The sequence below is a fragment of the Malaclemys terrapin genome, chromosome 12 (genome assembly GCF_027887155.1).
Source record: "Malaclemys terrapin pileata isolate rMalTer1 chromosome 12, rMalTer1.hap1, whole genome shotgun sequence".
NCBI classification, from domain to species: Eukaryota; Metazoa; Chordata; order Testudines; family Emydidae; genus Malaclemys; species Malaclemys terrapin.
This window is the reverse complement of record NC_071516.1, coordinates 2910758-2967625: the sequence shown is the minus strand read 5'-3', so window position 1 is coordinate 2967625 and position 56868 is coordinate 2910758. Positions and strand designations below refer to the sequence as shown.

Genomic DNA, 56868 nt, shown 5'->3' with positions numbered 1-56868 from the left:
AGGGAGGCCAGGGCCAGGCAATGAGAGCTTTTCTGGCAGGGCCAGGAAGCTTTCCCATCATTCCTACCTAGGGATGGGATGGAGCTGCCAAGTTCCCCCCCACCCCACCCCGATCCCAGCACCCCACAGCTGGGGGGAGGGAGGGCGCTGAGATCAGCCCGTTCTAGCGATAGGCTCCATAGCTCTCAGTCATGAAGCTTTTATCTGGAGACTCCATTCAAACGCCATAGATCAGGCACTCTCCTGGCATCCCCCTCCCCCCGCACTCCAGGGGATTGTCCTGTGCAAACAGATGGACAGAGATGGAAGGGGGTGGGGGGAGCCAGCGAGCTGGGCCCCGGCTCTCTGAGCTCTGCACAAAGGGGAAGGCATTTGCTTTGCAGTTCAGGGACTTTGTCCTGCTCCTTATCACACGGACCAGACCCGCAGCCTGGCCCGCCTGTGCTTGCGCCCCACGCTTCCCCCATTCACGGGCACACAATAGCCAGTTGGCTTGTAAGGTGCTAAGATTAATTGCCCAATAACCAGGAGTGTGGGATCCGGCTGCCGGGGGAGCCAGGGGAGGGGATAATGAAGTGCGCAAAAGTTCATTTGATCCTTGACTCGCTGTTTGTCAAAAGGGCCCACAATAAGGGTGCGTCTTTGCAGCATCCTTGAAAGAGTTCCACTCCAGCGAGCGCTGGCGGCGGCCACATGGGCCCTGGGCTGGGGTTGGCCAGGCTCACTGCCTCGCGAGGCTGAAAGGGGGAACTGGGACCTCAGCAGGGAGGGGGCGCAAAGGAAAACAGCCCAGGAAGGTGTTGAAAATGGAATTCTGCACTTCTACCCACAGGCAGGCTAGTGCCCCCTGCTGGGACCCTACTATCCTGCCATTCGCTGGGACCCCGCTCTACTGCCCCCTACTGGGTCCCCACTACACTGCCATTCGCTGGGACCCTGCTCTACTGCCCCCTACTGGGACCCCACTACACTGCCATTCGCTGGGACCCCACTCTACTGCCCCCTACTGGGTCCCCACTACCCTGCCATTCTCTGGGACCCCGCTCTACTGCCCCCTACTGGGATCCCGCTCTACTGCCCCCTACTGGGTCCCCACTACACTGCCATTCTCTGGGACCCCGCTCTACTGCCCCCTACTGGGACCCCACTCTACTGCCCCCTACTGGGTCCCCACTACACTGCCATTCGCTGGGACCCTGCTCTACTGCCCCCTACTGGGACCCCACTACACTGCCATTCCCTGGGACCCCGCTCTACTGCCCCCTACTGGGTCCCCACTACACTGCCATTCTCTGGGACCCTGCTCTACTGCCCCCTACTGGGACCCCACTACACTGCCATTCTCTGGGACCCCGCTCTACTGCCCCCTACTGGGTCCCCACTACACTGCCATTCGCTGGGACCCCGCTCTACTGCCCCCTACTGGGTCGCCACTACACTGCCATTCGCTGGGACCCCGCTCTACTGCCCCCTACTGGGTCCCCACTACATTGCCATTCGCTGGGACCCTGCTCTACTGCCCCCTACTGGGTCCCCGCTACACTGCCATTCGCTGGGACCCTGCTCTACTGCCCCCTACTGGGTCCCTGCTACACTGCCATTCACTGGGACTCTGCTCTACTGCCCCCTACTGGGTCCCCACTACACTGCCATTCGCTGGGACCCCGCTCTACTGCCCCCTACTGGGTCCCCGCTACACTGCCATTCGCTGGGACCCTGCTCTACTGCCCCCTACTGGGTCCCCACTACACTGCCCCCTACTGGGTCCCCACTACACTGTCATTCGCTGGGACCCCGCTCTACTGCCCCTACTGGGTCCCCACTACACTGCCATTCGCTGGGACCCCGCTCTACTGCCCCCTACTTGGTCCCCACAACACTGCCATTTGCTGGGACCCCGCTCTACTGCCCCCTACTGGGTCCCCACTATACTGTACCCCACCGAAATTCCACTATGCAGCTCCCCACTGTACCCCATTATACTGCCATCTGCTGGGACCCCACTATGCCACATATCCCTCCTCACTGCTAACCCTTAAATCCCACTCACCTGCGAGTCCATTGGCCCTCACTGCACTGCTACTCCTGGTAGCCAAAATGGCATCATGCAAATGCCCAGAGGCCCTCTCTGGCAGTGCCCATGTCTCCCCTGCCAAATGACCCTTTTGCACAGCATCGACTCTGGGCAGCAGCCTAAGCAAACGGTTCGAACAAGGGACTGGGAGTCAGAGCTTTGCCCCGACTCACCGCACAGCCTGGAGCTAGTCACTGAATTAGTCTGCGGCTCAGTTCCCACTTGTGTAAACCGGGGCTGACACCCCTGGCCCACCACAGCCAGGGTCTGCGGGATTCTCAGTGCAAAGACCTGGCCCTGTCCAAGGGCTGGGCGTAATGAATGTTATTAGACATCTCCGCTGTAATGCGCAGACCCCCAGTGGGTTTTGAAGGCGGGAACGTTTCCTGTGTTGATGAAATGACAATCCTGAGTCTGATTTTCGGCCTGTGGCTGTGACGTGTGGATAGATGGCAAGTCAGGCCATCTCCTCTTTGTCATGACTTGGCGGAGAAGGTGCCAGTAGCTGCCAAGAGACAGAGCCCCGAGAGATCCAGGAGCGAGGCTGGCTTGGCGCAGAGGGCGTCTGTCAGGCTCCTTGGATGAGTCAGTTCTGAGCGAGCCCTTGCCTGGGCCCCGTTTGGTTTTGCAAGGTTTTTGGCGTGGAAAGTGCTCTCCAGAGCAGAACCAATCTGGGGCAGGCTGGAGCCAAGAGCCTGATGGATAGCAAGAATCATCCTCAGCCCTCCAGTGGGAGACAGGGAAGGAAATGGCCACGAGACACACAAGGGAAAGACAAGGGTCAGACTGGGTGGCTGGAACTCCAGAAGAGCCTATGAGCTCCGGGCGTGGTCTGCACACATTGAGGCCTGAAGCTCTGTGCACCAGCCCTTATTTCAGTTTAATTTATCTAAATGCCCTTCCCTGGCCCCAACGCTGTAGCAGCGGAATGCCTCACAACCATTTCTCGCCTCCCAGCACCCCCGTGAGGCAGGGCAGTGCTGCTATCCCCATTGTACAGATGGGAAACTGAGGCACTGAGGCAGTTAATTGAAAGCAGTGGAAGTTAGGAGCCTGACTACTTTTGTGAGAGTCTGGCAGACAGGGGAACTGACCCCACCTCTCCTAGGTTAGGGCCCTCATCACTGGCCCATCCTTCCTCTCTGCAGCCTAGCTGATTCCGGTGTGGCTCAACCCTCTTCCTCACCCACTTCAGCTAAACCAAAATAAGTCTGGTTTAAACCAAACTCAGAGCATCCACACAGCCCTTGGCACGGGTTTAACATCACACCTCTAGTTCAGTTGGGGTCCCCCGCCTGTGGACCAGTGCAATGTCAGGCCCCGAAGGAGCCAGTCCCGGAGTGTCAGCATGGATAGCAGAGACTGAAGGTGCCCCAGCTGGACAGCCTGGAGCTCCAGAGGGCTGGGCTGGAGACCACTGGGCAGGGCTGGGTTAGCACCGTGAACCTAGTCTAAGTGGAACCATAAGTGTAGCTGGGCTTAGGGGACCACCATATTGTACCCAGAGTCCCTGGCAGGGCTGTGTGTAATTGACATGATGCCAGACAAAGAGAACATGCAGAGTTCAGAGATGGATTTCCTAACGTACACGCCCACCCCCATTCGCTTGGGGCTGATCTGAACTGGCTTTTTGGTTTACAACGATGGAAGCCATCTGCAAAATTGCGATCCAGAGCCAGGTTTGGAGTTCAAACTCCTTCTTCAAGGTGTTCACCAAAAAGACCTGCTGCACTCCCAACAGCTAAGTCTGCCCCTTCCCCCCTGTTCTAACCACTAAGTGCTCCAGAGAGGAGCATCCAGTCTGGACTGGAGGTATCAGTGGGGTTTGAGCGGCACTGGAAAGCAGGGGGGGAGTGAGGGGCATAAGGCGGGGTGCTGTTATTCCTACAAAGGAAATGCTCTTTCCTACTGTGCACCATTAGTATGTGGAACTCTCTGCCACAAGATTTAATCAAGGTCAAGAGTTCAGCTGGATTGAAAACAGGCTTGGATCTTTGCCTGGCTAACGAGAGCATTCAGAGTACTAAACGGTAAGGTCCAAATAAACAGGAGTTCGGGAAAGGCTGCTTTGGGGCATGAGCCAGCCTGGAGCTCTCAGGCGTTAGAAGGGAAGGTTCGCCCATCGCTGCTTACTGCAAGGGTCCTTGCACTCTGAAGCGGCAGGTGCTGGCCAATGTCAGAGCCAAGGCTCTGGGCTAGCTGGCCTGCTGGTCTGGCTCACTGGCACTTCCTCTCTCCAGCTGCCCCTACAAAGAGGGGGGTGGTTTGCTCCCATTTAATGGCACCTCTCGGTTCCTTTTCAGCTCAGTCACAGAGCCAGGTTTTCCGTCCAGCTGGTGAGCGGTAAAGGGGAAACCCCGTCCCGAGCAGTGCTGGGGGCCTGGTAACAGCTCTTAAATCAAGGCGACCAGGAGCCTGAGTGAGGCTGGTGCAGGGCCAGGTGTGCCCAACAGAGGGAAATGCAACACAAAGATGGGGTGATTAACGTGCCAGCCGCAGGCAGCGGAGGAGGGGACGGATTCTGTCCCCTCTTTCAGCGAATTGAAGCATTCATGAAAACTCAGTCGGATACCAGGCATCGTGCAGGCAGGTGCTGCTGTGCAAGTTTCCCTACCCACCTCTCTGTCAGCGGACCTCCACCCTGACCAGCACTGCCCTGGTTATCTTATGCCAGCCCTGTGCCTCCCTGTTCCTCTGCCATTGCCCTCCGTCCTGCCTTCCACTCCAGCTCCACCTCCCGGGCCCTCCGCCCGGCTCTGCTGAGGCACCTAAATCCTGCCGTGTGCACCAACCCCATGCCCTCTGCCAGCAGCCTTCCTCGGCCCCTGCTCTCATGCCTGTGCACCTCAGTGCTGAGCTGGGATTCCAGCCCTGCTCCGAGACTCCCCAACAGAAACTGCCAGTTGGGTGCTAGCTGGGATATAGGGACTGGCATGTCTGCCTGGGGAGGACAACGTAACCCATTCCACCTCTGGCCTAGCCCTGATCTGCACTGCAAGGATGATGCATGCCTCCACAGCTCCTGCTCTCCGCAGGTCTCCAAGGAGAGATGTCCGTCATGCTGGCATCGGGCCTGTGACGGTGCACTCCATGATTTTATGAAAATATGCTAATGAGTGTGAATATAATGTAACTGGAATATGCTTCATGCGAAAGGTCTCTTGTAAGGTATCATTACAAAGCTTATAATCTCCTGAGTGTGATCATCCTGTTTATATGAATGTATCATTCTTGTATCTGAAACTAGAAATATGAAATATAACTCTGAGGTCCTATTGTAATTATGCAAAGTGTGGGCCATTAATGGTGGTTTGGAATCTTGATGGCTCCCATCAACTAGGACAATTGGTTGTAAATGGCTCTGTTTACTTGCAAGCCTTCCCGTGAGTCAGGCCAGGAAGAATGAAGGCTTGGGGTCTCACAGGACATGTGACCATGTCACCTGGTACTGGAATCCACCTGGTGCTTTTCCATTTAGAAGGAGGAGTGGGGACCCAGAGAACCAAAAGATTCCCTCCTTGTGCCAAAGCTATATAAGGGGGTGGAACAGAACAAAGTTGGTTCCAGTCATGAGAAATCCCCTAGTTACCACCTGAGCTGGAACTAACAAGAACTGTATCAGGGGAAAGGATTGGGCCCAGACTAGAAAGGAGTCTAGTCTGTGAAAGAAGCTTATTGGAACCTCTCTGAGGGTGAGATTTTGTCTGTAATCAGTTTCTTAATGTATTAGGCTTGGACTTGCGTGTTTTGTTTTATTTTGCTTGGTAACTTACTCTGTTCTGTCTGTTTTTACTTGGAACCACTTAAATCCTACTTTTTATATTTAATAAAATCACTTTTTGCTTATTAATTAACCCAGAGTAAGTATTAATACCTGGGGGGGGGAACAGCTGTGCATATCTCTCTATCAGTGTTATAGAGGGCAAATAATTTATGAGTTTACTCTGTATAAGCTTTATACAGAATAAATCGGATTTATTTGGGGTTTAGATCCCATTGGGAGCTGGGTGTCTGGGTGCTAGAGACAGGAACACTTGCTAAACTGTTTTCAGTTAAGTCTGCAGCTTTGGAGGTGTGGGTCAGACCTGAGTCTGTGTTTGCAGCAGGCTAGCATGTCTGGCTCAACAAGGCAGGGTTCTGAAGTCCCAAGCTGCCAGGGAAAACGGGCTCAGAGGTCCTCTCAGCACATCAGGTGACAGTCCCAAGGGGGTCTCTGTGACCAAACCCATCACAGGACCCCTTTGGGCCATGTCCTGAGCCCAGTTTCACCCCAGCCCATTGCAGCCTGGGGCAGCAAGGGGCACCTCATCCCATCACAGCGTTGAATGACGCAGGACCCTTCACCCTGTCCCAGGCGGGCCAGCCAGATGCTTTGTGTATTGCACAGCAGGGCAGGGCTGGGAAGTCCATCCCCTTTGTCTTGGCCCTGCTGTGTCTTGCAACGCACCTTGGATGTCGTCTTCTGGCCTTGGGCCGTGCCACACCGCTGGGTGCACTCCGGCTGGGGAAGGCGCTGCTCATCGCCCTAGGGCACAGGCCAGTGCGGTGCAGCCCAGGATACTCACTTAGCATGGTGCCTGCCAGTCCCAGATGTGAAAGCAGCTGCCAAGCCTCTGGCCCTCAGCAAGTGCCAGTGAAGCGGATTCTGGTGCCACCAGCATTTCTCCATCAGCCTCCATGCCCCGGATGACATTGGATTGCCCAGTTATCCTCAGCACCGAGAGCACCATCCCTCTCCCACCAGGAGAGGCCATAGCAGACTCTGCAGAGCGGGAAGCGGGAGAGGCTGGGCCCAGGGCACTGGTGTGAACAGCACTGCCCCACACTGGCGTGGCACCATGGCACTCGGTTTATCTGAAACAGAGGCCCAGGGGGTGGAGTAACTGGCCCAGGGTCACACTATGGGAGAATCGGGAACTGTGCACCTGGCTCCCATTCCTGTCCCTTTGCCAGACACCCATCCAGCGGGAGACCCAAATGCACCCCCTGCAATGCCCATCTATCAAGCCCGCTTGTGTCCCCTGCCTAGATTTATCGCACCCTCTGCGTCTCCCACCTTCTTTGGCTCTGCCCGTCTGCTTGTCCCTGTGCCCATCTGGTTACGAATCCCGACTCGGTCGTGATTAACTGGCCGGCCTCCCTGGTGCGGCTGAGCGCTGACAGGTGTTGTGATAGCAGCAGCCTCGTGCAACGCGTCCCTACCATGTTTCATTTCACGCTTATAAGGGGGATAAAGGGCGGGCTGGGAGGAACCATTTGTCAGGCTGGGCAGCGGGAGGAGGGGAGAGGGACAGTCAGGATGGGAGGGCTGTGGGTAAATGAGCTGGGGTCTGGCACTGCTCTGCGGCAGGGCAGCGCGAGGCCCAGGATTCCCTGGGAGCCGGGGGCACAGGGGAGCTGTGTTTCCTGCCTCAGTGTATGAAATATAGATGATGACCTCAGGCCATCTCCAAGGGGGAGAGCCCCCCCACCCACCCCAGCTCTGTGACACAGCCTCCTGCAACCCTGGGGATGGCGTCTGGGGCTCCATCTCAGCCCTCTGTGCCCCCAGGCTTCCAGGTAGCGTGGCACACCAGCTCCCGCGCCCATTCAGAACCATCCTGATGGGTTCGGCTGGCCTCACCCCAAGGCAGGGTGGCAAGAAGCATCGTAGCCCCACAGAATCCCAAGCCAAGGTGGAACCAGCCCCGAACGTGGTGAGCACGCTGTGCGGGGGCAGGGGGCTGTACCTGATCTAGGACCTGTTCCCTCTTGGGTGCGTGGGGGGAAGGGCAGGAGGGGGGTCTCAGGCTGTCTGGAGTATCCATGCTGCCCTTCACGCCCAGAGGAAGCAGCCGCAAATCCAGCTGAGTGAAGTGCTCGTGGCCTTGTCCCTCATGTTCTGTCTAAGAGACGGCGCCCAGGAGACGTCCACGGTTTGGCTGGTGAGCATGGAGCAGGGCGACCCCTTTCGCGGCTCTTGTCTCTTCACAGCTGTGGAACATATAGGAAGGGATGGTTCCCCTGCTCCTACTACGTCCCTCTGGGCCCTGCTGTTGGGGCTGGCTGACAACCCCCCCTCCCCACCCGCCCCCATCCCTGTCACACAGACACGGCCTCAGCTCCCTGCTCTGGCCTACAGACTCAGCTGCTGTCACCCTCCGACCTGCGGCTGCAGCCCCTGGCGAGCCCCTCTCCGAGAGCATTTCTGTGAGTGACTGAGAGTTATCGGGGCCACATGCTTCTGGGATGGCGCCTCCTGCAGCCGTAGCTCCCTGGCCGTTGTTCAGTGCGCTGGGCAGGACCCGCGCAAGTTTGCTCTACACATGCAGCGGAACAGGTGAGGACGTGCCTCTCCGCCTGGGAGCCCGGCCCCCCACCAGCCCCTCCTAGCATCAGCCTCCAAGAGAAATGCAAATGGAGTAAGGCCCCGAGGCAGGTCAGACTGGGCAGTGACCCCTATGGCTCCGCGTGGTTAGAAAGAGACTAGGGAAGGAAGTGTTGACACAAGCCAGGGAAGCAGTGGCCACACACACCGCCCAGGAGGCAGCCTGCAACCCTACCTGAGTCTCCCCTTTGCCTTACTGAAGACTGCCTACACCCTAATCACCTCCCCCATATCTGCCTGGCTACCAGAGACCCCCGGCCCAGCAGCCACTTTTCAGCCAGCGTCTAGTCCACCTCTGATTTCGCCCGACCACTTTTGCATGTGCAGCTGATTGTGACAAAACTGCATTTCCGTATGCAAATCAGGCACTGGGGCAGCCCACAGCCCGAAGTGTAGGGCTGTTTCAGGGTGCAAAATAGATGCCCACTCACTTCAGCTGGTGCAGCCAGTTGCATGAGCAAAATTGGATGTGCAAAATCAGAGGCCGGGCTGAACATTTGGTCGTGACAAGATAATTTTCATATCACCCCAAGTTCACACAGTGCTTTCCAGCGGTGAGGCCAGCTCCTGTCATCCGTACCTCATTTCCACTCAGTCTTTATTCAGGCAAAACCCTCACCAATGTCAACAGGCGCTGAGTCCTCAGTGCAACAAGACAAACACCGACAAAGGAGATGTTCGGCAGCAGGTGATGTGGAGACTGGTGAGGAGGAGCATGGAGGCAGAATTACTCACAGAGGTGGGCTTTTGAGAGGGATCTGAAGCAGGAGAGGCAGGCTGGGCAGAAGATGGAAATGAGAAATGGTCAATCTATTGACACTAAGCGACAGAGGGGACGTGTGGGGGAGTCAGGATCGCCCCCCTGGCTGCCCTCACTCCCCCCCTCCACTATCGGCAGGCACGGATCACCTCTGCTAAGTGACGTGTCTAGTCCCTGGAGGCTGCGAGCTAACACGTCCTGTGGGCTTTAACGGGAGTCACAGAGCAAAGCTCTGAAAGCCGAGAGTGAAAACAGCAAGGCTAAGAACTAGGAAAAAAAGCAAATACCGCAAAGGCCACTGGGGTCAGGTGAGTTGGTGCCAGTGAACTCTCTCAGTCTCAGCTCCCCCTGCAGCTCCATGTTCAAGGGTTGTGTTTTTAAGTCACTCGTGTACTTCCACGTACGGAGCAGAATGATTAACCCTGCAAGCCCCACTGCCAATTGTGCCAAGGGCAGCAAGCTGCCCATGGTTTCCTGTCTCATGAAGCCTGGCAGGAAAGCTTAGGCCCAGATTTCCATCACTGCAATTGCCAACACAGTTACTGCCAATGCATGAGCAGCTGTTGTAATTGCACGTGCAAATCCCGCGTGCGACTAAGTCTGGGCCTTGGGCGCGTTCCTGCGGCCCCTGGAGTGTGCGAAATGAACCCTGAAGAGGGTATATCGGGCACTTCCTGGACTCGTAGACATTAAAGTGGGGTCATCTAGTTCAGCCCTGACAATGCTGCATCCTTCCTAGTGCAAGCGCTGTGGGGCAAGGACTGCCTCTTGCTATGTATCTGTACAGCACCTGGCACCTCCCCCACTGGACCCTCGGGCCACTAGAGGAATACAAGTAACAAACACTGGCCACTGTGGACTCAAACACTGTGAATGACTCATCTCCCGGGGGGACGCTCTTCTAAAACCTCCCTGCTGGGCCATCTCCCCTGACAGCCTCCGTGGGCTTTGCTCAGTGTCCTCCCATTACTCTTGCAGTGCGTGGGCCCACCCTGCCCGTCGCTCTCCCTCCATGTCTGCATTCTTCCACTCCCAGCAGCAGATTCTCACACCTCCACCTCTTCCCTTGCCGTGGCAGCGATGGGGACGGGGCTTCAGCCCCATGAGTGGGGTCGTTTTGTCGTCAGGTAAAGGCAGCGCTGGTCCTTTCCAAGAGCACCCAAAGCCCTGGGCCCCGGCGCCAGCTCAGCAGAAACGCAAGCCCCGTTTCCACTGTGTGGTGGGGGGAGGGCGAATGCCTGGGGTTGGACTTGCTGGGGCTGGTGGAAGTGGTCAGCAGCTCCTCTCAGTCACTCAGGTCCACCCAGATGAGACTGGTGAGCTCTTTTCTTTCCAGCTGGAGACATGCAAAGTCCTGGAGTTCCTGGCACCCCCGTGCGTGCTGCTCCTGGACATTCGGGGCCCGCAGGCAGCCGTTCCCAGAGAAAAGATCCTCTCTTTTCAGTGCACGCCTTCAGCCCAGCACCTGTGGGGCTTTTCCCTCCACACGTCGCCCGCAGAGCCCAGCGCCTGCCCATGCTGGCAGGATTCCCTGTGACCCTACAGGGAACACGCCGCTTGCTCCCCACTTCCCCCTCCCCCCGAGAGGAGACACAGGAAAGAATCCGATTCAAATAGAGTGAGAGGGAAATTATTTCCATACAGCTGCCCAGAGCGCCGCGAATGGAAAGCTCGCCCAGTGGCATTTCAGAAGAAAGGATCCGTTTCCTTCTTCTTGGTTCTCTCTCTGCCTCCCTCTTTCTCTTTCTTTAGGGGTGGGTTACAGAGCAGTCAGCAGTATTTGCACAGCTCAGCAGGACTGATTGCAGGTTATTAACATACATTATCTCACTCCCCTGCCTCTGAAAAGAGTGGAGTTCCTATTCTTCCCTCTTCCCCCTCCTTGTCTTTTACACTTAATTACCTCACTTATTACACCCCAGCCGGAGAGAGAGAGAAATCACAGGACACTGGGCAGGCAGGCAGGCATCTCGGCACAACTAGGGCGTGAGTAATTGCCTATTCTGCTAACGTGCCTTCAAGGAAGGAAATCACACACACACACACACACACACATAAATAAATAAGGGACGCAGGGCTTGAAAGCACAGGGATCCTTCCATGCATGGGGGGAGGGCAGCGGGGGCCACAGCATAACGAATGGCATCTAAATAAAAGGTTCCAGTCCCAGCCCTGAAAGGGATGCAGTCGGGATGCGACCTCGGCTCATCCTAAGGGGACTTGCGACCTTGAACTTGTCGGGCCGGTGATGTCACAGGTCCCTGCTGGAGAGACAGATGGGGTGTGATGTCACAAGGAGACGGGACTGTTCTGCCTGGTAGGAGGCTTTCCCAAAGCGCAGGATGGGGGGGGGGGGTGTTTGAATCCTGGGCTTTGCTTTGGCCCGTTATAGAGAGGGGCATTTGAGAAGCTCAGGTCTGAATCCAGCCCAAAGTTTGAGGGCTTTTGGATCTGGGGAACACAGTCAAGCCCTGAGTCTCTGAGGTAAGTTTACTCTGCAGAAGAAGGAGAAGAGAATTTCTTAGCGGGGGAAGGGTCCCACCAGGATGTTTGGGTGGAGAGGACGGTGCTCCGAGTTTTCCTGAGCACGGTTTTCCAGGTTGATCAGCTGCTCTGCCTGCACAGGACTCCAGCCCATGAGCTTAGCCCATCCCAACAGCGATGCAATTCTCCACTGCCTGCTGACCAAAGGTGGAAGGTGACCAAACAGTCCCCTAAGCCCAATCTGAGTGGGTAAAAGGGGCAGGCCTCTCTCAGCATAAGTGTGAGAGGTGAGAGCATGGGGCGATCTTGGCATCTGGAGCCATCTCACCATTCTACAGAACAACGAGGCTCCTTTGCACGAGAAGGTACGAGGGGTTTCACTGCATTTCCCAGGCTCAGGTCAAATGCCAAACTTCTGTCAATGAGACCAGTCTGTTCCTGGACCTCTGCTCTAATATAAATAATAGTAAACCCATCACTGCTCCCTATATCATAGAATCCTAGACGTGTAGGACTGGAAGGGACCTCGAGAGGTCATCCAGTCCCCTCTACCCAAGGCAGGACTAAATATTATCTACATCACCCCTGACAGGTGTTTGTCCAACCTGCTCTTAAAAATCCCCAATGATGGAGATTCCACCATCTCCCTAGGCAATTTATTCCAGTGCTTGACTAGCCTGACAGGTAGGAAGTTTTTCCTAACGTCCAACCTAAACCTCCCTTGCTGCAATTTAAGCCCATTGCTTCTTGTCCTATCCTCAGAGCATAAGGAGAACAATTTATCTCCCTCCTCCTTGTAACTTGAAAACGGTTATCATGTCTCCTCTCAGTCTTCTCTTCTCCAGACTAAACAAACCCACTTTTTTCAATCGTCCCTCATAGCTCAGGTTTTCTAGATCAGTCTGGCTAGAGACCAGACCCGTCACCCCAGGAGAGGCCAGCCCAAAGCACCCTCCAGAGAGATGTGAGGAGTGTTCAGTCTAATAGCACTCTACGGGAGGCCCTAAGGGTCAGCTGAGCCGGCTCCTGTCACAGGCTGGGAACAGTTTAAACAATTCCTTGAACCAGGTGCGAGGTGCTGAGTGGAGCAGCACTTGTCTCAGCCTGGAAACAAAGCCGAGGGCCCCCTGAAGTGGGCCGGAAAAGGTTGGGAAGTTGTTTGTACTCCCTAGCCCAGGTGCTGCAGTTAACCTGCCTCGCATGGGAAAGGATCAATATGACTGCAGTGCAGTTGTACCCGGGCCGGTCTCACCCACCTTGTCTCTCTGGAATATTTGGCTGGCATCCTTATTGATTGTTATACTAATAGTACTGAGCGTTTTCCATTGCAACGTCCTGTGAAGTGTGTAAGAGTCCCCAGCAGACAGGCCCTGCTCTTGGAGTGGCTGCTGGCAGTGTATCAGGAACTAGTATTAGTTAAGTGCTGACAAAGTGCTGGCACCTGAGAAGGTGCAGAAGACGCCCTGGTCCCTTCCCAAGGAGCTTGCAGGCATAGGACACAGGCAACCCAAAACACAGCGCACTGGAGGATCCAGGGGAAGGCTCTGTCCTGTTTGTGTGTTAATGTAATGGCTGGGTGGGTCTGTAGCAGACATTGGTTTTGAGAATGGATTTGAAGGACAAGGGAGCAGCCCATGGCTACAGAACAAGGCAGTGGCAGACACAGGATTAGAATTCAGGCACTCCCAGCTCCTAGCCCCACACTTAATCGAGTCTAGGGGCTGTGGCTTCATAGCTGAGGTTGGATGAGGCGATTCATCAGAAACCCTCTATTTTACCCCCTCCTTAATTCTCCGAAACAAACTTCCCTAAATGTGAACCATCTAGAACATGCAGGGATAGATTGTCAGAAGATGACAGGCTCTGCTCTTGAGTCCAGAGAGGTCCATAAACATCAGGAGTGTCTCTGAGGGGTGTGGAAAACTTACCCACAAAACCCCGCCACTAGGTAACATGGGTTCTTTGGTGCGTTTCCCGTTTGCCATTAGAGAAACGTACCCGTCACAGCTCTCCGTATAAACACAGAAGTTCTGAGGTGGGATTTCCCTTTGGATCAGCTCAATGTAGAGCAGGAAGGAGCAGTATTTTCAAGGGCTTTTATGTTACTTCGGTTTGAAATTGTGTTTCTGAAGCAAATTATCTACCTGTCGTATGAGGACACTCCTGGAACGGTGGGAGGAGGGAAATAACGGGAAACTTTAACCCAGCTCCTTGTAGGGGTAACATGATCTGATGGGGCCTCCCCTAGCTGGGATATTCGTGCACTATTGCAATAGGGGAGTAAACTCGCTGCTGGTTTCAGAGTAGCAGCCGTGTTAGTCTGTATCCGCAAAAAGAACAGGAGTACTTGTGGTACCTTAGAGACTAACAAATGTATTTGAGCATAAGCTTTCGTGGGCTACAGCCCACTTCTTCAGTGGAGTGACACCAGTCAACAATTTGGCCCAAGCAGTGACAAATTCAGGGCAGGCCAAAAGCATTTAATAAACTGCTGGGCAGTTCGGAACTCCTTACTCGCCCTCCCGTCCCTGGGATTCTGGCCTAATTGTGGGCCACAGGAACAAACACTGATTGCCCAGCTAGTGCTGAGACCGGCCAAGGTCTTACTTGCAGAATCTCTTCCCTGATGTCCTTAACCTGCCATGTGCGTGCATTTCTGCAAGGCAAACACATTCTGCGGAAGGCAGAAGCCTGCCTGAAACCCGCTTGGCAGTAACAGCAAAGGCAAATAGCCCAGCTTCTTGAAAGGGGAACAATGTACCCCAGACTAGCCCCTCTTTTTGTTTTAGATCTGCCTGGGTCACTGGTTATTGCCCACCTTTGTTGAACTGGGAAATCAAAATGCACTCCCCTCCCCCCGCATATGGATCTAGACTGTATTATTCACAGGGTCTTAAAACACACTGGTTGCACCAAGACAAAGGAAACAGAGCCAGAGAGTTCATCTGAACAGCCTCTCTCCCCCTGCACCCCTCCTTCTCAGACTTCCTCTCTCCTCTTCCTCATGCACGCGTCTCTATTGTCTGCCTGTGGGTGGACTGGAGGAAAGAAAGAGAATTAAAGAAACCCACCCACCCAGCCGGGGGAGAATGAACTGCCGGATCATGTTCAGGGGCTTTCACTGCGTCGCTGGGTATTTCCTGCCTCAGAACATGGGGTTGTATGACCGTGCAGATGATTGTCCTTGCCATGGTGTGGTGCCTTTTGAGTGTGTGTGTGTGTGTGTGTATTTGTTGAAGAAAGTTCTCTCTTTATTCTGGAGCATGTCTCAGTGCTGAGCACCGCCCCTGCCTGACACCTGTTCCCCCCCCCCCCCCCCAACTGAGACTCAGACCAAGGGCTCTGTGTCTAAGTGTTAAGCAGATGGGCAGTGGGCCATCTCTCCGCCCCCAATTTTTCCCCCTTGTCTTCCTTCTTGCCCCGCCTCCTTTCACTTTTTCTCCATCTCTTTCCTTTTTCCTTTCTCTTTCACACACTTTACCCATCTCTCTCCCCCTTCACCTCACTCTCTCTCTTTCACACACACCCACCCCCTTTCTCTGTCTCTTTCCCTTTCTCCCCCACCCCACCCCACCCCAGTGCCTCGCCTGCCTGCCCAGCCGGTTCACTGGTAATGTGATGATTGTCCTGGGGGACATTTGATGGATTAGAGAGCTGAACAGCTCCATCGCAAAGCACCACCTGATCTCCAGCCTGCGTCCCATATAAAGACAGCGGGCCCTGAGCGCTGAGCTCAGCTGTGTGTGCCAGCCCCCCCCCCCATCCCCTCCCCTCCCCTCCCCGCCCTCCCTGCCTGCAGTTAGCGGAGGGAGCTGTCCAGTGCTGATCCCCTCGGCGCGCAGGAGAGGAGCCCCCAGCCCGCACCATGCCCCGCTCCTTCCTGGTCAAGAAGATCAAAGCAGACGCTTTTCAGCCCTGCGAGGTCCCGGCTCCCAGCTACCATCCCCTGGAAGCGGCTTATGTGCTGGCCGGGTCCCGGGTGGGCAGCGGCCCCGGGGCCGAGAATGGTAAGTATTACCCGAGAACTAGGGTCCCCTGCATCAGGCGGGGCATCTCCGAAGGGGTCAGGAGCCCCCCTGCGCCGCGGTGCGTGTCGGAAGGGGGGTTGTGTCCCTGACACAGCGGAGCGCATTATTGGGAGGCTACGCCCCCCCCGCCCCCATACACCGCAGCGCGTATTATAGGGGCGCAGCGGATTATAATTGACTGGAGTGGAGCTGACCCCCCCCCCCGGCCCTGGAGGGTCTGTGCGCCGTAGTCTCCGGACCTCCGCAGCTGCTGGGGAGACTCCGGGCGGTCTCTAAAGACTAATTACGACCATGAACCGGCCCGTTGGGTTTGCAGCCGGGCAGGAAATACCCGGCCAGAGGTGCCCCTTCGCGGCAGGGGGCTGGCTCGGGAGTGGGGTGATTCGAACCCCGAACTCTAGAGGCCATGTGCCGAGCGGCCCCCGGGCAGCCGCCTGCATTGGAAAAGTTGCATCTCCATTGAGGGTGTTGGGTATTTCTGTAGGTGCAGCTGGTGGGGGTGGGTGGGGGTGCACACAGGCATAGGCACTTAAAAGTGAACCTATGTTTGTAGTATTATGTGGGTATGCATGTGTGTGGATGTGAGTTACAGTGTGTGTGGAGGGGTGTGGGGGGGTGTGCATACTAGGATGAGTGCCCTATATTGTGCATATGCATGTGTCTGTGGGATTGGGGGGGGGGATGTTGTGTGTATGCATGTGCCGGCATATGTGTATTGTACTGTGTCATGTTTGTGTGTCTGGTGTGTTTTGTTGCGTGTGAGTACACGCCTTTGGGTGGATGGACTGCGTGTGCGCTGTGGTGCATGGGTTTGTACAGATGGGGGTGTATTGGTTTGGATGTGTATATGCATGTGTCTGTCTATTGTGTTGGGGGCCAGGCACATACATTGTGTTGCTGGCGGTGTGCCCGTGGTTGTGTACTGTGTGGGCTGGAATGTGCAGGTGTGTCTTTTCCTTAGGAAGGTGACCCTAGAACCCAACAGCCTCTGCTCAGAGTTGCTCTATTGTGAAATTTCTCCCCCTGGCCTCCTGCTCCTAGGGGTTTTGCTGCCCTTTGAGGGGTCTTGCTAAGCCAGAACTTGTTACCCTCCAAGGACACACATGGGCAAGGGAGAGGGAGCAACTTTTTCGCCTGAACAGCCCCCCGGATTTCCTCTGAGCTGGAAATGTCCCTGGGTTGTAGATTTCCTCTGGGGCACCAGTGGCTGGAGCTGGGCTTAACCCCTGCCCTGTTCTCGCCTCGGGATCACATTCTGGTTGGCTTGTTCACTGCAGAGCAAGTGGTGGCATTGACAAGTGAGAGCAATTCCCCAGGAGACGGGAGCTGACCCAGGCAGGGAGAAAAGACATCTCGTGAGGAAATGGGGTCAAGGGCATTCGCGTTCCCAGGATGCCTCATTGTTCAAAGCCCTGCCAGCGGGTTTGCACTCCACAGCCCCGGCCAGGCAGTGGCTCTGAGGGGCTGTCACCTCGCCAGCGAGAACTGAGGGAGTTGTTTGCTGCTGCCTGGGGTTGGCTTCATGTAAGTGAGGAAGAGCGAGGAAGGGAGAGTGGAGGGTAGGGAGTGGGAAAGGACAGCCGAGGAGAGGGATGGCATGGCCAGTGTCCCCACGCTCCAGCCTGCGGCATGTGGTGGTCAGAGGGAGTGTAGGAGGCTCAGGCTGAACTAAATGGGGTGGGGGCACCCCAAGCTCCATTAGAAGGCCCTGAACGTGTTAGTGTGATGAATACGGCCCTGCTCTGTGTCCATATAACCAGAGCGCCCAACACCATCGCTGGAGCGAGAAATGCTAGGCATGATGGTGTGAAAGCAGAGTACCTCCAAGATGAAACCACAACAGGGTGGCCCCTGAGGCTCCCCAGATGTGCCCAGGGCTGTGTCATGCAGCACCCCTGGAAATCTTCTCCGAGGGTGGGGTAGAGAGAAGCTCTGCTGCTTCCAGACGTTTGGAGGTTCCAGGGGAGGTTAAGTCACGTCCCCGTCAAAGTGAGCTGCAAAGTTGGGAGGTACTGGATGGATTGCGGTGCCAGGCCCTGCTCTCTAATCGACCCAGCCCAAGGTGACATTCCTGCCTGCCCTGGGTGCTATGGGGAATTGTGAAGCAATTCCCAGGACTGGGCTCGATCCAGATAACAAGGCAGCCAATGTGAGCCTTGTCATTTACATGGATGCTAGATCAGCCCCTCATTAGAAGACTCCCTCGGCTTCACCTAACAGGAGAGGTGGGTGGAAGGCAAACAGCTTGTGTCATCCACTGTACCTCTTCCTGCAGGTTCAGTGAGGAATAGCAAGGGCCGTGCTATATCTTAGCAGAGATTCGGGATGCTCTGTGATTCAGCATGTCACAACCCCGCCAGGCCTGCCCCCCATTTCAGGTTCACACCATGACATTAGGGGCCTGGGATTCCCAACATTTCTTGAGAAACTTCCCCTTCCCCATCCATCTCATCATGCACAGACCATCATCTGGCCAACTGGGCCATTGCTTCCTAGAATGGAACTATCTGGGGTCAACAGAAGGCACACTCAGTAGAAAGCTCTTGCGTATGAATTTACTTCCTCTGAGTTAGTTGGGTGGCCTTGGCACATCCATGGATGGGGTTTGGTCTTGAGACAAATGTACTGTCGGCAGGACAGTTTTGATGTGCCCCAACAGCACTGCTGACCTGACCGTCTTGCACAGGTTTAATTCTATTTGTAAATACCACTAGGCACCTAGAAGAAGATCTGAATAAATAAATAAGGAGGGGAAGGAGGATGCTGTGGCCAAACGCTGGCCCTGTGAGTCAGGAGCCCTGCATTCAAATCCCGCTCCTGTCACTAACTCAGTATGTATGGCAATGTGCAAGTCACTTACCCTCTCTGTGACTCAATTCCCCATCCCTGAAATGGAGATAATTTCACTTACCTCCCCTGATTATTGCTTGTACAGTACTTGGAGCTCCTCACCACGACGCCCCTACAGAAGTGCAAAGAGTTATCATAATTCAGTATGTTCAGTGTACATTTAGTTTAACAGAACATAGTCTGTTTATCTCCATCCTCCGGATCATCTCAGATCCAGTCAATGACCCAGCTGGAAGAGGACCAATAAACATTGATTTACTGCCCAAAAGAAGAGGAATACCGGGTGCTGCTGCTGGCATTAGTGAGCGAATGGCACTTAGGGGCTGCACATTTAGTCCTGTGGCTGGCGCTTAGGATCTCTCGGTTCGATACAGGGGATGGATGGGGGGTGTATTTTCACCTCATGTCTTGGATGTACTGGTTATGGCAAATTCAGGCTGTGCCTTGCCAACAGAGGGTGGAATCTTGGGGCTCCGTATCAGTACCGCAAACGCTTGTATGGCTTCGGAGGTTTTCTGCTCTCTTCCATCCCCCTCCTCCCTGCATTTGTGTGTGTGTGGAGCAAAACGTGTGTGAAATATTTTGTGTGCTGGGTGATGTAAGGGAAAGGAATCCACGCAGGCCGGGGAGAAGCTGTTGAAGCCGCTCTCCTGGAAATAACCTTGCTGCATGCTCCAGAGAAAGTGTGAAAAATTGCTGAGGAGAGTGTTTTTCGCCCAGCGTGTGTGACTGCACTCTGTAAACAAGGAGAGGGAAAGGAGAGGAAGGGAGGGAGAGGGAGCTCCATAGCAGAGCCGGGGCTGCGGGACATGTCAGGCGGCACAGCTCCATCAGAAAGACCATCAGACACACGCTGTGATGGAAGACCACCGGAGAGCAGGGGGGGTTACACACATTCAGGCAAGGAGGGGATGCTGCTTCTTAGGAGGTGACAGAAATATGCTTGAAGGGTTTACAAGGCAAGTCTTTCCAGAGCTGGGAAGCCAAGGAAGCGTAGGTTGGGGAGAGGACAAAAATCCATAACTAGGCAGGCTGAGGGCCAGGGGAAACTGCAGGTCACACTCAAGCCATCACTGTAACCTGGCACCTAGACTGAAGCAGGCCAGGAGGGAGACCCTGCCCCCCCAGCCTGGATGCCACTTCACCCACCCCATCTTGGCAGGACCGCCTCCTAAAACTACTTGCGAGGAGTAAAATTGTTGCTTTAGGAGAGGCAGCCGCTTGCCCTGAGTGACGGGTATTTGCAGAAGAATTTCCCATCCCCACCAGGGCCTTATCCCCTGTCTGCACAGACACTGCCCTTTCCAGAGTTAAAGCAAAGATCAGAATTCCTCCCTCAAACCAAAGCCTGAGTGTGTCTCCTCCACCCAGTGCCTTTCGGTCACCACACACAGAGGAAACCTGGGCGCATTCTCATCAGGCACCCAAAGGCGGTTAGGAACAGAGTGCCCAAGCGACAAAAATGTCTGATCCAATGACAGTCAAACTCACTTGATGTCAGTGTTAAAGGAGGAAGGAAGGGCTTGTGGCTAAGGCACTGGGGTGGGAGTCAGGAGACCTGGGTTCTGCTCCCGGGTTTGTCATGGACTAATTCTGGGACCATGGACAAGCCACTGAGCATTTTGTGAAATTCTCCCACCGTTGCTGGTACTGGTGCAACTCCCCAGCTGCTAGCAATGGTGGCAGTGCTCGTGTAGACCAGCAGCTAGTGCTTGTGACAGTTAACCATGAGCAGAGTTAGGCAAAATCATTGGTCCAGGCCCTCCCTGCCTTGGTTTCAAATAATTGACAGACATACAAACCATGCAGTGAGGTTGACAGCTCTCAGCCCAACCCCAACTCTGCTCCCCCACAGACAGTGTGGTTTGGTGCATGGAATGTGACACTGGCATTCCGGAGACCTGGGTTCTGTTTCTAGCCCTGCCACTGACTTGCTGTGTGACCTGGGGCAAGTCCCTTCACCTTGTGAGTCATTTCCCGACCTGTAAAATGGGAATAAAGCTAATGAGTTCATTCATAAACTGTGAAATCCAGGGACGAGAAGCACCCTCTAGAAAGGCTGTGTATTTATTAGGGTTAGGTAATGGCAGGATGGGGCCACTAGTGTCACATGAATTCATTGACATGGAGTATGCGGTGGAGGAGGTCACTGGTGGTTTCCAAGTGCTGTTCAATGGGAAATCGTGTCATGGCCGTTGATAGTCAGTAGGCACTGAGTGTGGGGAATTGGTCCTGAGCCCCATATAGTGCATCCCTCCCCCCCTGCAGGGCAGATCCCCACCTTTTTTTGGTCCCTCCCCCAGCACCCCAGAAAACAATTCTATGCCCCAATTGCCTCCTTACCCCCAAATTCAAGCTCTTCTGGGAGAATACCCCCTCTATTCCCCTAGCTGGAACTGGCTTTATTCATGGAGGGTGGGGAGCAGCCCAAATGGCTCCCTCCCATTAATTTTTTTTATAATTGAAAACTCAAGGGTTTTATATATCTAGGGCAGGGTGGGGATCAAACCCCTCACCTGAGTATCATTGGTACATGCTGCACTGCACAGGAGTAGGTCTAGCTCTGGCCCTTACTGCAGTCTTAGGTCAACCGGCTAGTACTGAAAGCTGCAAGCAGGGTGCTACCATGAATTAACTTACTTCTGCTAGTGTGGCATGTGCTTATCCCAATACCTTTGCCTATGAGCGCCACCTCCTGGTGGGTTTACACAGGCCTATGGAGAATAAACAATTGACGGAACAGGCCCTCTCCCTATTCGAGAAGAATATTAATAGACATGCACACATCAGACAGCCATCCGTCTTTGCAAATCAACATGCTGAAATATTAATGCACCCAGAAATCCCTGGCTCATCTGAACTAAGTGCCGGAGCACACCGATGAGAGGCTGTTGCCAGTGGAAGAACACTTTTCTCTCTCTCCTCAGCCGGAGGAGTATCCTCCAGAGTCCATGGAGTTGTGCCAGTTTATGCCAGCTGAGAATCTGGCTCATTCTTCCATATTTGACCAGGCCACGCCAGCAGTGGCATCCACATTGCTAATGGTTAAAGTGCTCCCAGCTCGTAGCCCAAACATCTGGGGCTCGTTATCGGTCCACTGAATAATACCGATAGGGGTGACAGTGCATGTGCTGGTGGGTTTGCACAGCGGCACCTAACACAGCCTCATCAGACCCGGCATGGTTAATTTCAGAGATGGGGTAGCCAGAATCAACCCACTGCCTCACGTACTGGGTTGCAGTAGATGAGATGTAGAAGTCACACTTCCAAAGGTTTTTGTGTCAGGGCCACCTGCACCAGGGACGTGTGAGCCAGCTCATTGTGTGTGCAGAGGGGCACGTGTGTGCCCAATTACCTGGTTTGCATGCACAATTTGCACAATTTGCATGCACAAATAGGGGGCTTCTGGATGCATCACTGTACAGCTTCCTCTGATGGATTCAGCCCTCAGTATTTTAAAGGCACGTGTCAGTCATTAGTCGACAGCTAAACATCATCCCAAGTCCCCAAAAGATCAACTATTCTACCAGCTCAGCGAGGTCAAAGATCATCAAAACAAAAAAATACACTAAGTGATCAGGTGATGTCTGTTGTATAGAGTGTTACAGTTTCACACCATGTGTCTGTGGGGCTGTTTGTTAGGTGCCCAGTTATAATAAACCCAGGATGCGTGGGGTGGAAGCTCGGATGTCTATATCCAGGTTGTAGAGAGAGGTTTACTTCCTACAGATGGGTAGAGTTTGTAATCAGATCCTGGGCTCTCGAGCTGAGAGTCAAAACCACCCTCCATTGCTCAATAGCTAGGGTGATAAGGGGGTCCCCAAACTTGTTCTGTTGTTAACATGGGGACCGGTCTGGAAAAGGTTAAGACCCCTAAGTTAAAGATGTGCCATGAAATATACACTGCAGAAGGCTGCTAAGTGCATCAAAAATATCCCTCTCATGAATCACCTTATTAGAGTGTTTTACCTTTCCGGGCACTGTATGGTCCTGATCCTCTCCTCTCACTCGGTGGGTGGACCCCCAGGGATCCCTGCCGATGGGGCACAGAAGCGGAGCATGGCACTTCTGTGGCAATGCTTCCCTGTGAACACGCACACCAGACCTGCAGAAATCGCTCTGTGGGTTTGAGATCAGCACATGGCTAGACACTGACACTGACTGAGTCAGGATCAATGTTTGCGTGCACCCAGCATGCTGCAGAATTCCCTGAGAGGCAAGGCAGGTTTGCTCCTTTGGAGCCCCACTGCCAGGTACCCAGCACAGAAAGCTGGAACAGTTTCAGAGCTGAAGGCACTCCAGGTGGTGGCTTTGGTTTCCAGCAGTTCCCCTAGAGACTCCCTGACTCTTCCCAGTGGGAAGGTCAAACCTCCTGGAGTTTCCAGCTCCTGCAGTGAGGTGAGCCGTTCTCTCCCTACTAGCTTTCCTTTTAAGGGGGTTCATGTGTCTTGCTTTTGTTCCCATGTACACTGCCTGCAGCTTCCTTACGGCTGCATTTCTGTCAGTCGACCCCAACCGCCGACATCCGTCCCCCCTTTGTGTCTCCGGGAGAGTCGTGCTCCCGGACTCTGTAGTCTCCCTCTGTCAGTAAAGCACCTGGCGAGAGCCAAGCCAATAATCTGGTATTCTCTTGAAGGACGCGCCGTGAAAACAGCTCCACAGCCAAAGAGCTGGCCTACAGCCGCTCCTACATTTAGAGCTCAACGTTGTGAGTTCAATCCTTGAGGGGGCCATTTGGGGATTTAGTTGGGGATTGATCCTGCTTTGAGCAGGGGTTGGACTAGATGACCTCCTGAGGTCTCTTCCAACCCTGAGATTCTATGATTTAGAGGTTGCTCGCACACCGATATCGCTGAGAGCAGGCTGGGCCTGTGTTCCCAGGGAAAATGGCTGGGGATGGAGGGCAAGACAGGGTGACTTCTGTGTTCTGTCCCAAGCCCCTTTCTGATCATTCACTTTGGGCTTGTCCAGTTTCCCCCAGGTTTCTGGAGGGGGGGTGAGCACTGAGAGACAGCACAGCTCATTGTGAGTGTCTGCCACAGTGTCACAACGAGGAATTAAGCATTGGCAGCTTTCTAATGGCCTGAGAAGTGATGGAACCCAAAAGGGGCTGGTTGCAGGCCGGGGCTGCAGAACGGGTTCAAAGGGCAGGTGGAGTGAATGGGCCGGGGGGGGGCGGCTAGGATTCTCTCCTTGTGGATGGTGTGTAGCAAGGAGAGATACAGATGGAGGCTGGGTCGGGACAGAGGAATGGTGCCCTGCTTGAGGTCTAATGGGAACAGGGTGGCTGCACATTGAGGTCCGGGATTGTGCCCCAAGGACTCCTGTCTCTCAGGCTGGGAGAAGAATAGCGCACTCTGCCAGGCCCGGCTGCACCCACAGCTTCACAGATGTTAGCAAATGGTGAACCTGTCACAGATTTCAGTTTGCAATAAAACCCCAATCTCAGAACGTGGCCAATGTGGCCTTGGCTACTAGGGGCTCCCTATGAGAGCAAGGTCCCTTACACTGACTCTAGTAATCATGTCTGTTCTGCATGGCCAGCCATACAGCTTTGACCAAACCTCCCAAGTCCTCTTCCACCTTGCAACGGGCAAGACGGGAATGCTGGGAAAGCGTCTGTGGGTCCAGTCACTCCCCAGGTCTTTGTCAGGATTCAGGAGTGGATCCCCCTCGGACATTCACTCTGGATCCTCATCTAGTTTTCAGCACTCTCCTGTCCCGTCATCACCCCCAGACCGAAGGTTCTTGTTTGGCTCGTCAGAGAGACAGCGGGCCAGTGCCAGGTTTGGATGCAGGGTCAGATCCTGAACCCTCGTCAGAAGTTCAGGAGCACCCAGACTTGGCGCTTTTGGCTTTTGCCCATCTCCACCCAAAACCCACCTCGGCTTTTCTTGCAAGTCTGCAGTGTACTAAAGGCTGTCCCAGGGAAGTCCTGGTCTCACAGGGACGGGGCAGGTAGGAAAGGGCAGGGATACACAAATAGGGAAGGAGAAGCCCTGGTAGATGGTGATCTCCATCTGTGTTTGTCTCCTGCAGGGTATAGCCAACATTGCCTCACGCCCTCCGACTATGAGCCTGACAAGAAACAAGGGTTTCAGCTGGTGTCTTCAGACCCAGTCTACGCCCCGGCTCACGAGGAGTACAGCGACCCCGAGAGTCCCCAGTCGAGCCTCTCTGCCCGCTACTTCAATGGTGAAGCTGCAGTCACAGACAGCTACTCCATGGATGCTTTCTTCATCACTGACGGCCGCTCCAGGCGACGCAGCGAGAGCCAGCGGCGTGGGAGCCACCGCCACTCGTGTAACGAGTGCGGCAAGACCTACGCCACCTCCTCCAACCTCAGCCGGCACAAGCAGACCCACCGCAGCCTGGACAGCAAGATGGCCAGGAAGTGCCCCACCTGCGGCAAGGCCTACGTCTCCATGCCCGCCCTGGCCATGCACATCCTGACCCACAACCTCAAACACAAGTGTGACGTGTGCGGCAAGGCCTTCAGCCGGCCCTGGCTGCTACAGGGCCACATACGCTCGCACACGGGCGAGAAGCCCTTCGGCTGCTCCCACTGCGGCAAGGCCTTCGCCGACCGCTCCAACCTGCGGGCCCACATGCAGACCCACTCGGCCTTCAAGCACTACAAGTGCAAGCAGTGCGAGAAGACCTTCGCCCTCAAGTCGTACCTCAACAAGCACTACGAGTCGGCCTGCTTCAAGGGCTCCGAACACAGCTGTGCAATAGAGAACTGAGCCCTGTCCCCCAGGGCAGGGGAGAGGAAAGGCCGGGGAAGAGGAGGAGCTGCCGACATCTGGGAGGAAGGGGGTTCCCTCCCCGCCCTCTCCCACCAGCGAAATCTGGGCTACTCGGAGCGCAAGAGACGGCAGGGACTTTTGCAGTTCGGGCCAGCCGTGTTTGCTGGAAGGATGCGTTTTCCCAGGGATGCTCAGACTGACTTGCATCCCGCCGTGGGGAGGGTGTGTGGGGCTGGGGGGTCCCAGGAATTTTCCTTCACGGACCAGGTGACGTTTTTGAATGGAAATCTCCAATGGTGCCAACCGCCGGTTCCACAGCTCTCCTGTTTCCCGCCCTCTGACCCGAATCCCCCAGCTCTACCCCTCGCAGCTGGTGGGAGCACAGCTCCAGGCTGGCTGGGGGAATCGGGGCAGGATTGACTCGGGACCTGGCAAGTCCAAGTTCCTCCCCATGGGATTCGCTCCTAGCTCCTTTTCAGGCCAAGGGACCTTGGGAAGCTCCTTGTGTATTTATTTAATTTATTGCTGTATTTATTTAGTGCTGCTTCTTCTCCCTGCGGGAATCGACTGGGGAGAAACGAAACTTGTCTTCTCCAGCAAGAGCTAAACTCATTGGATTCAAAATGCATCAGCTGTGAAACTGTAAGAGTATTGACAAGGGAACAGGGCAGGCGAGGGGACACATGTGGGATCAATGCGACTGACAGGCCTGGGGGAGGGGGCGTCTGTACGACTGACAGGCCTGTGGGGAGGGGGTGGGGGAGTCAACTGACAGGCTGGGGCATGGGGGAGTCTATGTGACTGACAGGCTTCTGGGGGGGCAGTCTTGTGGACAGAGCGGATGCTGCATGAGTGACAGGCCTGTGGAAGGGGGTAGTTCCGTGAGACTGACAAGCCTATGAGGGGGGAGAGGTGTTTGTGCGACTGTTGGGCTTGTGAAGAGGAAGGGTGTCTGTGCGACTGTTGGGCGTGTGGGTGTGTGACTGTTGGGCCTGTGGGGTGTGTGTGACTGCTGGGCCTGTGAGGGGGAGGGGGGGCCCGTGAGGGAGAGGGGGGCCTGAGAGGCGTGTCTGTGCGGCTGTTGGGCTGGTGGAAGGGGGCGGGTCTATGTGCAGTTTCTGTCCTTGTTGGTTTGTTTGTGCTGCCCTAGGAGTACCTCTCTGGAGCTGCTCTGCTCTGTGACTGACAGGAGGGATGAGGGGCGAGCCAGCAAGGGCAAATTCCCTCCGGCCGCAGCCATGGGATTGACAGAAAATCTCACTATCCCCCGGCTCTAGGAGCGAGTGACCATGTGGCAGTGCAGGTATTGGGGCAAGCCCCAGCTCCTGGAGTCAGGGGAATATGTCAGAATCTCAGCTTTCATTTAAAACATAAAGGAAGATTCTAGCCCTTCTTGGTGCAGAGAAAAGTTTAGAACCCTAACCTGAGTGCCCCCTAGATGTTCAAAAACCAGAAGGTAAATTAAAGAAAACCCCAAATTCAGGAGGTTTTTAAACCAATCTCATGATTTTTAAGACACATCTCAGGATTTTGGTGATTGGCACTACTGCACACACACACCCCGCGACTGGAGGGCCATTCTGAGAGGCAGAGAGTTGCTCTTGTTCGAGTGAGTTACCGACTCTCCGGGGAGTTGTGCGGCCATCACAATCCAGTGCTTTATGACAGGAGACTCTTACAGTGAGAGGAACTGGAACAAAACTTAAAACTTCTGTGGTTTCCATCCATCCCAAATCTCACAGCAATGTAGGACAAGACGCCAGGAAGGATTAAGCTCCACCAGTGCCCAGGGCCCACATGCCATAGCCAGAACTATCAGCCCTGTTGGGTATGCCCAGCTGGTCTCTGTTCAATGCCCCAGAGGAAGGCAGAAAAACCTCCTAAGATCCCAGCCAACATGCCCAAGGGAAAAGTCCTTCTCAGGCACGGTTCTGTTAGCTGCTCTGTGATGTCAAAGCCAGATTCCCCTGCTATCCTACACTTTTCCCTGCAGACTCAGGTTTCATGGCCTTCTCGTGCCAGAGGAGATGTGGCAGGGCGTTAAATCCCAATCTGAATTTGGGACAGGCCAGCCCCGCTCCTCACCCATCCCGATGCTCCCTCGAGGCTGCAATGTCACGCTGCGGGTTTGTGCTGGGAGGTGGCTGCACCGAACCGGGCCTTTGTGCTGGCAGCCAAGTCTGAGAGGGCAGCACCCTGACCCAATCTGACTCAAAATGTGTGGGGGAGGCTTCAGTCCACCCAACAGGAGGGCCTCTGGCTGTGGACTGTGCTCTGATCCCCCTGTGTCCCAATGGGCTTCCCACATTGTCCAATCAACAGTGCATCCTGCTGATTCAGACAGACTGGGATGTTCAGGAGCTAGAACAGCCCCTCCACCCCCAGTCCCAGAGCTGGAGTTCCCTTTGGCAGAGGCCGGGGAATAGGGAGAGAACCAGTGTTACTGTAAAGTTGGGGGGGGGTGTCTATTTAAATACTCTAATTTATATTATTTATAATTTATGCTTTCGACTATTTATTTGCCATGGCAGAAGGGGCCGAGCCAGACCCTAGGGGCCCCTTTGCATGTGTCCTTTGAGGGTCTGAAGCTGCCTGCAGAGCCGCGCTGTTCCCAGGGCGAGAGTTCGGAGTGGGAGAGATGCGGGGCATTCGGTGACCTTGGGGAACTCCCGTATTCCCAGACTGAGGGGCAGGGAGGCCAAGCCCAGACTGTAGCTGGCAGTTCCACAGCTGGCGGGAGAAACTAAAGCTAGCCTGCCACAGTTGGGCACTGCCACTTCGAAAGGGATTCTGCATTCTGCCCATTGGGAGCAGGCGGGTCAAGGCAAAGCTGTTCTCCCTCGTCTTCCTCAATGCCGAAGGTCTCCCTGCCCTTGGCCAGGGTTCCAGGCTGTGCAGGGAATAAAATAGTCCTTTCTATGCAACTTTCCCAATGGAGACACCCTTTGCCATTCCCATGTGCACCAAACCTTTCACCAACACCACTGACTGCACCATCTGCGGGCGTGCTGCGCTTCCTCCCCATCACATGCAATCCCCCTGGGGCGGGTGGCTGCCACCACAACACTTCCTGTTTCCTACCTCAGAGCCTGAGCCTGTGACTGACTCTCAGTCACCACACGGTCTGTGCCAGAGAGCTCAGCCGCAACAGGGGCCTGCCAACATGCCCAGCTCTTAGATCCTCACGCATGTAGGAATGCACACACATGTACCCGTGTCCTCCTTCCAATACACAGCCTCCCATGTTCCTTTGCACACATGTGTTCTCACGTCTGCTGTCATGTCTGCAGTCTTTTCTGTGCACCTCGCCTCACAGGACACAGGTGCACACACTCATGCATGCACACCTTGATTGCACAAGCGGCTCCACACACCTGCATAGTTGCATGTAAGCACCAGGTGCACAACCTCACAGGCACAATCCTACCTGCCCCACGCACTCACGGCTAATCACACACACACGACCACGCATACGCCCATAACCTCAGATCGTGACCTGTGTCCCACTCACATCCTCTATACACGTAGCCTCCCTTGCACCACTGCTCTGTGTGTGCAAACACACGCCCCGTTAGACATGCAGAGCTCCACTCCCCCACTCACACAGCCTCACGCAGGGCCATTCACACACGTCAATTCACGCATACATACACACAGGTGTCAGGCAGGGGAGGTGCTCAGCACTGACACACACACACACACAGGCTGTGAGTATTCTTCTTTGATGGGCCCTTCCCCGATGGACTCACCATTATTACCATAACTTACCTTCCCGTGGGGACAGAAGGTGGAGCACCTTCTTTCGGGTTTATCCCTGGGAGCGGTGGGTGAACCAGCCCCCTGGTTTGATTGCACTGGGGACAGTACAGGAGGGCCAGTCCCTGCTCCGTGTTTATATTGTATATAGGAAATCTGACAGCAATAATTTTCCGTGCATGATTGATTTTTCTGCCAGGTTTTGTATTTGACAGAACACCGGGAGACATGTCTACCGAGAACCGGCCACCTGCAGTATTACTTGTAATGCAATTCAGGGATATTAAAGGGACTTCTGCTACTCAGACACATGTCTCTGGAGATCTGTACCTATGGCTGAGGGGTGGTTGCAGGCTAAAGCTGGGGAAACTAGTAGAAAAATGTAACACACCTGTCACAAGGCCTGAGGTGCATCACACTTGAACCCGCAGGTCCAAGGACAAGTGATTTGTTTAGTAAATCGTCCCTGTAAATACCTCGGGCATCAGCTGTCACTTCCCTGCTCACCTGCTGAGCCAGGATCTTTTCTGCTGTCCCGAGAAGCAGCAAGACGCCTGCCAGGGCTACTTTTCATTTATGGAGATATTCCTTTGCTTAGTTTTTTTCCTGCAGAACGAAGAGGCAATTAAAAATCCACTCTTCCTATCCTGTGCAATAGATAGCGAGAATCCCTTCCGGTTACAGGAGTATCTGAGCCAAAGAACACACAGGAATTGACTTATCTGCAGGCATCTTTCGAATTTCAAAAACAAACCAGGTAAATAAACAAAAAGCCCGAGGGAAAGGGCCGAGAGGCTCCTGGCTTCCCAGAATTCCTGTGCATCAGCCCTTTGAGGCCCCCATTCGCTTAGCTCCTGCCCCTTGCAGAAGCATGAGACTGGCTGTAGCAGAACAAGCCAATGGTCCAGCTGGTGTCTGAGAGCAGCCAATGTCTGTATCTTCAGCGGAAGATGTAAAATCCCCACAATGCATCAAAACAGGCCTCTCCCTCCTCCTTAGCCCCATGCAACCCTCTGAAGTTAATGGGCGTTGGGGGCGCTCGCTGTCTCGTGACCGGAGTGAAAGCACTGGCAGCTCGGGTGAGGCAGGGCAGAGCTCTGAGAGCAGGGGCACAGGACAAGGGAGTGGGATGGGCACCAAGCAAGTGAAAGGCCCCTGGCTTCCCTGCACTTTTCTCCAGCCTGACACAGCAATGCCCCCATCTCGCAGTCCTCTGCCTTATCCTGCTCTTGCGTCTGCCAATATGTGCTGGTCTAAAGTGCTCCTCCTCAAGCAGGCGCTTCCTGGGTGCAACCAGGCGAAGGCTCTCTTCTCCTGCTGCCGCCAATTCATTGCACACACAGGGCAAAAGCAGAGGCACCTGCAACGAGCAGAAAGGGAGCTGGCGTGGCCTACAGCTCAGTCACTGGCCGCTCTCCTGTGTCAACAGTGGAATCTTTGCTGTCCTTGTGGCTTCTGTTGCTGGTCCTCCGACTTCCTTTTTCTGGGAGCTGGAAATTCTGCAAGCTGCAGCCCCGGCGAGCTCACGCTGGGGTGAGCAATCGCTTTATGCTAATGCCACCCCGCTCGTTAAAGAGCCGGCGAGGCTGGGAGCAACAGCAGAGCGCTGACCTGAAAATAAAGAGAAGTGAAGTCTTAAATAGCAGCGCTCCAGTCGAAAAGCTTCCAGAGTCAGCCCCGCAGGGATCCTGAGAGCTTCAAACGCACGCCAAAAAATCCCAGGGAAGGAGCCTGGGCCCTTATTAAACATTCCGAAGGCAGATTTGAAACCCGCACGTTCCAGTTGCCTGGGCTTTGCCATCCGCTCCTGCACTCACACACGCTCGAGCTGGCTCCTGGGGAATAAACCTCATTAGCAGCCATGCTCCTTTGTGGCAAGCGAATCATTTGCAATCCCAACCCTTTGAGTGGCTTTGTTATTTGCAAATGTGGGCGGAAGAGTCGGCGAATCATGTGCAGCCTCTCAAGGTGGGGCTACACCACAGCGGCACAGCTAAGGCACTGCAGTGTAGACGCTACCTACAGCGATGTGGTTCACCCACCCCGAGGGGCAGTAGCTAAGGCGACGGACGGATTCTTCCATTGACCTCACTGCGTCTACAGTGGGGGTGAAGTCAACCTAACTCTGTCGCACAGGGTGCGAAATTGTTCACAACCCTGAGCGACAAAGCCAGGGCGGCCTACGTTTTAGGTGTAGACCAGGCCTAAGTTGTCGGTGAACTGTTCATGGGGTTAGTCACCTGAATCAAAATGTATTGTTTCTGCTTCCTGATAGCTGGCTGGGAAACATCTTAATTAGGAGACCTGTGAATCAGGCGATGATTTTACAGATGAGTCATCGCGGCTGCTAAAATTCATGAAACTCTTGGGACGCGCAACTCCTTCTGCGAATAGCTTGTAGTCGTCCAAACGCTCACAAAGAGTCGAGAATACAACCCCACAAATCACAGCACAACGAGGACAGTGCTTTCAGCCATGGAAATATTTGCAAATCCAGTCTGGGGGCGGGGGATTTTGAACTATTCACCCAGCTCGGCACAGGACCGCCTTTCGCAGCCATTTACTCTTGCTTTGTTCTGCCTTCTGATGTGCTGCCCAAGGACCTTCTGGGGAAAGGACTGTGTCTTTTGATCTGGGAGCCTCCATGCACCCTCCAGGCATGCAGATGGGCCTTCCTTTTCATCTATTTTTAGAATATATAAACATGCATGTAAAACTGTCCATATTTCGGATGGGTCCCTTTCTCCAATCATCCAGCGATCACGGATCGTGTTAAGTAAGCAGGACAAGGATCACACTTCCCTGTGTGGTTTTGTAATCTAATGGGGCCCAGATACTGCCTGGGACCTCAGGGCAGTAATAATAAATACCATCATAAATAAAGAGCAGTAATTAAATACCATCACAAGTGCATGGAATTCATCGGGCAGGAGGTATCTCCACTCTGGATAATAAGGCTGCCAGCTCCTGTGCTTTTCATCTTCAAAGCATCTTCCAGGCATTTACAAATTGATTCTGCGAACACCCCCATGACCGGGGTAGTAGGAAAAGAGCCTAAGACATAAGCCCTTGTATCAGAAGCCTGGTATAAAGCAGGACCTGCTCACAAAATCTGGCAAGAACAGGGCAAATATTGCAGAAATACACCTTCCTAAGAAGTGCTAAGTACAAAGTGCTCACACAAACACATCCCGATACCAAGTGGTACCAGAACATCCTGATATCAAGGATGGTACAAAATATTCCCCAAAAATAAGAGGAACACACCGGCCCCTCCTAAAAAATAAGGTCAGGATGACAGGAGATAACTTGTTTGTATCAGGGTATAAAGATGGATCTCAGAGGAAGATGGATCTCTTTGGCCAGCCTAGGGAGCAGTGGAAAGTCCCACCATTGACTGAGCTGCGTCCATTGTCATGAGCATACATGTCTTAGTATCTTTGTAGAGTCTGCCAGGTGCTAGTACCATGCTTCGTCGACAATAAACCTGGCCTGGCACCTTCCTTCCTTAACAGATCTTGTGGTCATTGAGCAGTTCGCTCGAGGTCTGCTGTGCCAGCTGTCTGCACAGAGCTGGGGCAGCACACAGGGAGAACACACACATGCAGCCAAACATCTAACCACAACCCGGAAGTAGGGACCATCTCCATTTTACAGGCAGGAAACGAGACAGGGAGGGTGGGTGATTTGCACAATGCCACATCAGCAAGTCAGTGTCAGAGCTGCCTGGGAATTAGACCCCAGGAGATGCTAGCACCTAGACCTGCGTTCAGACCATGCGTCTCTCAATCCCCACCCGAGTTCAATGCAAATGGGTCAGGGAATGACTGATTTTCCTAAAAGCAATGTGACGAGACGGGATCATCCCTGGTTGGTTTCCTAGCTGGATGGCACCAGGGGGCTGGATCCCCAACTGACTATGTCTTCATTGCAAAAAATGACCCGCGGCCCATAGATGTAGATGTTCGGGCTCGGGCTGGAGCCCAGGCTCTGAAACCCAGTGAGGGGGGTGGGTCTCAGACCCCGGGCTCCAGCGCAAGCCCGAAGGTCTACACTGCTCATTTTAGCCCTGTAGCGTGAGCTGAGCCGGGCTGAGACTTGCTGCTGTGGGACTTTTTGTTTTTGCAGTGTAGACGTACCTTCCGTGGGCTCTGCAGAATGAACCATCACGGAGCCCCAGTGTCTCCACTGCGTGTGCACCCGCGGGTGACACCAAGACGTGCCAGGAGCACCAGGCCTGCGCTCAATTTGCTGTCTAAACGTGTGTGCATCTTTAGGATCAAAACCAAACCACATCTCATCTGCTTGCACTCACACCCGCCTTGCTAGGTACCCGCCCCTGGCTTGGTTCATCGGCCATGCACACCAGCCCTCCATCGGCTTTGTTCTCACTTGTGCCAGTCACCACTTTGTCTTCAGGTGTGAGGGGGAGGGGACGGCAGGCCCATCGTCCCTCTGGGCCTGCCCCAGCTGAGCACCGTTTGGGACGATGTCTTACAAGAGGAGGATTAGGGAGATGACCCAACAGAGCACTGAGCTGTAATTGGGCCACCTCTGTTATTTGGACCCAGGCTGTGGATAGATCTCAATGTAGTGGCCTTGCTTGTTACACCAACCCTGGTATAGAAACCTGACTGGGATAGCGACGTTCATTCCTTGCTGCTCAATCACATTTTTTTGTTTTGTTTTAATGCAGCACCATCCGTCCTCAGGGATTGGAAGGACATCAATGCTAGAGTCATTCAGTGCCACTGGAATGCGGCCACCTCTGGGGTGGAGAACATAAATAGCCTATGCAGCAGGGGAAGGAAAAGTTCAGCCCAGAACAAAATTCTGGCTCAGGACAAAAGTTGCGGGGGATCTGTAAGGTCCCTGCACAACGAACAGGACAGTAGTTCTACAGGCCTCACCCTAACGACCCACCCACAGTAAATCCCAGGATCCTAAAAGTTCTGGTAAGAGTCAGCCGGGCCAGGCCAGAGCTCCCTACAGCGAAAGGGCAGTGAGCTGAGAGTGGGGGCTGTAGACCGACAGGCTCCTACCTATAACCACCCAGCCAGCTGTCACTACCGCAGCCGCTGACCCTGCCGAACTCTCATGGCAGGCGCATGTCCCGACTGCCAGCTGCTTTCAGGAAGTCCTGGGGCCCACGGTCATTCTGTAGGGTTATTTATTTACTGTAGCGCTGGCTGCATGCCAGGCATGTCCCCAACACGCTGCACAGCCCCTGCTGCAAGCAGCTCTCTGGCTAAGGGCAGCGATCGCCCTGGGAGCAGAGGTTTATGTGTATGTGGGGCTGGACAATCCCAAACCGAGACATTGAGAGGCAGCCACCTCTGGGGTGGAGGGCAGGCTGGGGCGAGGAGATAATGATTTGGTTAAAGACACTGGGCTCCTGGGACTTGCAGCCTAGGATCTTTAAGGTCCATGCTGAGCGGACAGGCCCTCGGCCAGCCCCAGCCCCCAGACTCCTCGTGGGATGCCCGGACTCCGTTCTGCTGGTTCATTCTGAGTCGGCAGAGGAAGGTAGGCCCCGCCTCCAGTGGAGCGATGATGGAACTGGCTTCCCGGCTGCCCCGTGGGCGAGGGCGAAGCACACTGCACACTCACTGTGACTCAGCCACGCTCGCCCTGCCGGAAACAGCCTCTCCACCTCACACACAGCCAGGCTGAAGGCACAGAGTGAGAAATCCACCCGGGGCGGTGACCCAGGCGAGGTGGAGCACTCCCTGCAATTCCAAACGGTGCAATCCGCGCCTCGGCGTAAGGCCTCCCCGGCAGCGCTCCGCGGGGCCCTGGGGCAGCAGTGGATGCTGCAGGTGAGAGCAGCTGGGCAGTGGCGTGTGCTGCGAGGGGCTCTTGGCAGGGGCTGGGCCACAGCGATGGCTAGCACAGGCCCAGCGGAAGAAGACCAGGGGAACAGAAGCATCCACTCCGACAACATCCCCAGCGTACACAACGTCCCCATGAGCGTGCTCATCAGACCCCTCCCCTCAGTCCTGGAGGAGAGCAAGGTGACGAGCCTCATGAAAACCATCCAGGTAATACCAGGGTTATACATCCTGGGGATGGCAGCACTTCGCAGGCCATGCTGGGATTGTACCAGCGATGCTGGGATGGGGGTACTGAGCCATGCTGGGATGGGGGCACTGAGCCATGCTGGGATTGTACCAGCGATGCTGGGATGGGGGCAGTGAGCGATGCTGGGATGGGGGCACTGAGCGATGCTGGGATTGTATCGGCGATGCTGGGATGGGGGCACTGAGCCATGCTGGGATGGGGGCACTGAGCCATGCTGGGATAGGGACACTGAGCGATGCTGGGATTGTACCGGCGATGCTGGGATGGGGGCACTGAGCGATGCTGGGATGGGGGCACTGAGCGATGCTGGGATGGGGACACTGAGCGATGCTGGGATTGTACCGGTGATGCTGGGATGGGGGCAGTGAGCGATGCTGGGATTGTACCAGCAATGCTGGGATGGGGGCACTGAGCGATGCTGGGATGGGGGCACTGAGCGATGCTGGGATGGGGGCACTGAGCGATGCTGGGATGGGGGCACTGAGCCATGCTGGGATAGGGGCACTGAGCGATGCTGGGATGGGGGCACTGAGCCATGCTGGGATGGGGGCACTGAGCCATGCTGGGATGGAGGCACTGGGCGATGCTGGGATGGGGACACTGAGTGATGCTGGGATGGGGGCACTGAGCGATGCTGGGATGGGGGCACTGAGCCATGCTGGGATAGGGGCACTGAGCGATGCTGGGATTGTACCGGCGATGCTGGGATAGGGGCACTGAGCCATGCTGGGATGGAGGCACTGAGCGATGCTGGGATTGTACCGGCGATGCTGGGATGGGGACACTGAGTGATGCTGGGATGGGGGCACTGAGCGATGCTGGGATAGGGGCACTGAGCGATGCTGGGATGGGGGCACTGAGTGATGCTGGGATGGGGACACTGAGTGATGCTGGGATGGGGGCACTGAGCGATGCTGGGATGGGGGCACTGAGCCATGCTGGGATTGTATCGGCGATGGCAGCGCTTTGCTGGTGATGCTGCGAACGGGGCCACCTGCTAAGCCCAGGTTGTGCAGGGGGTGGCCATGCCAGCGATGCCAGGGTTGTGTCGAGTGGCTGCGCTGCAGTAGGCACAGTGGCATGTGCCTGCTCTTCCTGCGTTCCTCCTGGGAATGCTGAGATTGTGCTGGCAACACGGGGTTATACCAATACTGCCAGGAACGTAACGTCAGCCTGTATCTTGAGCAGGCACTGCTGCGGGGAAGCTCACAGCTGGGGCGACTGGGTGTTGGAGACCCTGGCCGATGGGTTGGATGGGGTTAACTCCCTGCTGCTGTTTGACCCTGTTTCTAAAGCTCTCTCTCTGCTCCCCAGGAGGAAGCGGACAAGGTGCCCCCCATAGACATCCTCTGGATCAAAGGCAGCCAAGGGGGGGATTATTTCTATTCCTTCGGGGGGTGTCACCGCTACGCAGCGTACAAGCAGCTGAACAGGGAGACCATCCCTGCCAAAATCATCCCGTCGAACATCAGCGACCTTCGCACCTACCTGGGCGCCTCCACCCCTGACCTGCGCTAGGAGCTGCTCGCTGGTCAGACCCGACCTTCCGCACCAGACCTGCTGTGGGAGCTGTTCACTAGACAGCCCGATTCCTGGAGCCCAGAGCCGCCTACCTTATCTCAGAGACCCGCTCTCAACCCCAGGAATGGGAGCTGCCTGTTTGACCCCTCCACACCCAACCTCGCCTGCAGGGGGAGCCCTTTGCCAGACTCCAGGACTCTGCACCTGCCACCTGGGATGGCCCAGGCTGAAGCAGCCAGGGGCACCTGTCTTGCAACGGGCGCTAAGCCCTGGACGGTTTTCTGCATTTCTTTGCTGTGTCTCTGTTGCTGCTGGTCTCCCTAGGGGCTGAGATCTGACAGGGCCCCTGAAGCAGGCTGGGCAGAAACTGCTCCCGGCTGCAGGTGGGCTGGGGCGGGGTTGCAGCTGCAGGAGTGGCTATTGCCCATAAGCCGGAGGGAGCCTTGCTTCCCACCCTCAATGGACGGGCAAGGAGCAAGGCTATGCAGGGCTTGGGCTCTGACCCCGGAGCCCAGATATTAAGGGAACGGAGGGGAGGTCAGGGGTGTCCCAGCACTCAGCTGGGAAAGGAGGGCCTGTGGGGAAGGGGGAGACTTGGGGTTTATTTTATTACAGGGGGAAACTCTTTTAACCTATTTATGTAATAAAACGGACTGGGATCCATTGTGTCCCCGTGTGGCGATGTGTCCAAGAGCCGGCAGAGAACGCTGCCCGTTGTGCAAGAATCACACAGCGCAGGTGCGTGCATATGCCCGAGGCTTGAACCTGTGCAGCTGTGCGGACTTGCAGGCATCAGCAGTAGGTACAGGCTGAGCCAGGCATGTACGGGTGTGTCCGTGTGTGGTAGGTACGGGCCGAGCCAGGCATGTACGGGTGTGTCCGTGAGCGGTAGGCACCGGCCGAGCCAGGGGCGTACGGGTGTGTCCGTGTATGGTAGGTACGGGCCGAGCCAGGCGCGTACGGGTGTGTCCGTGTGCGGTAGGTGTACACAGGTCTATGTATAGATGGGCTATCAGATTCTGCGTTCGTCCAGAGCAGACAGCAGATGGCAGCCTTACCCCATTGTCAGGCGACTGATGGCAAGAGCAGCAGGGCCTTGGGCTGCTTATATTTATCTTCCCGCCCGGGGCCAGATCTTTGCTCAGTGGGCACAAATGACCCCATTTCCTCATGTCTCCTGGGGAGTGAGCAGTCACCTCATGCCCTGTCCCACTCAGGGCTTTCCCTGGCTGACCTGCTGCCCCCGCCCCTAGAACACTCTGTGCCCAGGGACCCAGCTCTGACCTGCTGCCCCAGACACCCGAAGGAGCTGATCTGATGCCTGGCTGGCAGCACTCGTCTCCTCTGGAGAGGGAGGGTAGCCCAGTGGTTAGGGCACAAGCCTGGGCATTGGGAAAGCCAGCTTCACTGTCCTGCTCCACCCCAGACTTCCTGCGCAACCCTGGGCATGTCACAGAGCTTCTCGGGGCCTCAGCTCCCATCTGTACAGTGGGGATAAAGCCCTGCCCTGCACCACCCTGGGGTGCTGGGAGGAGAAACACCTGGACACTTGTGAAGCACGTGGATACCATGGTAATGGGAGCTACAGAAGTATCTTAGATAGACCAGCCCCAGGACTCCTGGGTTCTGTCCCCAGCCCTGCTACTGACACTGGGTGTGACCTTGGGGGACACGTCCCAGCTGCACTGGGGGACTCCGTTCGTTAAGGGCCATATGGCACCCCGCTGCCGTGGGGCTGGACTCAGTGCGGCGTGTTCTGCCCCCCAGCACGGAGCCGGCTCTGGAACGCTCCTAGCTCCGCTCAGTTCTCAGCTGGGCCCCATCGCTCCCATAGGGATCTTCAGCCAGCCCTAAGATGCTGCGAAGGGCCAGCTATAAACTCTGTTCTCGGAGGATCTGAAACCCCTTTATGCCCATGTCCCCAGGAGCCAGGCGAGTCTCCCCTCCACCGCACAGAGCTGGGAGCTCAGAGCGCCTTTCCCAGCAGGGGCAGAGTGGGATTAAACGGAGCCCAGCCTGATGTGCTAACCACTACCCCCCACTCACCCTAAGGAGCTTTCAGGTGAGCTTTCCAACGCCACCCACCCACTCAGAGCCACTCGGCCTCCCTCAGCCTGTCTCCCCTTCCCCCTGCCTGGCGAATTTTCCTTCTCAGCCAAGCACAGTGGGCCTGGGAAATGCTGTACAAGGTTTAGTGACAGCCGGAGGCCAGGAGGGAGCAAAGCTGCTTCTCCCTTTGGCCACAGAGATTGCCAAGAGAAACTGGGGACCCCTGTGGAAGCACCAGGGCTAGGAGCACAGCAGGGACCGCTAGAGCGGAACAGAGAAATGGTCCATCTCATCCGGTAGCCTGGCTTGAGAGTGGTCCCCGTGGGGGGCTTTCAAGGAAGCCATGAGCCGCCTGTGATGCACCTAATTGAGCAGTCATGGGTGGAAACTTCTTCCTGAACACGGCTGGGACCATTCACACGGCAGGACGAGCGGATCGTTTTTATTCCACTGCGGGTAACTGCAGGCACAGCTCTTACTCCACACCTGCTTTGATCCCTAGGTCAGGGATTGCATTTGGCCGTATCCCATCCCATCTCCTAGAACTGGAAGGGACCTTGAAAGGTCATCGAGTCCAGCCCCCTGCCTTCATTAGCAGGACCAAGTACTGATTTTGCCCCAGATCCCTAAGTGGCCTCCTCAAGGATTGAACTCACAACCCTGGGTTTAGTAGGCCAATGCTCAAACCACTGAGCTATCCCTCCCCCCGCATTTCTGGAGGCTCACACACCTCTTTGCCCCAAGAGTACCCGCTGGTTAGTTTGAATGTATTTCCACTTAGTGTTTGAAATGTGTCTTTTTGCAGGTGCAGTTGTGCCACTAACTGTCCCAGAAACGGGCAGCCGAACTCATCCTGCTCTTGTGTGTGGTGCTGATGGACGGAGGGGGGGACAAAGAAATGACGACAGAGAATTCACAGGTCTAAGGGTCATGAGGCTGACTCCAGCTCTGGCAGCAATGCTGACAGCAGAGCAGGCAGGCCCGAGAACAGTTTCTTAACCTTTATGGGCTCAGGACCCATTTGTAACCTGTATCAAAACCACATCACAGAGAGGGCGCCCTGACTCGCCAAAGCTGGGACTAGCCCCGGGCCCCTGCTCTGACCACTAGACAATACTCCTCTGGGAACAGCCTGTCTAACAAGGCTGATTTGGGGCGGGCTACAGAAATAATAAAAGGAGGCGATTCCGGAGGAGGAGTCAATCCAGTTTACCTGGATTTTAATGGCTCTTTTACTACAGAGCGAGCTCTGGGCAGTGCCCTCTGAGCTGCAGTCACGTGTGGGGGGGAGATGCTTAGCTGCCTGCCTATCTGCTGTATTGCCCCCCACCACGATAGCTAGATGGGCCTTTGGCTCACCCGGCGTGGTGCGCGGCCTCCAAAGGCCTGTGCCACGCTGCCTCGGGGGCTCCCACCGGTTGCCACCAGCAGCCTGCTTGCGAGCGAGCCATTTCCGTAAGCAGCCATCGGAGAGGAAGGGAAGGGAAGGGAAGGGGTGGATGGGTTGCAGGGCCGGTGTGTGTCTGCAGGGGAAGGAGCCGAATAGCTGGCGCTGGAGTTGCAGGCCTGCCTGCGTCGCATCAAAGCAGCTCTCGGCCCCTCGGAGGAAGCGCGGCCGCCATTCGGGCAGAGAACGGCCCTGGCAGGCCGCTCCCCCGTGGGCCATAAATTTCTCTGAAGAATTGTGGCGTGCTAAAAAGTTTCCTCTTGTTAGAGAGAGGGAAGGAGGTGGCGGCTCCTTCAGTGGCTGCAGAGGGAGACTTTGCCCTCGGCTCCACCTCCCGCACCTGGTCACTCCTCCGGCCGAGGCAGAGGGTTCACCAGGAGGGAGGCCGCTGCTCCCACCACTCAGCATCTCTGTGGGGATCCCTTTCACTCCAGACACTGGGTGTGTGGGCCCCCTGCCCCTTCCCCCGGCCCCAGCAACCCCAGTTCATCCCGGAACCCTTCCTAGATGTATGCCCCTTAACATCGGGATCGGGGTGAAATGAAGCTGTAACTCCACAGGCAGGGAGGAACCAAAGCTGCTCGAATCCCCCAGCCATCCCCCACCCCACACATACACCTCACAGAGAGCTTCCTCCTCCAGCCCACCCCAGGGAGCAGCTGGGCTTGAAACGATCTACTGCCAAATCCTGCTCTTCCACGGTTCCATCTTCCTCTGCAAACAGACCGTGGCTGCGCTTGGGCTGCCCGGGGGATGGATTGGCTGATCTCCGCCTCATGCCCCCACTGCCCCGTTCAGGAGAGATGGACGTCCCTGCTCGGGTGAGGGGGGCTGGCTGCAAAGGGCCCCCGGGGGGAAAGCGAGCAGGTCATGGAGAGAGGGCGGACATGGTCCCTTCAGCTGCAACTGTGGCTTTTCACTGTTGCATTGTCACCCCGACAGATACCGCCCGGCTGGGCGCAGGCAGACAGACAGACAGCGCTAGGACAGGCCCGTCCATCTGGACTAGCAGGGGGGTTGCAGGTCAGGACTGTGCAGAGCTTTACCGCACGAGGCCATGCTTGGTCCTGGCCTCCGGGACGCGTCTCTGCTCAGGGCTGCAGGTCAGCAGTGACGTGCCTTGGCCGATGGGGTGGGCGGGCGGTGGGAGCCCCAGACTGGGAGAGCAGGAGCGATGCAGACCTATAGGTGAGCTCAGGACTAGACACAGCCATGGGGCAGCCTGAGCCCAAGGTGGGTTGGCAGAGCTGAGCAGGGGCGGCTTGCCCTGAGTCCTGCCCAGCCAGTGCTAGGCCTGGCCGAAGTCTAGGCCCCTCCCTAGCCAGAAGAGTCCAAGATAAAACGTCGCCCTTCGGAGCCTGTGGCTGCCAATCCCACCCCCTGCTGGATTCCCCAGCAGCAAGCTCTGGAGAGAGCTGCTGTTATTTATATCTGTTTGCTCTGTCTGTCCGGCTGGCTGTCTCTCCACCTGTCCCCCTTCCCTCCTTCCCGCTGCCTGACCTGCAAGGTCTCCGGTAACGCAGACTGACAAATGACCTCAGCTGTCTCCAATCCATTCGTTCCAGCAGAGGAACAAAGGCTCTTTGTGGGACTCGCTCTCTATCTCGCCGGGCTAGTGAGGGTCCCCAGGTCCGGAACTGGGACAGACTTCCCCTCCCGACAGGCGTGTAATGCATTCCAGGCTCTCGGGGATCGGCCGGATTGGCTCGCGGAGCCGGGCAGGTAGGAGAGGAGAGAGGAGCTCCTGGCCTATGGAGCTTGTTGGCAAAGAGGGACTTAGACGGGCTGTTTGCCTGGCAGCTGATGGTGATGTAGGGATGGGATGGGCCCAGAGGTTACCACTGTTGCAGAGCTCAGACCTTGTGCTTAACCCCCAACACCACTCTTGTCCTTTGGGGGTGGGCACCCCAGACTTCCAGAGTGTTAGCAGAGCCTCTCCCACCCCCAGAGCCAAGATGCCAGACAGAAGCCCATCCCCTCTTTGTGGCCCCTGGAAGAAGAGACCCTGTCTGCTCTACCCTGGAGCAAAAGGAGGTGGGGAGGAAGTGCCAGCTCCAAGCTCCCACTCAGAGCCCTGCCCCACCAGGCCTGTTGCTCTGCCTCTGCCAAGGCATTGTCACACCTGCTGCCACCGAGACAAAGGAGACTGCGTTCACCAGAGCGATACGTGGTGTTGGTGACTCACTAGGGGGCGTTCTTCTCACTGCAGATTGCGCTAGGGGGCGCTGTGCAACCAGACCTGCCATGGGTGGGATGAGACGCGAAGCCAGGGGCCGACCCCGGGTGACCAGTAAGGGCTTGACACTCAGAAAGCTGAAGGCTGAGGCCCGTTGGTACGTGGGGGCCAGAATACGGCCTCCAAAGTGCGCTGGGTCACTGCCCTCGTCTGACATGCTCATGGCATGTCATACAATGGAGGTGAGTGGGAGGGAATTGGTGTGAACTGGAGTAAATGGGGGGGTTCTCTGCACCATAAAGTCTTCAAATCAAGACCTGAGGCCTTCAGGAACTCAGCCAGAGGATAGGGGCCTAGTGGGTGGGCGAGGTTCTGGGGCCGGCGAAGGGCAGGAGTCAGGCTAGATGGTCCCTTCAGGCCTTAAAGTCTATTAGTAGCTAGGATCCTGCTGCAGCCGCTCCTCATGGGAGTAGCTCCTCTGAAGTCAATGGGACTACTCAGATGAGTAAGGGCTGCAGCGCTGCCCAGATCTTTCTGGCTCCATCCATCGATAGCGAACCGTAGGCTGGCCAGGGAGCCCGTGAGGACGAGAACTCAGCTTCCCTACTGCATCCCCCCAGCAGCTACTCCTCCGCAGACAGCTCATCCAGGCATGTCAAACCCAGCACGCCCGAAGTCACCTCCACCCTGGTGCATGCCCAGAGACTCAGAACATGCGCCATGCTGGCTGAGCTCACCCACCATTGTGGGGCGAGGGTCGATAGCAGCGTTAATGGAGCTGGCACGCCACAGAGCAACGCGTAACGAGCCCCTCAGTCACCCAGCCTGGTAAATCACTCAGATAAACCCGGTGCCTCAGCCCAAGTTTCTGAGGCAGGATCTGGTTTCCAGTTGAAAGGAGGCGCAGAGCTGGATCGGATTCCCACGGGAGCACAGGGGCATTTTATGGCAGTTTAATGTGGTTTTCAGAAACCTGCTCCGCCCCCCCAAGAAGCAACAGGAGCTGACTCAGGGCAGCTAATATTTCCCCGCATCAGGACAGATCAGCGTTGGTATGGGCTACATGGAACAGTCACCCCTCCATGCACATCTGCGCACATCTGATTCCCACATCTTTTCGGCACAAAGCCTACATCTATAACGGGTTCAAAACACCACTACAAATTTACTCTTTTTAATACGGTCTGTTCTTTATAACGTTCTCTACAAGCCTGAGCGTGTTATTTCTTACACCTGAACCAGTTTGTTCTTTTTCATCTGACAGAAGATGAGCGCCTGGTTTTTACTAACATTCAAATTAACAGTGAGGGCCTGGTTTTTGCTAACATTAACAATTGCACACTTGTTTTGCGCACATATTTGCACATTAATTTCTCTTGCACTTCTAATGATTCTTTAAAATCAGGCCCTGGAATTGTTTTGCCGCGTTTCAAATGCGGCTGAATCCAATGCAGAGCCTGATTCTGCTCTCGTTCACACTAGGAAGAATCAAAACTAACTGCACTGAAGCCAGTGGAGTCAGTGTAAAACTGGTGTAAGTGAGCGAAGGTGAGCGCTCGTGGTCTTTCATAGAATCATAGAATATCAGGGTTGAAGGGACCTCAGGAGGTCATCTAGTCCCACCCCCTGCTCAAAGCAGGACTAATCCCAACTAAATCATGTTCATTACCTCCTCGTTTCATCAGCCCAGGGAACAGCGATTGTTACAATGAACCACCTAGCACAAGAGCAAGGGATATTTTGTGTGGGTCTTGTGGAAATATAATGGTAGCAAGCGAGGAGAGAACTTGTGTGGCTGAATCAAAAACCCACTGAAAAACCAGGGGGTCTAGAGTGAGAACAGAGCTTATAACTGCTGAGGTTCGGGTTCCTTTTGACTCCAGAGAATTGGGAGCTCTGGGCTTTACCTGGTTTTATCATCCCAGAGGCAAGGCAAGAAGACTGGAAGCTGTTTGAGACAGGGCCTGTCTTTCTTGCTCTGTGCTTGTTCAGTACCTAGCTCAGGGGGCCCTTCCCCGATCTCTGAGGGACACTGTCACAGAAATACTGTAGAAGAACAAGAAGAAAGAACCTCAAACCCGACCCATTCAGCTAGGTGCGTGGTGGGGGGGTTGGTCCTTTATTACTTGTCTCTGGAAAAGCCCTGGTGCAAATTAAGGGGGGAAATATTTCGAGCAACTCCTGGAAAACCAATGCTACGTGGAACAGCGGTTTCTGCAAACTAGCCAGACCCCACTGGAATCTCCCACCCGCAGGGGGAATCGTGGCCGCCGCTTGCCCTCAGCAATTCCTTTCCAATAATGCTGAGTTAGGCCCAGATGGTGCCCAGCTGTGCTGCTAATGAGCGTGCCCAGTTCCAGCGGCTGCTCGTGTGAACGGCGGAGCTGCCTTTGCAAAGGAGCACAATTCCCATTGGCACAAACACTCACCTGCTTTGCACACAGAAGCTAGGTAGGTGCTCGCACAAACTAGGCCAACAGTTTCATGCTTAACGTTTTTGCTAATCTCCCCCTTAAATCCCGAGCATGCTCTCCCAGTGAGGCGCCCAAATGATTTAGACAAGGACAGTAGCTTTCCCAGCGTGTGGCCTCACCTGTCTCAGCCAGCACCCCCCATGTGATTTCCCTCTCTCCCAGGCCAGATACCACAGTGGTGGGACCTAGGTATCAGAATCTAGCCAGCTGCCAGCCCAAACTCCATTGGCACAAGCTCCTGGAGGCAATCACAAGACCAGGGTCTGGAGTAACACCCAACGGCACAGGAGACGGGCAGTGCCCCCAAGCTCAGCAGCTGGGCAGGGAGAGTCCAGATCCCAGTTGGAGCGCCAGCCCATGTGCTGGAGCTGGGAGCTCTTGTCCGATGGGACAAATCCAGCCCCTTTCAGCAGCGGCAGCCCTTGCTTCGCCCTCCCCTCCCTGCCCTGCCCTCAGCTCGCAAGCACGCCGCGTTTCCATTGCTCAGAGTGACAGTGCATGAAAGCGGCAGGACCCCAGCAGAGAGCCCCCACCCCCTGCTGGGGGGTTAATATCTCTCCTTGCCCATCCACGGGGTGGGAGAGGGAGACCTCCAGGCCAGGCTTGTAAAGCAGGTCACCAGGCCCGGGAAGGGGGAGCGAACGGACCCCTCCTCGACCCCCTTGTGTGAAGGACGATGCTGCTTTAGCAAGGTTCAGCGAGGTCAGGCCGGCAGCATCCTGGTGGCCACATGTGGCCCTGGCAGGTCTGGAATCCATTTGCCTCGGCTGGCAGCCGTGTTTTCCCAACAGGAACCCCCGAGAGCAGGGAATTGCCAGCCGGGCCCTCCGTGCCATCTGCTCTCTGTTTATTTACTTACACTTAAGTATCACCTCCAAGATAAACAGCCCCTGAGCGGAGGGGCCCTAATATAGCATGTCCCCCGGAGAGAGGTTCTGTGCCCCCTGGCTTTCCACCCCACGCACCTCAGCCTGGCCCCCACAAACCCCCCTACCTCATTCGGGGGGCCAGTTCTTGCCCTGCCTCACACACCATGTCTGGGACGACTTGTGTGGAGTGTGCAGGATCTGCCCCGGCCTGCAGCGAGTGCAGCCCACATCAGGGCCTCTCAGTGCTCCAGCAGCCCGGCTCCCGAATGGCTCCTTCTCCTCTCAGGGCCTGAGCACAGGCCAGGGAGCCAGAATTCCAGGCTGGTTCTGCCACTGACAACCCTGGGGCCTTGGCCCTGGTCACTTCCCCACTCTGTGCCTCAGCTTCCCCCCCTGTAATATGGGGGGCATTCACCCACCTCAGTGCTTTGGGCCTCCTCCCTGGCCCAGGGCAGGAGGTGTGAGCGACTGCCCCGGCCCAGGCTGATCACCCTTTGCCCCCATCAGCATCCGAAAGGCCCCTCCTGGTTTTTGCAGCTACGATCCTGGGGAAGGCAGCTTTGAGAGAGACTATCCCATCCTGGTCTCCCGCTGGAGGAAGGAGTGGCTATTTCTCCCACCACACCCCAGGGGAGACAAGAGGTGGCCTCCCACTTGCTCCACAACAGTCCAGGGCTGAGGGGGTCCCTCTCTAGAAGGGGATCCCAGGGCCCTTCAAGGGGCCCTCCCATGTCAGGATAGAACAAGGAGGTGGGTCTGGCTCAGCAGGTCCTGAGTTGCTGGGGTCAAGCCAGGCAGTCTGCGAAGCTGGGGAATGAGAAGCCTTCAGCAAATCCCATCCGATCCCCTCTCCTCTCCCTGAGCAGCAGCCACGTCCAGCCAGCAAAGGCTTCCCTGAATCAGCCACCGAGGGGCCTGAGACACACACACACCCCTGCCCCCAGTAGCGTGGACACTGCACAGACCCACCAGCCAGCACAGGCCAGCGCCTTTCCCGGGGAGCACACTTCAGGGTGCGAACTGCCACAGGAACGCTCAAGGATTATTGGAGTAGCTGTGCTGTGGCAAAGCTTGAGAACTGAGAATTGCACCAGATCGAAACCTCGACCCACGTCCCACCTGAAGGTGAGCTGCTTGGGCGTTGGCTCAGCGTCTAAAGGGATCTCCCTAGCTGCCCTGCACCCCTTCCCATGAGACGCGAGTGCCTGCGTATCCTCAGGCTGAGAACACTGGGAACAGGGAGAAGCTACGGGGGAACCAGCATGGCTGAGCTGCGCCTGGTGACACACAGCGTCTCTCTGAAGGGAGCCGGCCCTCGGAGCCCCTCTATTGAGCCCGGAAGTGCCCCCTCCCAGCCTTCCAGTGACATCCCCATCGCCAGCCAAAGGCAGCTGCTGAGTGACGTGACTCAGGGATGTCTCAGGCTGGTGGCTTTGATCACAGTACGTCTTCTCCAAACACAGGAATGAGGGAGGCTTTGTACTGGGGCCCTTCCGAGAAACCCTGGCTGCCCTTTGCCTGACAGGCGTATTGTGAAATCGGAGTCAAAAGAACGTGCTCGGAGGCATTCAAAGGCAATTCTAGACCCAGCAGACTGCAGAGTTGCCCTCGGCGTCGCTCTGTATCAATGCACAGAAGCCGTCACTTGGCACACATTGGTAGTCAACCAGATCACAGGCTATGCACCAACATAGGGTTAATTTCTGGCCTGTTGGTTTCTGTGTCTCTTTATTCATTTCTTATTTGTTTTTATAGGATCTGAATTAAAACCTGGAGTTCTGCAGAGCACCCAAGCTCAGGTTCCCCTTGTTGTTCAGCAGTCTCTAACCCTTTGGTGTCCCAGGTTTATTATTATTCGTTAGTTCAGTAGCACTCAGGGTGTGTCTACACTGCAATTAGCCACTGACGGCTGGGCCATGCCAGCTGACTCGAGTTCGCAGGTCTTGGGCTAAGGGGCTGTTTCAGTGCAGTGTATATGTTCTGCCCAGGCTGCAGCCCGGGCTCTGGGATCCTCCAACCTCCCAGAGTCCTAGAGCTGGGCGCCAGCCCGAGCCCAGATGGCTACATAGCAATGAAACAGCCGGGCAGCCTGAGACACATGGGCCATCTGTGGGTTTTAATAGCTGTGTAGACATACCCTGAAAGGCCCCAACCAAGATCAGGGCCCCATTGGGGCAGGCAGGGCACATACTGGGTGAGAGAGCTCGCAGCCTGAATAGATAAGAGAGGCGAAGAGGAAGGGAGAGGGGGCGTGTGAAACAGAGGCACAGAGAAAGGAAGGGATTCGCCCAAGGTCACAAGCAAGTGAGTGGCAGAGCCAGAAATAGAAAGCAGGTCTCCTGACTGCCCTCCAGTGACCTTCTCTGCCTGAAGTCCCACAGGGATTGACTCCTTCTCAGGGGAAATGAAGCAACAGACGCTGGCCAAGATCTCCAAAGCTGACTAATCATTCTGGGTGCCCAACATCAGATACCTTAAAGGGACCTGGTTCTCCAAAGACGGGTGCTCACCACTTTCTGACAATCAGGCTCCTTTAAGGGAGTCTCCAGCTGGGACCCCAAAAAGAGAGACAGCCCAAGTCATGGGGCAGTTTTCAAAATCTTAGCCACTGTCCTTCAGAAGCTCCTCTGGCTGATGTAATAGGCCCCCAGTCACCAGGATACAGGAGGAATTTTCAAAGGTGCTTAGCAGGGGCTGGTCTCCGCTCCCAGTGAAGTTAGTGGTTACCGTCCTGTGTGCTGTAATAACCCAGTCTGCTCCGATGCATAGAGCATGGCCACCTTTCCTTCCGCACCCACTTCCATGCCCGAGCCCCAGTGGTTCCTGGGTTTTGTAGTCTGACACTCCTCAGCCAGGGTATCAGAGGTCAAGGATCACGCTGCAAAATCGTCTGTCAAAACCACCTGAGCTCCACTTGTTTGGTTGCCGTGCGCTGGGGTTATTGTTCTGGCAAACACAACTGGCGCGTGCTCACCTTGGAGCCCGGCTGGGGATGTGAAGGGGACGGACGTTGTTTTAAACCGTTCTGAACATAAGGCCATTTCCCCGGCCGTGTAAGGGATGATTAGCTAATCTCAGCCTCCCCTAGGAGTGAAACAAAACAGCCCCCCGTGTGAGTCAGACATGGAGATCTCATTGTCCGTCCTGTGGCCAGTGGGAGTCAGAAGCGGGGAGGCACATCCTGTCATAGAACGGGCCAGGCATACGGGCAGAATAACAAACTGCTGCTTCTAGTCCAGCGTCTTTAATGGGGGGGTGGGGGGAGGGATGTCTTGGCTGAGACCACTGCCCAGCAGGCTAGCCAGCATTGCCCTATTGCTTCTTTGTCCTCCCCCCTCTGTCTGGCGGTATCCAGCTGTTGTCTCTTGTCTGGTACTTAGGTTGTGAGCTTTTCGGAGCAGAGACCATTGATCTCTTCTGGGTTTGTACAGCACCTGACACAATTCAGCCCTGGTCCGTGACTGGGGCTCCAAGGCACTACCGCAACACAACCAAAATGAAATCCCAGCAGCTCTGGGAAGGGCCCAGCAGAGGTTTAGGAGACCTCCCAATGTGCAGGTCACAGGTGGAAGACACGAGTGGGGAGGTCACTCGATGGGGAGCAGGTACCATGTCCATTTCTGAAGCCTGCTGAGACTCAAGGCAGCTGTTGGCACTTCTGGTGCTGCCCTCTCCTCACTGTCGGGGTGATGCAGCCACGCTACCTCCTGGGAGGCGCATGCCAGGGTAAGAAGGCTGGTGCAGGGCCATCACTTGGCTGGGAGATGGCAGTGCGGCTGGAAGTGGCGCTGGCCAGCCTGTGGGCAGAAGATGTCCTCCCCTCTGGATCAGGTGAGGGTTGGAGGCATTGGGCTACTGAAGGTGCTTTAGATGAGACATAAAACTCCAGTCCTGAGCACTGAGGGCCATTAACGAGCTGGTGGCAGGAGAAGCGACTGTCCAGCTCGTTTCCTTTCCCCCATTTCTCTGGCACATTCAGGGGGATGTGGGATTTTCTTCACCCCTCCTGAAGCACTGCGCAGCATTGCCGTGCGCTGCTGACCAGCGGTCTTGCTTCGCCTCAGAGGTGGCTGCCTGCCCTTGGTAGGTGAAGTATATCTCTGCCCCCTGTTTGTAGAGGAGTCTGTTCTGGAAGGTGCTGGGTGAGATCAGGGTGGATGGTGACTCTGCAGTTCCTTAATGCTGAAGAAATAGACGTGCCAGGCACTTGCTCCATTTTATTGTCTCTCTGGCCTCGTAACGTGGTCTGCGTTGGGGCTCACAGTCTGGCACTGGGCAAGTTAAGGGGGCGGAGAGCAGCCAAGTGCATATTCTAACTCTGCTCCCCTACCAGGGCGTTCAAGCCTCCTCCCACAGCAGAATGGACCGGTTCCCCGCACTAACCCACGCACCTGCCCAGCCATCTGGAGCCTGACCACTGAGGTGCTGTGCTGTGTACAGCTGGCTGCTTTGGGGACCCCAGATCTGCTTGATTTCCTCAGCTCCCGAGAGCTTTCTTTGACGGACTGAGCACCACACCTTGCAGCCCTGCCCCAAATCCCACTCGGATCAGAGAAGGCACTGTGGCCTAGCAGAGAGAGCACTGGCCTGGTATTCAGAAGATTCTGGGGTCTGTTCCCAGCTCATCCACTGGGTGACTCTGGACAAGTCACTTCACCGCCCAGTGCCTCAGTTTTCTCCTCTGTAAAAAGGGGTAATGGTACTGATGAAAAGCTTGGGGTTATTATTAGAGTACATGGACCACTGAACATTTCTAAGGTCAACCCATTCCTCTTCCTCACTGCTTCTCAGGGCTCAGGCCAAGAGCACCCGAAAAGGCCAGCGGGTGAGCTTTAGAGATGCAGGTCCATTGATTTCTCCTCTGTCTCCCCCGCGATTGTCTCTCAGCCTGGTGCTCCCTCTTGCCCTGTCACGGCAGGAGAGTTCCCACCTTTGCTCCGAGCAGGCGAAAGCCTTCCCCAGGCAGTTTGGCTTTCGCAGGTTGTGCTGTTGGTGGCGTTGATGAGGCTTTGCTTTCTCCTGCTGTTCCCCAGCCCCTCGCCCTGTGCCTACAGGAGAGAGAGAGCGTTCCCGCTCCCCACCTCCTGGTCCCCATATTGCGTCTGCCCATGGGCCGGCAAATCAACTCCAGCTCAGGTCAGGCCAGCGCAGCAAAAACAAACAGGGAGCAATTCGTTCCGATTTAAGAAGCGAGGATTCCTGCAAAGGCCAGGGCAGCGGGCGGGGGCTGGGGGTTAAAGGCTATTGAACCAGGTGCTTCTGAGCCCTGGAGAGCACTGAGGGACTCTTGCAATCCCAGCTTGCACTGCGGCCATCTCCGGAGCACGTGCTTGCCCATAATCCTTCGCTGCTCCCCAGGAGCACGGGACAGAGTCAGGAATCAATAGAGCTTGGGCCAATATCCAGGAGAAATGGGGCAGGAAAATGTGCCTTGTAAACTGCTAAGCTCTGGTCTGAGAGCCGCCGGGCACAGGTCCAGCTGACGTGCCCGGCTCAGAGAGTGGGCAAGCCATGGCTGAGCTGGGGGGTGGTTCTAGGCTCTATCCCTGGAAATGTCACTGCTCCAGAGACTCCCAGCACCACAGCAGGGCCGAGGGGTTATCATCAAAGCTGGGGCTTCAGGCTGTCAGTACCTGCATCCCTGGGCTATTAGCCATCGCCTGTGCTAGCAGCACTCGTATCCCTGTTCTTATGCAACCGAGGAACTCTCTGGCAAGTGACAACCTTGCCGGCCCAGTCGCGCTGCGTGGCAGGGGCTTGCAAAGCCCAAGGTGGCTTGGCTGGCAGGTGCCTCAGAGTCCCCCAAGGGTGAAGCAGACGGTTCTGAGGAAGCATCACCCATAAACTTCTCTGCCTCGGAGTGTCCCGGAGCACCGGCCGGGGTTATGATTTACAAGGCAGGATGGCTGCCAAAAATGACACTTTCCAGGTGTTGCCAGCTGTAGGGAAATGGATGGCAACACAAACTGTACCACAGGCCTGTGACTGCTGCTCCGGGGCTGTTTGTGGAGAACTGGCTGAATGGTTCTGTATTGAACCTTTAGGGCACCGACTGACCTCAGTCCTTCTGGCCTCTGCCTGGAAATCAATTTTGTTGCTCTCCGGTTCCCCGCAGCAGCTCTCTGAGTAACAGCCAGTGCCACAGACTTGGAGGGCTTTGGGTCTGTGACTTCCCGTCCCCCAACCAGGAGACAGGCTCTCTCCAAGCAGGAGCAAAGCTCGGCCATGCAAGCCTTTTTGCTTCTTTGACTCCAGTGCCCTTCCCTTTGCAGCGGGCTTGGGTATTGCCTTGTGCCGATTGCTATGCAAAGCCCAGCAAGAAAATGAACGGAGCCGGAGTAAAGCTCCCTTATTGCTGGACCCACAGCCGTGCCTCAAGCCATGTATCCAGAGATGCGTGTGTGCACACACCCATAGATGTGCACAACAGATGCATGCAGACAGAGAATGCATGCATGCAGAAACACACAGGATGCATGCGGAGGATGGATGGATGGATGTACAAGCGCACATGTCCGCTCAAGCACACTCATCTAAATACATCTCTCCCTGCATGGATATGGACTCAGACAGGCACTGGCTCTCCCTTCATAGCAAGCTGCAGGCTCCCTTCACCCTTACACTCTCCTCCTGGTGAAAGAGCCAGGCCTCGTGCAAAGCCTGCAGCAATCCTCGTGCACCACGGTGCTACCTGGACGGGAGCCCGGGATGGGAGACGCCACGTGCTTCACGCAGGCCGGCTTGAAGGTGTTCATACGGACAAAGCGAATCTCTCTCTCTCCCTGTCCCTCTCCCCCTCTCCTGGCCTGTTTTCCTTCAGCTGCTGTCCATGTGTTCGGGAACAGCTGCACCTGAATACACAGCCCCTGCCGATCCGTCTTGCCTGCTGTCAGGAGGATCAGTGCTGTTCAGCTCAGCCAAGTCACACCCCAGCAGGGTGCCAACGTGTAAGAGCCCCTTAGAAAACCAAGAGGGGGGAAGAGGGAGAGAAAAGCCATGACCTGGGGCTGGAAAGAGGGAGGATGGGCTGAGTGGAGTCCTAGCCTGGGACAGCCCGATGGGGAGATTTCCACCTGCTTCTTACCCAAAGGAGCCAGCAGTGGATGGTGTGTCTGTTGGCAGACTGTCCCCCCGGGGGATGCGTTACTCTCTCCCAGGAGATACAGTCCAGTGCTCTGAGCCCCTCGTGGGGTCTGATATCCACACCCTTGGTGGCCACGGGCAAGTCCAGGGGGGCCACATTTGTCAGATGGAGGCCCAGGAGGGCTCGCCTGCTCTCAGTGGGTTTGTGCATCTCCCCAGAGCTGATGAGGAGCCAATTGCAGGCATGGGACTGGGACACGTTTTCTGACCCACAGGCCTCGGCACCTGGGTTTGGAACCGTCAGCTCCAGCAGGTAAACGCGCCTGCTGCTCTGTGAGGCCCCAGCTCCCCCTGACCGCGGACTCGCCCCGCAGGGCTCAGTGACCCAGCCACACACTCCAGAGCTGCTCCAGGCTGAGGAGGCAAAGCCAGGTGCACCAGGAGAGGCTTAGTTAGAGGGATGGGCAGAGACACCTACTGATGGGGATGCAACCTCCCATCCCTCCCTGCCATTGGCCACCTGCTCAGGGCTGCATGATGCTCACCATAATAATCACCTTCCTCCTCTCCCCTTCTCCCCATCACTCCCCCCAGCCACCGAAAGTCCTGCCCCCCCCACACACACACAATGTACCCATCTCTGCAGAATTGCCAAGGCATTCTCTAGCCATCCAGAGGGATGGGTGCCCGGCAGCCTGCTAATCATATCTAAGGTCTGTCAGCCTATGCATGGGACAGGGTGTCTGTCTGTCTATCTGTCATATCTGTGGGCCTACCCATCTCTCCTTTGAACTGGTCTGTCTGATGCCCCTTTCTGCCCAGCGATGCTGATCTCAAGGCTGCTGGGACCCCTCCGACCTACAGTGTGAATTCCACTTCAGTTTATGGGCTACGGACAGGCAGACAAATGGAATAGGAAAACATCCCTGCTGCATCCCCCCTACCCTGGAAAGATCCCATCCCTGCTCTGCAAAGAGACAGAGGGGCGCCCCAGCTCAGTCTGTGACAACAGCCACCCCTTTCCACCGGACACACACCAAAGCCAGGAGTAAGGTGATCCCCACAGCAGCACCCAGCGGCTCGGTGAGCACCTCCTTCCTGGAGAAGTCCAGTCACAAAGAGGACCCTGCTCGCTGTAGCCTGCAGGACACCATTAGATATGCCCTCCCAGTCTGACAGGGAACCATTGATAACTACTTTTTGAGTACAATCTTTCAACCAGTTTTGCACCCACCTTATAGTAATTTAATCTAGACCACATTTCCCTGGTTTGTTTGTGAGAATGGCATGTGGGTCTGTATTGAAAGCCTGACTAAAATCAAGAGATGTCACGGCGACTGCTTCCCATTCCCCTCATCCACTAGTTACCTTATCAAAGAAGGAAATTAGGTTGGTTTGGCGTGATTTGTTCTTGACATGCCCCCCCATGCTGGTTATTCTTTATAACCTTTGTGATGAAGGGGGACTGTTCTTAATGTTTCCTCTGAATACTGTAGGGGTGCCTCAGTTTCCCCTATGCATTTCTTAAGTCGCTAGGTGGTGGGATAAGGGGGTGTAATTGTTGCAGAGCAAAGGGCCAGTGCACATAAATGGCCGACACTCTGTCTCCTGGCAACTAATGGCCTGGGCCCTTCCCCCCTGCAAGGGGATAGCTAAAGGTGTTGGAGAACAAAGGAATCAGGTGACCTCCTGGCCTGGGAAAGGAACTCAGCAGAGGAGGAGGGGCTGGAGGGGGAGTCAGTTTGGAGCTGGCTGGGGACGAGGAGTGAAGTGCAGACGTGATTGTCTGGCTCACTGACCCCCAAAATGGACCCAGCTGAGGGGTCCTGTTCTCTGTACCTACAAGCTCTGTTTTAGACCGTGTTCCTATCATCTAATAAACCTCTGTTTTACTGGCTGGCTGAGAGTCACGTCTGACTGCGAAGTGGGGATGCAGGACCCTCTGGCTTCCCCAGGACCCTGCCAGGGCGGACTCGCTGTGGGAAGCACACGGAAGGGCAGAGGATGGTGAATGCTCCAAGGTCAGACCCAGGATGGTGAAGCCATGTGAGCTTCTTGCCCTGAAGTCAGTCTGCTCACAGAGAGGAGACTTCACCAGAATCCTGACTGGCTTTGTAGGGAGCAGTTCCAGAGCATCGTCCGGGGACTCCGTGACAACCTTATTATCTTCTGGGTGCTTACAAAGTGATTGTTTAATAATTTGGTCCAGTATCTTTCCAGGTGTGAACTTAGGCTGACTGGTCTATAATTCCCCTGGTCCTCTTTGTTCCCCTTTTTAAAGATAAGGAACTATGTTTGCCCTTCTCCAGTCCTCTAGGACCTCACCCATCCTCCAGCAGTTCTCGAAGATAATTGCTAACAGTTCCAAGATTGCTTCAGCTAGTTCCTTAAGTGCCCCAGGATGAATTTCATCAGGCTCCGCCAACTTGAATAATCTAACTTATCTAAATGTTCTTTAGCCTGTTCTTTCCCTATTTTGGCTCGTGTTCCTTCCCCCTTCTTGTTAATACTAATTGTGCTGAGTCTCTGGTCACCATTAAACCTTTTTAGTGAAGACTGAAGTAAAATAGGCATTAAATACCTCAGCCTTCTTGATGTCACCCATTATTAGCTCTCCTTCCCCGCTAAGTAGACAACCTACAGTTTCCTTTGTCTTTCTGTAGCTCCTAATGTGTATAAAGAACCTCTTCTTATTTTCTTTTATGTCCCTTGCTAGGTGTAACCCATTTTGTGCCTTAGCCTTTCTGATTTTGTCCCTAATTACTCCTCCTTAGCAATGTGTCCATGTTTTCACTTTCTGTAGGATTCCTTTTTGGTTTTCGGGTCATTAAAGAGCTCCTGGTGGAGCCATATTGTCCTCATTATTCTTCCTATCTTTCCTTCGCATCGGAATACTTTCCAGTTGTACCTTTAATATTGCCGTCTTGAGAAACCACCAGCTCTCCTGAACTCCTTTTTCCCTTAGGTTTTCATCCCATGGGACTTATCTACCTGTTCTCTGAGTCTGTGGAAGTCCATTGTCCTTATTCTGCTGCCTTCACTCCTTCCTTTCCTTAAAATCTTGAAATCTATCATTTAATGACGACTTTCATCCAGGTTGTCTTCCTTCTTCAGGTTCTCAACCAGTTCCTCCCCATTGGTCAGAATCAAATCTCAAATGGCTGTCCCCCTCGTTACTACCTCCCCCAATGCATTCCAAGAGCTATGGGACATTGTGTGTCTTGCCATATTACTCTTCCAGCAGATGTCGGGATAGTTAAAGCCCCCCCGTTACTACTCGGGCTTGTGTTTTGGATATTTCTGTTACTTGTTCTAGAAAAGCCTCATCCACCTTCACTTCCTGATTTGATGGTTTGCAGTAGACCTTTACCATGACGTCACCCCTGTGTTTCCCCTTTTAGCTTTACCCAAAGACTTTCAACTGGTCTGTCTCTCACTTCCTTGTGGAGCTCAGAACAAATGTATGTATTCTTGATGTATAATGCAGCGTCTGCTCACTTTTTACCCTGCCTGTCCTTCCTGAACAAGTTCTATCCCACTGAGTCATCATTTAGCTTTGGGACTCCTACTTCCAGTTCTGTCTGTTTACTCCCCATTTGTGTGGAGACACAGAAGATGTTGAGCAGATTCCCCTACTGAGTTCCATCTTCTTTTTCCTACGACCAGATTGTACTCCCAACATCTAGCTTTCTGTTCAGGTTGCCTTTTCTATGCTTACCTGGGCCCCCCTTTGAACCTAGTTTAAAGCCCTCCTCACTGGGTTGGTGAGTTGGTGCATGAAGATGTTCTTCCTCTTCTTGATGGGGTGGACCCTGTCTCTTCCCAGAGTCCTCCTTATCAGGACAGTATCCCATGGTCAAGGAAGCCAACGTCCTCCCTGATACCACCTGTGCAGCTATGTATTCATCTCCAGGATGCCCATCCCTGCCTGGGCCCTTACCCTCCACTGGAAGGATGGATGAGAACAGAACCTGAGTCTCTGGTCCCTTTACCCTCATTCCCAGAGCCCTGGAGTCACTGCTGATCTGCTCAGGGTCAGACCTGACAGTATCATTACTGCCTATGCGAATGAGCAGTATGGCGTAGTGGTCAGAGGCGCT

The 56868-nt window shown here is 55.3% G+C and overlaps 2 protein-coding genes across 2 annotated transcripts; both read left to right on the top strand.

Annotated features, from left to right (window-relative positions):
- Positions 1–15550: 15550 nt before the first annotated feature.
- On the top strand, positions 15551–25785 carry SCRT2 (scratch family transcriptional repressor 2). The gene is made up of 2 exons (XM_054046512.1): positions 15551–15692; positions 24603–25785. Exons 1-2 carry the CDS (start codon positions 15551–15553, stop codon positions 25307–25309), a joined length of 849 nt encoding a protein of 282 aa, XP_053902487.1. The 3' UTR covers positions 25310–25785.
- Positions 25786–34689: 8904 nt separating this feature from the next.
- On the top strand, positions 34690–37318 carry SRXN1 (sulfiredoxin 1). The gene is made up of 2 exons (XM_054046514.1): positions 34690–35109; positions 36464–37318. The coding sequence occupies exons 1-2, from the start codon at positions 34879–34881 to the stop codon at positions 36665–36667; spliced, it is 435 nt and encodes a 144-aa protein (XP_053902489.1). The 5' UTR covers positions 34690–34878; the 3' UTR covers positions 36668–37318.
- Positions 37319–56868: the final 19550 nt, after the last annotated feature.

Coding starts and splice junctions, on each gene's coding strand:
- SRXN1 (XM_054046514.1), top strand. CDS start 34,879: ATGCTGCAGGTGAGAGCAGCTGGGCAGTGGCGTGTGCTGCGAGGGGCT. Junction 35,110..36,463: donor GCCTCATGAAAACCATCCAG/GTAATACCAGGG, acceptor TCTGCTCCCCAG/GAGGAAGCGGACAAGGTGCC.
- SCRT2 (XM_054046512.1), top strand. CDS start 15,551: ATGCCCCGCTCCTTCCTGGTCAAGAAGATCAAAGCAGACGCTTTTCAG. Junction 15,693..24,602: donor CGGCCCCGGGGCCGAGAATG/GTAAGTATTACC, acceptor TGTCTCCTGCAG/GGTATAGCCAACATTGCCTC.